Source organism: Aegilops tauschii, chromosome 1 (genome assembly GCF_002575655.3).
Source record: "Aegilops tauschii subsp. strangulata cultivar AL8/78 chromosome 1, Aet v6.0, whole genome shotgun sequence".
Taxonomy (NCBI): domain Eukaryota; kingdom Viridiplantae; phylum Streptophyta; class Magnoliopsida; order Poales; family Poaceae; genus Aegilops; species Aegilops tauschii.
Genome location: NC_053035.3, coordinates 359095413 through 359167501, shown reverse-complemented (window position 1 = coordinate 359167501; position 72089 = coordinate 359095413). Strand labels below are relative to the sequence as shown.

General features: G+C 47.3%; 1 protein-coding gene across 1 annotated transcript; it reads left to right on the top strand.

The window, feature by feature from the left end:
* Positions 1-32196: 32196 nt before the first annotated feature.
* Positions 32197-36610, top strand: LOC109746851 (uncharacterized). The gene is made up of 2 exons (XM_020305955.4): positions 32197-32464; positions 34464-36610. Exon 2 carries the CDS (start codon positions 34495-34497, stop codon positions 36379-36381), a length of 1887 nt encoding a protein of 628 aa, XP_020161544.1. The 5' UTR covers positions 32197-32464; positions 34464-34494; the 3' UTR covers positions 36382-36610.
* Positions 36611-72089: the final 35479 nt, after the last annotated feature.

The following is a 72089-nucleotide window of genomic DNA, read 5'->3' as shown; positions in this document are numbered from 1 at the left end:
GCGGATATTAAGTAGGATATTATTTGTGTGTTATTATGTGATTAGCACTATTTTTGGCATGAAATTAACTACACGCTAAACGTGTTGAGCGCTCGACATTGAAGCAGTCTAGGTTGTTGGATGACAAGGAATACATGTGGCTTCATGATGTTTTATATTTAATTTGATACGGCTCTAGCAGAACATTCAATCGATCAAACCATAGATTTCGTTCAGTCTGACTCTAACTTTAAATTATATGACGATCAATCTAAAATAAACGGAAATGATAAACATTCGGATTTTAAGCATGGCAATCCGAACGTTTTTCATGGCAAATTTAGATTACGCGGCGGCGGCGGGGGCGTCTTGCGGTGGGAAGCGGCTCCTTTGTCGTGCTCTGTGTGTCGTCGGGCCACTGACCGACGGCGACGGCGGCGCCTTGCGCCGTTGTTGGCGTACTCCTAGACGTTGGCCTAGCTTCAAGGAAGGCCAAAATGTTCTGGACTTCGGAGCGAGTCAACTGGCGGGAGGAGGCGACTGGAGTTGGTGCAAGGAAGCGGTCGACGACGGCCATCCATGCCGCTGAGGGGGGCACCGGCACCCGCGCGGGGACAGGCGCAGGGGCACGGCGGAGACATTCGTGTGCACGGGCGCACACGTCAGTGCACGCGCACGCGCATGCGCTGGCAGGTGCACGGGCACCGACACGGGCGTGCGCGTCAGTGCACACGCAGGCGCATGCGTTGGCAGGTGCACGGGCGCGTGGAAGTCGGCAGGGACCTCGTGGAACCCCGTGGCATCAAGCTCGGCGACAATGTGCGGCTCCCAGCCCATCAATGCCACGGGGATGGGCGTTGGCGCAGTCGGGGTGATGGGAGCCGGAACGGGAACGGGGACAGGCGCGGCGTCTTCCCGCAAGGCCAGTTCAAGCTCGTCCGAAAGCGCCTTATGTTCTTGAGACTCCAGCTGGGTGTCTTCCTCAGGAAACTGGAAGACTAAGGGAAGACCATCGTGATGCGGCATGGCGTACGTTTAGGTCAGGCTGGTTGGAGGTAGACGACAGGAGAATCAGAGAGGAAGACAGAAGATTGTAGCGATACCGGGTAGTGCGGGGTTGATTTTAAACTGCAGCGCCGGCGACATTAAAAGTGGGAGCAGTTGGGACGAAGGTGGGCGGCGAAGCCTAGTCAAAGGGCTCGCCTCCCGGTGAGCCTGCACAGCGGTCTACTCGCACGCCTCCCTGTTAGCCAGCGCAGCGGTCTGCTCGCACGCCTCCTGTCGACTCACACGCTTGCTCGGACGGCACCTGCCGATGAGAAGCGGGACTCGTGGCGGCACGTAAACGCCCACGGTTTCAATAGTGAAAGCGTTCGCCTTAACGTGACATGTCTTTGTTCCAAAATACCTTGGCTCTTCATTTGTGCAACTTGTCATAAGCAGCTTGTCTCAAATTGAAGAAAAAAATTACGAAGTAATATTTGTGCCATATCACGTGACCATGCTCAGTTTCAAGAATTTATGGTCACTTTTGGATTTTCTGAAATTTAAGATCCAGGATTCGAAACAATATCATAACCTGCATCATGCAATAAATTTTCAAGCCATACATCTGTCCTGTTGTATTTCTTAAGAAAGGATTTGGTCAAACATTTTGCTTAGTTAGACTTCAAACAAGTTATATATGCAAAGTAAAAGGATAATCCCTCCATACCAGTGCATTGCCTGATATATTAACTCAAGTACTAGGCACGAACAAACGGGCTCAATTCTATGCTCATCCTGGTGTAGTTGTAGTAGTACTAGGCAATGCAATTGACGGGTGACCTTGGCGAGCGGTGACCGAGGGAATTGAACCGTGCTCGGCACGGTAGGTAACGTTGTCTAGTTACTAAAGCATCCCTCTGTTGTTCATCGGTAGTCATTATGGACCGAGGACATGAGGGGAATTTCCTAGGGCTGGCATTCTGGCCGCCAGATATTTCGACTCGAAACGCGGAGGCTCGACTGGTTGGGGTTGCCTAATGTGCGTACCACGCACGCCACCAGAAGGACACGAGCCCGGTTTTTATTTTATTTTATTTTTTTAGGATCAACACGAGCCAAGGTCTGGCTGGTACGCCATTGGGTCCTACCATTCGAGAATACGAAAGGAACCTTTTAAATTGCCGAACGAATCTATGTGTATTACAATGCCCGTATTTTCCTTGCAAATACTAATCTCAACGTGGTAATTGATTTATGACGAGTTGTTGAATTAGAGTGAGTTTGTGATATAGTGATCTCAACGTGGATTTCACATTTCATGGTATCCATAGTAAGTTTTTCAATGCAAATTCATATTTAAAAGATGAACAATATGGAGGTGGGAAAACTTTGTATGTATCAAGCATATGACCACACACACACACACACACACACACAGAGACACACACACGAACACAACAACAATCCAATAAGTATAGTGCATCTATTTTTCCAAACCATGCATGTATGACACGAATTCAAAAATACTCCTTCTGTTCCTAAATATTAGTCTTTTAGAGATTTCATCAAGTGACTACATACGGAGCAAAATGAGTGAATCTACACTCTAAAATATGTCTATATACATCCGTATGTGCCAGTCCATTTGAAATCTCTAAAAAGACTAATATTTAGGAACGAAGGGAGTAAAATGTAAAACACGCATGGTCCTCAATTCAATATTTAAAATGAACATGAAACTGAAACATGAATATTAAGTCTAGTACTACAGTACATGCAAATGTTGTGTTTAATTAGGCGGAGCTATGATTGTCGGGGGTCAACCCCTCGACCTTAGATAAAATTGTGAAGCTCTGTTTAGGGTTGTTTAGATTGTATTTGTCCCCACCCTCCCAACCACCGATTGATTGTGCACCCCCCACCCCTCCTCCCCGGGAGAATATCATGTGCCCCCATACCTTAGATGCTATATGCCGATACGAGTTGCTTGGAGCTTGTAGATCTGAGATATAGCAGCTCACATGATGTCTTAATATTTTTACAGGAAACCTTGATGAGTTTGAGAATTGCACACAATCTGTACAAAAACTACTCAGATGCCCTTGGATCCCATATCCAACGACCTCGAAGCTCGTATCACCGTAGCATCTAAGATGAAGGAGGACATCATATTCTCCTGTATGTAAGAATATCATGTGCTACCACACCATAGATGCTTTGGTGATACAAGCTCTTCGGAGCCGTTGGATTTGTGACCCAACACCTCCTCGGTGGTTCGAATGGTTTTTTGCAGAAAAGCCCCCAAAGAGTTCGACCACTGCTTACAAGCACAAAGAATGCTCAGATGCCATTGGATCTCATATCAAACGACCTCGAAGCTCGTATCACCGTAGCATCCAAGCTGCGAGAGCACCTTATGTTTTCTCGCACGGGAGAATATGAGGTGCTCCCGCACCGTAGATTCTATGGTGATACGAGTTCACGGAGATCTAACGGCCCACAGTAGGAGGTTTGAATATTTTTGCAATATACGGCTGAGAGAGTTTGGGAATTGCGCAGAAAGTACAAGTACTACGCATGTGCCATCTGATCACTGATCATACGACCTAGATGCTCATATCACTGTAGCCGGTAATTAAGCTATGGGGAGAACCTAATATGAGCAACGGGGAGCCGTTGGATCCAAGATGCAGCGGCACACACGAGGCCTGAATGTTTTATTTGCAAAAAACCTTTGGAGAGTTTGGAAATTGCGCATAATTACAAAGACTACTCCCAAGCAATTGGATCTCACTTCCAACAGTGTAAAAACTCGTATCACCATAGCATCTAATAAGCTGCGGGGTGGATGTGATATTCTATGCCGCTGTCATTTTTGTTCGTAAACTTGCAAAATACGTGTAACTCGTGCCGTTACTTGTCTAACCACGCAAAGTGTTTGTTCAAAAAAACCATCCTACACCGAAATATCGGAACAACACACGGGGGTCCCACTTGTCATTAATCAAATTTGGACCTAAAACTAACAAATCTGAAATACGAGATTCGAAATGGCAACCTGGACTACAAAGCGTAAGTCGATAGCCTGAAACAACAACGGTTGTTGGCTTTGTCCCATAACTTGATTTTATACAGTATTACATTGAGTAGAGTAGAGGGAGTGCCTCGTCAACACGTGCATGAACGTTGACTCACTTACTGGTGGGTCCTAGGTCTACGATCTCTCTCTTCTCTCCATCGTCTAACCTTTGCACGGGCACACACGAAGAGCGGCGCTACCTTGCCGTGGTGTTATTACAACTAAAAAAAGCTTGGAAAATAGAATAATCGCCTAGAACCAGAGACGTTGTGGCTGGTCGAGACGGAGCTAACCACACCTATCCTCCATGCCACGTTAGCATGATGAAGCTGTGTGGCTAGTGGGGTGCTTTCGACCGACTGGCTGGGTCCCGAGGTCGAACCATAGGTACTATGTCTGATACAGTATATTTTTACACGCACATTTTTCCTCCATGTCGAGACATGGCACACCCTACCACGCGGTTTCGGGGTCCTCCCGGGTGGTGCACGCATATATTCTTCCTAACGTGGGACACCCTACCGCGCGTTTTCGCCAAAGCAAGTAAATGAGTCATCAAATCACGAAAGACCACCTTTCCCGTCGAGTACATCAGTGAAGCACGGTGGCTAGCTAGTTGGGCTAGTTCGACCGATTAGCTAGGCCACCGCCACATTTGTTTTTTCACCCCTTTTTTATCTACTTGTCGGCAGGTAAATTTAAATATCCACCGCGGCGTTGCTCTGGTGTTTGGGTGCGGTAGGATTTTTAATTTTTTGATGGGAGCAGGCGCGGCAGGATTTTTAATATTTTGATTGATGGGAGCAGGCGCGGCAGCAATTAGTCACGATGACTCCGCCTGTAAAACCCACTACTCCCTGATGTGAGAAGTCGTCGACTGGTATTTTACCATGGTGAAAACCAAAAGATTCCCCGCTCCTCGGCTGGCTCCCTCCGCCTTCCCGTAGATTGCATTGCCTTTCAGCCGTTTCGCCCCCTGCATCACCAACATCGTGCGCCTCGAGAAGCAGAGGGACTTCGGTGGTGTTTAGGCGCCCTCTGCATGGGCATGTCCATGTCTCGGCGCAACAAGACCGTTGGATCAAACTCAGACGGTGCAGATCAGTCACTGTAGCACAAAGCGTGTGGGTGTGTTTGGTTGCATTCTCATCTCAATATAGTTGTTTCCTCTTCGTGTATTTGTGTTAACCTACTAGTGTGGACTCATGCACCCTTCATGCACTCTGCTAAACACCCAAAAGTGGGTCGAGAAGGGAACTTTTGCTCCCATCCCGTGCACCCTTCATACACCCTGCCTAACACTATTCGTGCTTCATATGGTTCATGTTTCGTGGAGTACTGTAGCACTGTACTCTCCATGCGATGTAGACCTAGTTCTGTTAACATTGATCTCACCGTTCATTCTCGACCGGACAGTTGAAAAAGCGGTACTATGTTACTACATTACTGTTCATATAGTTGACATGCGCACAACATCATTTGTTGTCGTCATATCTTACTACACTAGCAACAAGATTATGTAGTATTGACGTATGAACCACTGCACATGCCTAGTAGTAGGAGCATTGTGTATGTTCAAGTGGCTGCCGTGTTTCGCACTCCTCCGTCGTAAGAGTGGAAACGCTTGCTATAATCATTTTTTTCTTCAGAAAAACAGTGGACACGCTCTACCGTGCGGATCCTCCTCCAGCCATGCACTAAATTACTCACTTTCGCCGACGTGTGGGACTGCCAGCATCGGGGTCCACCAGCCATGCACTAAATTACTCCGTAGTAGAGTGACGGTAGATTACCCCGACCGAAGCGCCGCAGTAATGCCCAATGAGCCGTCAAATCACAAAACCCCCTCCTTTCCAGCAGTAAGTTGGACGGATGAAGCAACCATCATTTCACTCTTCTCTCTCAGCTTCCTCTCTACCCAACTCGCTTCTCCCTCATCTTGTTCCTCATTTCTTCAAGAAAACCCCGACCTGCTTCTGCCATTGTTCTTCTCTCCCAAAGAAGGAAAGGTGAGCGCATCAATGGTGTTGATTCTGGCCAAGGCCCGGTCTTGCAACCCCGAGACTGATCCTATAACTCCCTCTCTATTCTTCTTTTGGGTTTGTGATTTGGTTTCTTTTCTTTTATTTCTATTTGACAGTTTCTTGATGGACGCTGGAGCACCGGCCGAAGTGATGTCTATGGCTCTGGCCAAAACCGTCGAGGCTCATGGTACGAAGAAGCGCAAGCACCCCGCCGAGACTACCGCAGACAAGCTCAAAGCCATCGCCCTGTCCAAGCCCCCCTCTCCGGGATCCCTCATTAAGCAAGTCCAGGTAATATCTCTTCTTGACGATCTTTTTCTCGATCTTGATCATGTTTTTTCATCTAACACGCAGTACTAGTACTGGTAGTACAACTTTCTGGGTGATCTTGCATGTGATTTTTGTGTGCCAAATGACGGTTCTAAATTCCTCTTTTGACCAAAACATGCGAGAGGTTGACACTGATTTTTTATAGATTACTTTCAACTACTCCCTCTGTCCCAAATTTCTTGTCTTAGATTTGTCTGGATACGGATGTATCTAATACTAAAATGTGACTTGATACATCCGTATCTAGACAAATCTAAGACAAGAATTTTGGGACGGAGGGAGTACTTTATGAACATCAATGCTACCTTTGAAGAGGGTATATTTGCCTCAGTAACTTGTGTTATGGATATTGCAAGTAATCCCTCTGCTCTCATGCCTTTGAAGACATGTTCTAGTGTCTTTGTTCACTCATTTCTGTGCGTATATGTAGTCATATATGGAGTATAATATCGAAAATCATCTTATATTTCTGAACGGAGGTAGTAATAAAATATGGTTTCTGTTTGAATTAGAACCAGGTCCGCGGTGGAGATGAAGTTCTCAAAGTCATGCCGTGTGAACTGGAAGACCTGAGGATGAGTTCTACCGCTAAACTATCCAGCTGCTGTGTCCTTGTCGCCACGTGTCCTGAACTAGTGTTTTCCTGTAGCATTGTTGTCAGGCGTGTTCTCGAGGCTGTACTTGACCACAACAATTTCCTGGTTGTGCCTTCGATTACGAAGGGTGTGGTTCTTGTAAAGCTTCCCAACAAATCTGATGCGGCCTGTCTTCATCATCATGTTTATGAGTGAAAAGACCACTCTGTTAGGTTCTCCAAGGTTGACGAGATGGTGATGGTGCATGTAGACATCTCTCACGAAGTCCATGGCCTAGTCAGTTATGCGGGGTTCATCCTGTAGGTCGGTGGCAAGAAATAGTCTGTAGAGTTTAATTAGTGCAACTTTGCTTATCTGTAGTAAGTACTACTGTTCAGCACTTGATTTGTGTTTGTGAACCCTATATTGTTTATTAGTACCGCCACTTTTGGTGTGTGGTCAGTCCTGAGAACGGTCTATGTTAATGTTTGTCCACTCAATTCAGTCTGTATATTTTGAAGTATCCAGATCATCTTTTTTGTGAGGACGGTTTATCAATTATGGTTACACTCCAATATCTGTATGCATTGCGGGGTTTATCGCACCCACCAGGATTTCCAGTCCCATGGATGTTCGGTCCATACGATTTGTCACGACCTTTGGACGGTCCTGCTTGTGGGAGTAGGCGGGGGCCCTGCATGCCACCCGTAGTTGGACGATCAATCTTCTATTTAGTACTTCAACATAGTGATTTCCTGGTAAGGATTCACTCGTGTCGCATCAAGTAAATCTTATTGATTTACTGTCTAAATCTTATTGATTTAATGTCATGTTTTCTTTCTTTTCCTGCAATTTTACGATGCAGGTTTTGCCATGTGACATTCATCACAGAATAAACCGTTTGGTTTGCTCTACGATGGCTATTTTTAGAGGTTTCACTTCTTATGTCGTGTCAGTAACAAAGGCACTGTCCATCACTTATATTACTGGAAAAAATTGGATCAGTCTGTTGTCTGAGTACAAGCTGAATCCCTATGATGAACTACAGTTTGGTTTAACAAAAACGCCACAATTAGTCCTTCTCGTGTTTAAAAGAAATGAAGAAAAAACTGGATCACGGTCACGGAGCCTAGTCAAGTTAGAAAGCTGATCATAGCAGACCACACACGATCGTCGCTGTCTCGCACATCGGTACCACCTTCAGCAATGGATCGAGCACCGGCAGTTGCTCTAGCACTGACAGCGCCAGCAGCTTAGTCTGATCCAGCTGAGGATTGGGCACCGACCGCGTCAGCGGATTAGGCTGATCTACCGGAGGATCGGGCATCGACACCGGCACCAGCTCTACAAGGAGCACCATCTCCGGCAGCAGCGGCGGCTTCGGCACCTGCACCAACACTTGCACTTGCATCTGCTCCGGCCCGTGCAGCGGCAACCAAACGAGCAGTTGCACCGGTAACAGACTGGGTTGCAGTTCGCACTTTATATACCAAAGTCCTTACAAAAACCGACATGTCCACCTTCTTGGTAAGCATTGGACGCCCAAGTGCTTTGTTCTTTTTTTCTTTCCATGTTGTTTCGCATGATTCGCTGTGTTGATCTAACTGTTTGGGTATGTCTTCTTGTTTGCAAACAGAGAATTCCTAGAGCAACGAGGGAGTCGTTCAACAATCCGGGCGACAGCGGCCAAGTTTCTCTTACCATGCGCAACCTTGGTGTGAATGAACCTGCTCAATATACCGTAAGTACAACGGATGGTCGCATGATGATTGATGCTAAAGGATGGTCAAGGTTCAAATCTAAATCATATCTTGTGGTAGGGGATGAACTCAAAATCGAACTTTCTTGGCAAGGAGAGCTGGTCCAAATCAACTTTGAAATTCTTCAGTAGCAGCACGCAACTGCCGGACTGATCTATCCTCCGAGAGATTTTGATGTAATAATTTGGCATGGTGAAACAAGTGTCCTGTGTGTGTAAGTAATACGACAGTATTATTTATCACATGGTATATCGTTGATAGAATTGCAACTCTCATTGCTGGTTAGGAACTGTCGTTCGATTTCATTCCAACAGCTGCCATGCTTTATTCAATTTTGTGTATTTGCCTTGCGACAGCATCTAAACCAGCGCCGTACCGATCGCTTGCAATATGAAAAGCGCTGGGGTAGAACACATGGGCCCCCAAACATGCAGGGTGGGCCTGCGGCCCAAAGTCCAGAACCGTGAGCCTGTCTGATTATTATATTCTCAGCTGAACCCCCATAATGCCCGTGCGTTGCACGTAACATCAAGATGCATTTGTATGAGTATTTTATCTTGTGAAAGAAAAGGATGAACGAGGGAAGGCCTTATTTGCAAATGTGGAGAGGTGTGTGGGTACCTTTTTGCAAAATTGCCATAGTTTCCTTCCTATCCGTCAGATATAAATCGGACGACCTATATTACAGGATGGCAGGCACACCATCATCACCAACTCGTCTATACTGTGTTAAAAACAACTCTGTTTTTATAATTATATATGTTATATATATTCCCCTTGATTTTTCTTATGTATAAAGTTGTGATATAAAAGATTTGTATATTTCTTTACAGAGGGAGTATCTCTCTGTCAAAAATATATTTATGTGTAACTAGTTACTCCTGTCTTTCTATTTCCTTTCGCTGATATGTGGGGCATCCGGCAATGGGGTCCACATGCCATATGCACAAATTAGAGTGCACAATTGCACGGTAGACACACCCCGGTCGTAGCGCCGCAGTAATGCCCAATGAGCCGTCAAATCACAAACCCCCCCCCCTTTCCAGCTTTAGCAGTAAGCTGGACGGACGAAGCGGCAATATTTCACTGGGCCTGAATCCCCTTCTCCCTCGTCTGCTTGTTCAGAGAAAACCCCCTCTCGGCGATTGCATAGGGTTTTCTCATGGAGAACCAGGTACGAATTCTTCATCCATCCCCGATAAATCCAAGTCCCTTGGTCATGGGTAATCCTAGGATGGCTGCCGCCGCCGTTGATGCATTTTTCTTCCTACTGAATCTAGTGTGTTTCATTTGCAGTGCCCAAAGTGCGAGGACCCTACAAGTTTTTGCGCCCTCGGCGAGATGCCACACTTGTTCCTTCTCATCCTAACACAGGATTTTAAAACGCGCACAGTATGTTCCTAGAATCCTCTTTTCTATCCGGGAGGGAGGGGGTTTTTTGAACATGTTGTCGACTAATTTGGAAATTTGGATTGCTATATTTGGATAAAAGGTACTACCAGTATGATGGTCAACACTGATGTGAAGGAGGAAGTTATTTCTAGATTTGGATAGGGAATACATTGTGTTCTCATATTATTTTTCCTGCAGTGCATTATTTGCTCTGCCAGAACATATGTACTCAAGATGCTCGGCCTTGCCATAACTGAATACACCAGTTTAATGGTCACAGTGAAGACAAGCCATGGATATAAGTTTCGAGTTGGGTTCATGAACCAAGAAGATCGCTGCTATTTTATGGACGAACTTGGATAAACTTTGTCAAGTGTTACGGACTGAAAGTTGGCGCACGAATGTTGATGGAAATAGCAGAACCTGGTCTCATCTTCACTGCGATCTTCAACCCCGACGTCGTTCCAATTGTTCATCCATGTTAGTTTTGTATCTGGTTCTTGCTTGTCGCCTCGATTACTTCTTAATCCACCTATTCTGTCTAACTAATCACAATTTAACTTTAGAAGTAGCAACGAATCTCTCACGAAGCTGGGACGACATCCACAAGTTCCTACACTTCATTGATCGTCTTGAGGTCCTTGTGGGGCGTTTCAATGGTGGAAGGCCACGTGGAATATGTGTGCCACTTCTGCACTCGTTGAAGAGGTCCAACTGTGTCGAGAAACTTATGGTACGAGTTGTTTTCTATTATATATGTTGTTCATAAACTATTGCTTATACACAGTTTTACAGGTGTGATCTTCTTGAAACAGAAACTGCCCAGTTCTATTGTTCCTATACAGATGCATGACCATGGTCGGGTCAGACTTGCGCTTAGTCACAACATGATGTTTATGTCGACCTACTCCATTCCCCTTGGAGGTGGAAAGATACTTATTCATGGGTGGTCTCAAATAATGAAGGCCCGTCCATCTTGGAGAATTTGACAGAAGATTATGTTCCTGCTTTTCCATGGCTCTAAAGCAAATATCCTGTTTATTGACCACATTGCGAGATGAAGCCGCTTTCAGAAGGTTGTGGATGCGCGGGGTGGCGCCTGGGCCTTGTCCTGGGGCTTGGCGGCCTCACCCTTGGTTAACTGTAGGCAAAGTAGCACTGTTCGAGGCGTGCTTTGTACGGTTGAACCTGTATAAGTACTCATACTGCTTTCAGCTATGGTTGTTAAGTGCCCCTGCTGGTTTCAGTTAAGGTTGTTAAGTACTCCTGCTGCTTTTACAGTCTGTCATGTTTCTTCAGTCCTGTCTTCCTCCAGCCGCCAAAACCAAACCAGCGCCGGCGGGGCCGCCTGCTTCTGCCAACCACGGCTAGCTGCGCCTCAGCGCACGCATCGCCGCCCCACCATCTCCTAAATCGTTACCGCCGACGTCCGAGGCCTCGCCGTCGTCCTCCGCGCGCTTTGGTGCGCTCGCCGCGGCGCCGCCCTCTCGTGTTGTCAACATGGTCAACAAACAACAGGAATCGGCAGAAGTACGTGGAGAGGATGACAGTAGGGGCCCACCATGTCAGCGTATGGAAAAATAAAATGCTTCCTCCTAGTGTTTTCCTGACATCTGGGACCCACGACATTATGAGCGTATATAGTAAATAGATAAGAGAACAGCACAAGATCGGCCGACACCTGGGACGTAGCTGCTCGAGCAGTATTTTTTGTTATTGTTGAGACGGAGTAGGGTTTGAACTGGGCTGTGGCCCGTCTAGCCCAGGCTTATATTTTATGTTCACCATGTGACCAACCCACTATTTTTTTCTTTGTGAAAATGAGCCCAGTATATTTTTTCTGAAGAATACCCAATCCAGGCCTACTTATTTTTCTACGCCCTGATGGGCTGCAACTCTTTCAAAACGCCTGCAAATCTTGAAAGTAATATGAAATGGGTTGTAAATATAAAAACAGATGACAAATTGGCAATTACTTTATAATTTATGAATTTTTTCACATTTTCAGATTCCTATTTCACTGGGCATTAACCTAATTTAAATATATCTTCAAAGTAATTTAAATCTGGCTCGACATTTCGGTATTAAAAATAGTTTGGAACCCACAGAAATATGCGAAATTGGCCCTGGCCAACTAAAAAAATGGACTGCAATGAATTGCATATGAAGTCGCAATGAGCTATATATAAATTATTAAAAAAGGAGGGAATGGTCTGACTTGTGGGCCTATTAAGTTGACGCGTATGCAAGATTTTTTTAGTTATTATATACATCAACAAACGATTCAAGCAGACGTAACCGTTGGATGTCAATCCAACGGCCGTCGTGTTTCTTCAATCTCTGATCTTCTTGCTCCAGCCGCCAAATCCAGCGCCGGCGGGACCGCCTGCTCCCGTCTCCCGTGGCCGGCTGTGCTGCCGCGCAGGCCTCACCGCCCCCTACTACTCCCACCGCTGGCCAGGGCATCCCTCTACTCACCCACACCCCTGTTATTCTGCAGCGACGGCAGCCTCACACCGCAGCCGAACCAATGAACCCTCGTACTCCTCTCCGCGTGGGCATCCACTGCCGTGTCTTCCCCGGCTCCGTGTCGTCCCCTTCCTAGGCCTCGCCGTTGTCCACCGCCCTGGTGCTCTCGGCGCGGCGTTGTCACGTGGTCAAGGAACGACTTCCATCGGAAGAGTACTGTACGTGGAGAGGCTGACAGCTGGGTCCACGGCGGCCGCAAGGAAGTGCCTCCTTATTACGCGCAAAATAATTATTCCTCCACCTGACAGCTGGGACCCACCGGACGGGCCACCGTATTTTGCGAAAAATGTTTCCCCTGACTGCTGGGACCCACCAGCTACATCTTCGCACGCAAGGAAGTGCGCCCGGGCAAAAAAAACAATTCGCCCCCCTGACTACTGGGACCCACTAGCTACATCTTCGCACGGAAGGAAGTGCCTGACAATCGGGACCCACCTGGTTGAAGCGTACGTAGCGTTGTCATTCTGGTCGCGAACGTATACGTACATACTAGTCGATGTAGAGGCGCGCACGTAGCATGTACACGTACGTACATCGGCCAGGGTGCAAGAAAGAAAATACGGCCACGTACGTACATACGGGCGGGGTCTCGAACGCCTACTCGCACATACGTACGGCCAGGGCTCGTGTACATGGCTGGGTCGGAATGGAGAAACTGCGTCGTCGTCGTGTTCATGGGGAGGCAACAGAATTCGTCGTGTTCATCGGGAGGCAACGGAACGCGTGGGAGCCAACCGGCTTGGACGGAACAGCCGATGGAAACGAGGCCTGGCGTACCACAGAACGGAGGAAATGACCTTGTGTTCGACCGGCCACGTTCGAAACGGGATCCTGTTCCTCGGGAGGGGTCTGGCGTACCGCAACACGGAGGAAACGGACTTGTGTTGGACCTCCTACGGTCGAAACAGGGTCCTGTTGATCGGGAGGGTTGTGGCGTACCGCAAAACAGAGGAAACGGACTTGTGTTGGAGCGCTACGGTCGAAACGGGGGTCCTGTTCACCGGGAGGGGTGTGGCATACCGCAAAACGGGACTCCACGGGATACTGTTCATCTCCACCGTCGACCCCCTCCAGCCTCCACGGGCTACTGTTCACCCACCATCGACCTCCTCCAGCCTCCACCTGCGACTGTTCATCCACGGGCTCCTGTTCATCCAGCCTCCACCGCGCGCTACTCCACTGGCTACTGTTCAACCAGCCCTCTCCACGGGCTCCTGTTCAACCACCCCTCCATGCGCTACTCTTCATCCAGCCCTCCGCCGTGTACTGTTCATCCAGCCCTCCACGGGGTCATCCTGTTCATCTAGCCCCAACCGGCTCGATCGATCGAGGTCCTGTTCATCCAACCCCCTAGCAACGCTCACAGTTCATCCAGAGGCAGCATCGATCGGCTTCAGTTAGCAGCAGTAGCGAAGGAATCGCTCGATCGGGTTCAGTTAACAGCCATCGATCGATCGCTCGGGTTCAGTAACGCGTAGCCTACAGTGCAATCGCTCGGGTTCAATAGGCGAACGCCTCGGTCGGGTTCAGTTAGAGCCCAACACCTCGCACTCACGCGCGTGCGCGTACGAGAGAAACACGCAAACCTTCGTGCATCGCTCGGCCCCGACCACCCACCGTAACCGGGAACACCCCGATATTTTACTCGTCCTCGCTTCTACCACGGTTTTTTCCGTCATGGACGGCCCAAAGAATGTCATGCAGTTGCGTGTCCGGCCCGCCCAGGACGAAAAGCCCATTTTCTATCATGATTTTTTGTCATAGAAGTAGGAGCCCACCACATCTATGATGATACCAGGTTTTGTCACAATTATCGTCATAGAAGTGTCATAAGTATGACAACAAAAAAATTCGTTCGGCCCAAAATGTCACGGATGTGTCTTTTTTTTTGTAGTGTTGCATATTATAGTTCATCACGAAGTTCTAGTAACTTGGTGATAGTGACTAGAGAACTCTGTCAATCACTATCTTATCTAGAAGATTAACTCCCACTTGATTCAAGTGATTGTAGTACTCAGACATTCCGAGCACATGCTCACTAGCTGAGCTATCCTCCTCCATCTTGTAGGCAAAGTACTTGTCAAAGGTCTCATACCTTTCAACATGGGCATGAGTCTGAAATACTAATTTCAACTCTTGGAACATCTCATATGCTCCGTGGCGTTCAAAACGTCTTTGAAGCCCCGATTCTAAGCCGTAAAGCATGGTGCACTAAACTATCAAGTAGTCATCATATCGAGCTTGCCAAACGTTCATAACGTTTGCATCTACTCCTGCAATCGGTCTGTCACCTAGCGGTGCATCAAGGACATAATTCTTCTGTGCAGCAATGAGGATAATCCTCAGATCACGGATCCAATCCGCATCATTGCTACTAACATCTTTCAACTTAGTTTTCTCTAGGAACATATCAAAAATAAAGCAGGGGAGCTAAACACGAGCTATTGATCTACAACATAGACATGCAAAATACTATCAGGTACTAAGTTCATGATAAATTAAAGTTCAATTAATCATATTACTTAAGAGCTCCCACTTAGATAGACATCCCTCTAATCATCTAAGTGATCACGTGATCCATATCAACTAAACCATGGTCGATCATCACGTGAGATGGAGTAGTTTTCAATGTGAACATCACTATGTTGATCATATCTACTATATGATTCACGCTCGATCTTTCGGTCTCAGTGTTCTGAGGCCATATCTGCATATGCTAGGCTTGTTAAGTTTAACCCGAGTATTCTACGTGTGCAAAACTGGCTTGCACCCGTTGTATGTGAACGTAGAGCTTATCACACCCTATCATCATGCGGTGTCTCGGCACGACAAACTTTCGCAACGATGCATACTCAGGGAGAACACTTATACCTTGAAATTTAGTGAGAGATCATCTTATAATGCTATTGTCGATCTAAGAAAAATAAGATGCATAAAAGATAAACATCACATGCAATCAATATAAGCGATATGATATGGTCATCATCATATTGTGCCTTTGATCTCCATCTCCAAAGCACCGTCATGATCACCATTGTCACCAGCGCGACACCTTGATCTCCATCGTAGCATCGTTGTCGTCTCTCCAACTATTGCTTCTACGACTATCGCTACCGCTTAGTGATAAAGTAAAGCAATTACATGGAGATTGCATTTCATACAATAAAGCGACAACCATATGGCTCCTGCCAGTTGCCGATAACTTCGTTACAAAACATGATCATCTCATACAATAAAATTTAGCATCATGTCTTGACCATATCACATCACAGCATGCCCTGCAAAAACAAGTTAGACATCCTCTACTTTGTTGTTGCAAGTTTTACGTGGCTGCTACGGGCTGAGCAAGAACCGTTCTTACCTATGCATCAATAACCACAACGATATTTCGTCAAGTATGTGCTGTTTTAACCTTCACAAGGACCGGGCGTAGCCACACTTGATTCAACTAAAGTTGGAGAAACTGACACCCACCAGCCACCTGTGTGCGAAGCACGTCGGTAGAACCAGTCTCGCGTAAGCGTACGCGTAATATCGGTCCGGGCCGCTTCATCCAACAATACCGCCGAATCAAAGTATGACATGCTGGTAAGCAGTATGACTATTATCGCCCACAACTCACTTGTGTTCCACTAGTGCATATAACATCTACGCATAGACCTGGCTCGGATGCCACTGTTGGGGAACGTAGTAATTTCAAAATTTTCCTACGCACACGCAAGATCATGGTGATGCATAGCAACGAGAGGGAAGAGTGTCATCTACGTACCCTCGTAGACCGTAAGCGAAAGCGTTATGACAACACAGTTGATGTAGTCGTACGTCTTCACGATCGATCGATCCTAGTACCGAACGTACGACACCTCCGCGATCTGCACACGTACAGCTCGGTGACGTCCCACGAACTCACGATCCAGTAGAGCTTCGAGGGAGAGTTCCGTCAGCACGATGGCGTGATGACGGTGATGATGAAGCTACCTGTAGGAGATATGCCCTAGAGGCAATAATAAATGATATTATTTATCTCCGAGTTCATAATTATGTTTATGTTCCATGCTATAACTGCTATGGTTCTCGAGTCTGCAATAACCACGAGGCTCGGAGGAAGACTCATATGCACGTGTGGAATAATAAACGGTAAAATGTATTCCTAGTCTGGCCTCTAATACTAGCTCAAGTGTTGCATGATGGTTATGTTTTCCTGATCATGGGCATGTCTATGTCAGCAACCTTGAGGGCACAATGTTAAGAGAACATTTGTGTTGAATCGACCCGGCATGATGTTATGCTTAGAGATTCATTCGTCACAAGTTAATGGTACATAACACAGAGATGGTTAACGTTTGCATGATTCCTTAGACCATGAGAGTATCGAGTTTCTTCATGCTTGCTTCATGAACTTTGGGGTTTGTTAAACGTCATCCGTAAATGGGTGGCTATTACGGCGGCTTACAATTTCATGGAAAAGTGTGTCAAGTAACTTGGTAGCTCAAGATTGGGATTTGCTCGTCCGACGATGGAGAGATATTCTCGGGCCCTCTTGGTATTACGGTATCCATCATCGTCTAGCCAGACACAGTGTGATTTGATCACTGGGATGCCGGAACACGGAAACGAGAAAAGAGAACAAAACCGGTAACGAGGTAACTTGCATGGTGGACAAATTGTTCGTCCATGGGCATGCAATAAATCTCACCTCAGGTGTTTGTGACATATCGCGAAGCAACAGGAATAGCTCACTGCAACTGGAGGTTCACTCGAATATTCATTTGTGTGGGTATAGGGGTCAATATGGGTGTCCACGGCTCCGATGTTGATCATTGATCGGAAGGGGTTCCAGGTCATGTCTATACTTCACCGAACCTATAGGGTCACACGCTTAAGGGTCATCTATCTGCTGAATACTAGACAGGGAGTCTGAGAGAAAATCACCGAAAAAGTTTCGGACACCGAAAAGTTTCGGACAGCGGAATCGTACCGCAGAGAGAGGTCATCGGATAAGTTTCGATGATACCGAAAAGTTGTTTCGGGATACACCATTAAGTCAAATTGGTTTCGGCACATGCCTGATAATTCTTGGAGGATGCCAGAATCATTCTGGAAGCTTTTTGGAATTTTCTGAGATAAAAACCGGAAATGTTCCGGAGCTGCCGGAGCCACTTCAGATGCTTTTCGCAGATGAAAATCACTAAACCGGAATTGTTTCGGAACGCGTTGAAAATAATTTTGGTGGGTACTGGAAATGTTCTAAGCCCACATAAATATTTTCAGTTCGAACAGACGCTGAAAAATGTCGTCGTGAATAGTGAAAGTGCTTTTTGGGATATTTTATGGTGAGCCACCTTTTGGGATATCTCCAAAAGGCTTCTAGAAGGGCTTGGGGGCCAAGCATGCTCCTCATGGGGGTCCCCCAAGGGGGTTGGCCGGCCACATGTGTGGGGCTCCATGGAGCTCCACTTCACTCCCCATTATGCCCTTCATGTGTGACATTTGCATGGGCATTTTGGGTTTTTGTGAGCCATCCCTACCCCTTAGCTTTCCTATAAATAGAGGAGGAGTGGGCAGCCCAAAACTCATCCCTTCTCACATACAAGTGCCATGCAATGATCTGGCTTCTCTCTCCCTCCCCGCGAAATAGTTTCGTAGAGCCGAAAGGCTGTCTGGGTTCCGGCAGGAACTAGTTCTGGACGGCGAAGCCCTGCCGGATAGATGACACCGTATGTGTGCAACTCTGTAGAGAGATCATAGTTTCGGTCTTAGTTTGTGAGTGCCTCCCGAAGGGCTGTCCATGTGACCGTCCGAGTTTCGAAGGTCCTCCCGAAGGGCTGTCCGAGTGACCGTTCGAGTTTCGAAGGTCCTCCCGAAGGGCTGTCCGCGACACCGTCCGGGGGGCTGTTCGACCGCCTCCCGGAGGGCTGTCTGAGGAGCAGATGAGGGTATACATCCTCGCGGTTGGGAGGTTGTAAATCCTAGCTGCGGGGATCTGCACCGCCGATCGTCATCGACTCTACTTCCCGCTGCGCTACGAGTCGGTAACCAAAAAGATCAAACCATGTATGCAGTCTCCATAGTGGTCCTGGGCTGGTGCGTAGGTCGGAAATTTTTTGTTTTCTGCTGCGTTACCCTACAGTGGCATCAAGAGCCGTGCTATGCGTAGATGCAGGTTTCGATCTAGAATACATGGAGATGTATGGGTATTGCATAATATAATTAGGTAGTAGATGAGATCTATTGCTGAAAATTATTTATGCGGGTGACAGATGAAATTTGTTACCCGAGGTTCTTGTTGCTTCCGTAGAATTTGCGTTTGCTCAATCTCGAGACAGCATGGTGGAATTTGACAAAGTTCTGGCAATCCGTGATCCTGATTGATCATGGAAGTGCTATCAGTTCTTTGGGTTCTGCCGTAGTCAAAAGAAAGATGAAATTCGCAGATGAAAGGGCATTGCAGATATGATCTGCACGGAGGTCATGTGTATGACGAAGTTTAGTATGGGGCTCGAGATTTAATTATCTCGTGTTTCATACACCCCGATATGTTAATCTAGCAACTTGAATAATCATACTTGATGATAAAATGTTGGTAGCTGCGGTTTAAGTCAAAACCTTAGAAGCCACGTAAAATAAATTTTGCATAAACCGATTAGAGGCGTCTAACTTGGTTTTGCAGGATGTGCATGTGATGTGGTATAGCAGTGCTCATACTAATTCGATTATGTATGAGATGACTATATGATGTAATTTGATTAGCATGACCTGCGTGTCATGATTCGGCATGATGGCTGGAGCCATATGATTGCACTTTAATGACCTGCGTGTCAACCTTGTTGTAATGCATTATTTTGTTAGCTATAGAGATAGCAATATTATCTGGTGCATCGACAAGGTGGTGGCAATCTTCGCGAAGGTGAACACTGACGCGAATGCCGAAGACGAAGAAATGAAAGACTTCTCCGTCAGAAAGGGCTATACCATATCATGCTATTATGAATTGCCTGAGATGTTTATCCCTTATGATGCACCCTTCTTGATTGCGCGGTAGTCGCTTTTTATTAGGGTGATCTCTCACTTAAAATATCAAAGTAGTTAGTGTTCACCCAAGTGTAGCACCGTCTGAAATTCGTATCTTTTCGGGGTGCGCCATGTACACATGAGCACGAACGAATCGAGAGGAATGAGGCGGGTGAGGTCAGACCTCGCAGCAAGATCACTTGGTTGTCTTTGACGTTCAGGCAGGAGAGTCCTGAGCTCGGAACACGCCCATCGAAAGATGAACAAGAATCACATAGAGATGTGATCGGCAAGTTGGCCTACCGATTGAAATTCGTGTCATCAGTGATGAACCCGTCAATGGCATCGAATAGAAATATGGATCTTGAATCACTCTAAATCAATTATGAGAGATATTGATTTGAGTGGGAGCGCACTGATGAATTAACATGTTTAATTCTCAGTGCAATTAATTATGAACACTGTTTAAGTGTTTCTTGCATAATAGTTGTAGAATAATGGCTCGCATTTCCACCTTCCCTATTAAAATTGAATAGCTGTTAAATATCTGGTTAAAACTTTACGATTGGTAACGTAATATGAGGATTGTCATCAAAAGTGCCGAGAAGGACTTTGTCCTATCGCATGCTTTCCGTATCCTCCCGCTAATGCTATGGATCATGTGACTCTCGTCCTTCGATCCAAAAGCTAGAATTCTGTTACGGTCAAGTGGAATATGTTTGCTTCCATGAAACCCAAACTTCCAAAGTTGGGATAGTTATATGATATTCATGGAACTGAAAATTATTTTCAGATACAAACAAAGCAATGTTTGTTTGCAAGTATTAGTAAAAGTGTTTACTATGCATTTGACTGTTGGGAAAGGGATTCAGAAGAACGCCTGTCATATAATGAAAGGTGAATAAAACAACAACTTAAAGAGAAAGGAAGTGTCCAAAGGGTGTTAGTATGACTTACACGCCTAGGAAGTCCGGGGCTAATGCCACTCTTAAGTTGGGTGCTTCTTCTGAAAGTAGGAGAAATACTAAAAGTTAAACTGCTAGAAGTATAAAGGAAAAAGGAAAGAAGACTGGAATATCCAGCTCATGTATGAATGTCATACAAGTTTTTGATGTATAGAAGGCTGGTCAAAGATATAGTTCTTGCGAATTATGGTTAAACATGTTAATCACTAATTCTTGGGTATTGTGAGTTCATCACAAAAATGCCCGCTCGATTGCATTCTGTTGCAACTCGATGTAAGAACTACTATGGCCTGAAAGACTAGCTAGAAATGAGGTTAAGGTATACACAGGGAACATAGTAAATGTTACTATACCTTCCATCGGTGTATTGCCGTCTGTATTTATTTTCATAATTCATTTAGAGTTTTACAAACTCTATCCCATTGCATAAGGTATCTTGCAAGAAGGTTGTTCATAAGAGAACTTTTTATGTTCGATGTTATGAATAACACAAGGGCCATACTTTCATTATGAATGAGATGTATGTTATGAATATTGATAATAATACAATACCTCTGGGTTTACTTTCATAATTCATTTTAGAGTTTCATACACTCTAGCCCATTGCACAATGTTTGTTGCAAAAGAGTTGTTCATAAAAACAACAATTGTTGTTAAGTATTATGAATAACATAAGGGCCATACTTCCATCATCGATGGGACGTATGCTATGAATATTGAGGGTAATATGATACATCCATAACACTGACGCTAAATGTCGCAAGACTAAAAGAATACCACACAAGTGTGGCACTACATTTGGTCACATTGGAGAAACCCGCATGGAAAATTCCATTATGATGGATTTTGAAGTCTTTTTGATTTTGAATCATCTGACACTTGCAACTTTCCTCCGAAAAGTGAAGTGACTAAAATACCGTTCACAGGCCATAAGGAACGAACAACAAACTTATTAGTGATCATACATTTGATGTGTGTAGTCTGATAAGTGTTGTTAGTGGTGGATTTATTTATCTTCAGAAATGACTCAAGTAGATATATGGATATTTACTTGATGAGACGTAAGTCTGGATCTTTTGAAATCGTTCGAAAGGTTCTCAAAAATGAAGTAGAAGTTATTGTAACAAGAAAATTATGTTTCTGCAATTTGATTGCACAAAGGAATATTTGAGTTACATGTTTAGCGAATGTCTGATGAGTTGTGAAAGGGGTTTCATAAACTTGCACCTCCCGGAACACCACTGCAAGTGGAAAGTCTGAGGAGATGTAATCAAACCATTTATGACATGGTAAGGTCAAAGATGACATAAATAAATTTGCCATTATCCTTTTAAAGTGATGCTTTAGAGACTGCGGCTTTTACACTGAAAAGAGCTACATCGGGTCTGTTGAAATGAAGCCATGGTATGGTACGCCCAACCATGTTATATCTTTTCTTAACATTTGGAATATGGGGCTTGTGTAAAAGGTTACAAACCTATTCCAAATCAGACAAGTGCTACTTTGTAGGTTATACCAAAATGTTGGGTATTCCTCCCTCACTATACTGAGGCAAATAGTTTTGCCGCGAAACGGTGTGCTTTTAAAGAGAATGGTTCTTTCAAAAAGGTGAGTGGGAGAATAGTGCAACTCGACGAGATAAACAGTATCTTCATCAGATCAAAGGAAAGAGACCTTGGAAGAAATTCCAGAGTTTCCTACTGCGACTGATACGGAAGTCTCTACAATAAAATGTATGAACTTCGGTCGAACTTGCAGCTGAACCACGTAGGCAAGGCTCGTGCAAACCTCTCAGGTGCGCAAACGAGATATTGTTGTTAGACAACATTATACCTATGATACACAAGGAAGCGTTGATGGGCCCTGACTCCGGAATTGGCTAAATGCCAATATAACCCGAGTTAGTTTCCATATAAGTGATTCAAGATTAAAACCTTGATACACCTTTCGGAAGACTTAGAGTCTAACGAATATTTATGGAACTTAAAACTGATACGGATAAAATGTTTTATCCATAAAGCTCGACTTGTTGAAATAACAAGTTCAAGAGTTGACTACGATGAGGTTGTTTTCATCGTAGGGATGCTTAAAGTCGGTTCGGGTTGAACTAGCAATTAATACATATTTCAATCATGAGATATGAAACATGGATGATAAAAGGATTTCCATCTGATGGAAATGAAAGCTAGGACTTGCATATGATACAGTCCAAAGTAATTTGTCAATCCAGAGGATGCTAGTAGGTATGCAAACTTCAGAGTTCCAGCAATGGACAGAAGAGAGCAAAATGGAGTTGGAATCTTCGTGTTTTGATGAAATGGTCAAAGGGGTTTTGACTTCATCAATGGGTAACGAAGATGCTTGTAATTCAAGAAAGTAAGTGGGAGCGTAATAATATTTCTAAAAACCTTATGTGCTTGGCACATTGGTAATTGGAAATAAATTTCTTGACACAAATTAGGACTTCATTTGAAAATAGTTTTTCGATGAAGTGCTTAGGCTAAATAGCCTCAATATTAGGCATGATGATCTATGGAGATAGATTTACCTAATGGGGCTAAGCAATGAATACATATTGACAAGATGCTAAAACTTTTTAGCATTTAAAACGCCAAGGAGTGATTCTTGCCAAAGTCACATGGAAAGAGTTTTTGCAAGACTCGGTGTCCCAAAACGCTGATGAGTAAAATACATGATGCAGATTCCACACACTTTTGTGTCTGGATTAATCATGTATTCCATGGTATGTAAAACAATGAGATATGTACGATACTCCCAAGGTGTTGCGAGTATGGATACCAAAGTGATCAAATTACTGATCATGGGACAACAGTGAAAGATGTCACAGAGTACTAGAGTAAGTACTGATGACATGGTTTTCTCGCAAGCAGAGATCATGAAGAGTTCGTTGTAAAATGTTACATCGATACAGTCTTCATCTTTTCTCCATGCGATTTTCGATTTAAATTAAGGGTTTTGTGTAACACACAATGTGGTGGCACAGTCAGTTGGAATTTGTTCAAACTAGTTACTGTGGCGAATTCTATAACAAGGGCTAAGTATGTTGACGGTTTAGAAGCGACAAAGAAAATGTTGAATCATATAGTTCATTCATGAACTTAGTATAGTTCCAAGATGGCTTTTGACAATGGCACACTACTGCAGGTAGTTGCTCCATAACTCAGTCTGAGGAATCCAGGTTCGACATGTGATTCACATACATACAAAGCCAAGTCCACACAAAATATGAATTTTGTGAAAACGTGAAAACGCGAGGACATGCAAAGATACACACGGAACTGAAGTCGTCAGATCCGTTGGACATCAGGCTATACCACAAGCGAAGCATAGTTACACCGGTGTGCCACAGGTATGAAGTGCATTAGCATAAGCTAGATTATTGACTCTAGTGCAAGTGGGAGTCTGTAGGAAATATGCCCTATAGGCAATAATAAATGATATTATTTATCTCCGAGTTCATAATTATGTTTATGTTCCATGCTATAACTGCTATGGTTCTCGAGTCTGCAATAACCACGAGGCTCGGAGGAAGACTCATATGCACGTGTGGAATAATAAACGGTAAAATGTATTCCTAGTCTGGCCTCTAAGACTAGCTCAAGTGTTGCATGATGGTTATGTTTTCCTGATCATGGGCATGTCTATGTCAGCAACCTTGAGGGCACAATGTTAAGAGAACATTTGTGTTGAATCGACCCGGCATGATGTTATGCTTAGAGATTCATTCGTCACAAGTTAATGGTACATAACACAGAGATGGTTAACGTTTGCATGATTCCTTAGACCATGAGAGTATCGAGTTTCTTCATGCTTGCTTCATGAACTTTGGGGTTTGTTAAACGTCATCCGTAAATGGGTGGCTATTACGGCGGCTTACGGGTTCATGGAAAAGTGTGTCAAGTAACTTGATAGCTCAAGATTGGGATTTGCTCCTCCGATGATGGAGAGATATTCTCGGGCCCTCTCGGTATTACGGTATCCATCATCGTCTGGCCAGACACAGTGTGATTTGATCACTGGGATGCCGGAACACGGAAACGAGAAAAGAGAACAAAACCGGTAACGAGGTAACTTGCATGGTGGACAAATTGTTCGTCCATGGGCATGCAATAAATCTCACCTCGGGTGTTTGTGACATATCGCGAAGCAACAGGAATAGCTCACTGCAACTGGAGGTTCACTCGAATATTCATTCGTGTGGGTATAGGGGTCAATATGGGTGTCCACGGCTCCGATGTTGATCATTGATCGGAAAGGGTTCCAGGTCATGTCTATACTTCACCGAACCTATAGGGTCACACGCTTAAGGGTCATCTATCTGCTGAATACTAGACAGGGAGTCTGAGAGAAAATCACCGAAAAAGTTTCGGACACCGAAAAGTTTCGGACAGCGGAATCGTACCGCAGAGAGAGGTCATCGGATAAGTTTCGATGATACCAAAAAGTTGTTTCGGGATACACCATTAAGTCAAATTGGTTTCGGCACATGCCTGATAATTCTTGGAGGATGCCAGAATCATTTTGGAAGCTTTTTGGAATTTTCTGAGATAAAAACCGGAAATGTTCCGGAGCTGCCGGAGCCACTTCAGATGCTTTTCGCAGATGAAAATCACTAAACCGGAATTGTTTCGGAACGCGTTGAAAATAATTTTGGTGGGTACTGGAAATGTTCTAAGCCCACATAAATATTTTCAGTTCGAACAGACACTGAAAAATGTCGTCGTGAATAGTGAAAGTGCTTTTTGGGATATTTTATGGTGAGTCACCTTTTGGGATATCTCCAAAAGGATTCTAGGAGGGCTTGGGGGCCAAGCATGCTCCTCATGGGGGTCCCCCAAGGGGGTTGGCCGGCCACATGTGTGGGGCTCCATGGAGCTCCACTTCACTCCCCATTATGCCCTTCATGTGTGACATTTGCATGGGCATTTTGGGTTTTTGTGAGCCATCCCTACCCCTTGGCTTTCCTATAAATAGAGGAGGAGTGGGCAGCCCAAACCTCATCCCTTCTCACATACAAGTGCCATGCATGATCTGGCTTCTCTCTCCCTCCCCGCGAAATAGTTTCGTAGAGCCGAAAGGCTGTCTGGGTTCCGGCAGGAACTAGTTCTGGACGGCGAAGCCCTGCCGGATAGATGACACAGTATGTGTGCAACTCTGTAGAGAGATCGTAGTTTCGGTCTTAGTTCGTGAGTGCCTCCTGAAGGGCTGTCCATGTGACCGTCCGAGTTTCGAAGGTCCTCCCAAAGGGCTGTCCGAGTGACCGTTCGAGTTTCGAAGGTCCTCCCGAAGGGCTGTCCGCGACACCGTCCGGGGGGCTGTTCGACCGCCTCCCGGAGGGCTATCTGAGGAGCAGATGAGGGTATACATCCTCGTGGTTGGGAGGTTGTAAATCCTAGCGCGGGGATCTGCACCGCCGATCGTCATCGACTCTACTTCCCGCTGCGCTACGAGTCGGTAACGAAAAAGATCAAACCATGTATGCAGTCTCCATATGGTCCTGGGCTGGTGCGTAGGTCGGAATTTTTTTGTTTTCTGCTGCGTTACCCTACACTACCGACGTAGGGCTTCGCCTAAGCACCACTACGATATGACCGAGGTGGATTATGGTGGAGGGGGGCACCGCACACGGCTAAGAGATCAATGATCAACTTGTGTGTCTATGGGGTGCCCCCTCCCCCGTATATAAAGGAGTGGAGGAGGGGGAGGGGGCCGGCCTCCTAGGCGCGCCCCAAGGGGAGTCCTACTCCCACCGGGAGTTGGATTCCACCCCTTCCATGAGTAGGAGTAGGAGGGAAGGAAGGAGGAGAGAGGGGGAAGGAAAAAGGCTGGTGCCGCCCCCTTCCTTGTCCAATTCGGACTAGAGGGGGAGGGGGTGCGCGACCTGCCCTGGCTGCCCCTTCCTCTCTCCACCAAGGCCCATGAGGCCCATTACACTCCCCGGGGGGTTCCGGTAACCCCCCGGTACTCTGGTATTTGTCCAAACTCACTCGGAACCCTTCCGAAGTCCAAACATAGTCATCCAATATATCGATCTTTATGTCTCGACCATTTCGAGACTCCTCGTCATGTCCGTGATCATATCCGGGACTCCGAACTACCTTTGGTACATCAAAACACATAAACTCAGATTACCAATCGTCACCGAACGTTAAGCGTGCGGACCCTACGGGTTCAAGAACTATGTAGACATGACCGAGACACGTCTCCGGTCAATAACCAATAGCGGAACCTGGATGATCATATTGGCTCCTACATATTCTACGAAGATATTTATCGGTCAAACCGCATAACAACATACGTTGTTCCCTTTGTCATCGGTATGTTACTTGCCCGAGATTTGATCGTCGGTATCTCAATACCTAGTTTAATCTCGTTACCGGCAAGTCTCTTTACTCGTTCCGTAATGCATCATCCCGCAACTAACTCATTAGTCACATTGCTTGCAAGGCTTATAGTGATGTGCATTACCGAGAGGGCCCAGAGATACCTCTCCGATACACGGAATGACAAATCCTAATCTCCATCTATGCCAACTCAACAAACACCATCGGAGACACCTGTAGAGCATCTTGATAATCACCCAGTTACGTTGTGACGTTTGATAGCACACAAAGTGTTCCTCCGGTATTCGGGAGTTGCATAATCTCATAGTCATAGGAACATGTATAAGTCATGAAGAAAGCAATAGCAACATACTAAACGATCAAGTGCTAAGCTAATGGAATGGGTCAAGTCAATCACATCATTCTCTAATGATGCGATCCCATTAATCAAATGACAACTCATGTCTATGGCTAGGAAACTTAACCATCTTTGATTCAACGAGCTAGTCAAGTAGAGGCATACTAGTGACACTCTGTTTGTCTATGTATTCACACATGTACTAAGTTTCCGGTTAATACAATTCTAGCATGAATAATAAACATTTATCATGAAATAAGGAAATAAATAATAACTTTATTATTGCCTCTGGGGCATATTTCCTTCAAGTAGGGAGGCATCCTCTCATGGATTATACCATGTTCCTCACAAAACAAATCAAATTCATTGGAAAAATACTCTCCACCGCGATCAGACCTAAGCCGTTTAATTTTTCGATCAAGTTGGTTCTCTGCCTCAGCTTTATAGTTTTTGAAGAAAGTTAAAGCCTCATCTTTTGATTTCAGAAGATACACATAACAATATCTAGTAGAGTCATCAATCAACGTCATGAAATATCTCTTTCCACCTTTTGTCAACACGCCATTCATCTCACAAAGATCAGAATGTATAAGCTCTAGTGGCGCCAAGTCTCTTGCCTCTGCAGTCTTATGGGACTTGCGAGGTTGCTTAGCTTGCACACATACTTGGCACTTAGAGCCTTTGAAAGTAGAGATTTTCGGAATTAAATTCATATTGGCTAGCCGCGTCATGCAACCAAAGTTAATGTGACAAAGTCGTGAATGCCAAATATCAGACTCATTATTGTGGCAAACATTATTAATAACTTTAGTGCAAATATCTAACAAAGACAGGCGGAACAAGCCTCCGCTCTCATAGTCTTTTCCAACAAATTTTCCATACTTCGAAATTACAACTTTATTGGATTCGAAAACCAACTTAAAACCATCTCGACATAAACGGGAACCGCTAACGAGATTTTTATTGATGGACGACACATGATGAACGTTCTTCAGACGCGCGGCCTTCCCCGAAGTAAACTTCAGATCGACCGTACCAACACCTCGAACGGGGGCATGTGACCCGTTCCCCATCAGCACGGGAGAAGTCCCTGTGACCTGGTAAGAAGAAAACATGGAGGCGTCAGCACAAAAATGTATATTGGCACCGGTGTCAATTAACCAATCAGGAGATTGAAATACTGAAAGGATGGTAGGAAGAATACCGTACCCAGATTCCTTCATATCAGTATCACCGATGGCAGCAATAGCGGACTTGCCGCTCTTCTCATGTTCGCGCTCCTCAAAGCGGTTAGGACACTTCGGAGCCCAGTGATTAGGATCACCGCAGACATGGCAAAGTCCCTTCCCCTTCTTATGAGAATTCTTCTTGAAGTTAGTAGAAAGTGACGGCTTGTTATTTGTATCAAACTTGCCTTTGCCTTGAGTTTTGTTCTTGTTGTTTTTGAACTTGTTGGGCCGGAAGTTCTTCTTCTGTACCATGTGGGCACTAGAAGCTCCCTCAGCAACTCGAGCACATGTGTCCTTGCTCTCGCCTTCTCTTCAACATCAGGAGTACCAATGATATCCGCAATGGAAAACTCATGTCTCTTGTGTTTCAGGGAAGTAGCAAAATTGTTCCACGAAGGTGAAAGCTTGACAATGATGCCTCTGGCAACAAATTTGTCTGGCAACACACACTTGAAGTACTCGAGTTCCTTTGCGACGACTGTATCTCATGAGCTTGCTGTACAACAGAGCGCTCATCAGTCATCTTGTAGTCATAGAATTGCTCCATGACGTACAACTCGCTGCCGGCGTCCGAGGCACCAAACTTGGCCTCGAGCGCAGCCCACATGTCCTTGCCGTTGTCAAACGACATATACGAATCCACGTGGAATCATGAAGAACACTCAGAAGAGCGCCTTTAAAGAGAGTATCGATCTTCTCAAAAGCTTCCAGCTGTGCTGGATTAAGATCGTCCTCAGGCTTGCCCTTAGTGGCGTCATAGCAGCACATGGTCTGGAACGAGTAGACTGCTCTTGTGCGCCCCCTCTTATATTGCACCCCCTTAAAGGCAGGCGGCTTCAAATGCGCAGCAAAACCACTCGGAGTAAATTGCCTATAATCAAGTTTTTGGATTGTTGGAAATATGAGCAAATTACTACGAGATTTAATCCAAATAAACATAAGATAAATCATGACAGCAATAGCAGAGATTAAACTAATCATGCGAACTAGCATAGTAGATGAACATATCACATCTAGGACACATACTAGAAACATGAATTCTACCACGATCTCGAACAAGAAGGATAGAATGACATACGGTGCAGCGGGAGCAGCACCGCCGGCGTTGATGTTGTCGCCCATGTCGTCGAGGATGAGGTTGCCAAGGTCGGGGAAGAAGTCATCGTTGGCGAAGTCATCGTTACCAGCAGTCGCGCGAGTGCGCTCCCCAAAAACCTGATCGCCCCTCTCCCGTACAGGATCATGAGAGGCGGGGTTCCGGAGGCCTGCTGTCCCTTCTTGCGGTGCATGCAGAAAGGAGGGATGGAGAAGACTTGCTTGGCGGCGCAATGATCTGGAACGGTGGTGCGAAACCATACGATATGGCGGCGGCTAGGGTAGACGTTTGCCTGACTATATAGTGCAGGCCGGGTAGGTCATGGGAGTAAACCCCACGTCCGAGTCGCGATCCAAAAGAATCGAAAACGGTTCAGTAATTAACGCGTCCGTTAATTATTAATTAATGACTTATTAATTTTTCTCGAGCAACAAAAATATAGCAACGTGCATAGCTCTGTCCTCGGCTCGGCTCAATCCCGCAACCCGCGGCGTGACGAGGCGTGGCGTGGCGAGCGAGGAGAAGGAGCGCGCGTGTAGGTCTCCTCTTCTCATGCTCATACAAGTGGTAGAAGAGCTCACCTTATAAAGAGGTGCAAGTCTCACTCAACTTCCATGGTGGGACTAAACTTTAGTCTCACTCACTCCAATCACATGTGTGCATGAATGTGCCAAGAAAATTTCAGAATTTTAGTTGGGCTTTGGGCCAAAGGCCTACTAGCAAAATTTCAACACACCATTCTAACTTCTAAAACACAACTTCATTGGGTTTCTTACACGTCTTTTCGTAATATCACCATGTTTTTTGGATCGCAATAGCCAGCGAACGTTCCTCGAGGAGCATGGCATTTGTGAATATTTTTTATGGCAAGTCCTTCAAACACACATGGCATATTTTGCAAACAAGGGGTTTGCTGTGAAATTTGCCGTGTTCGCTTGAGGGAATTGCCATGTTCCCTTGACATAAAATGTCACGAAAAACGTTCGCAAATGCCATCTCCTGAGCAAAACCTCCGCTGATTATCATAACAAGCTTTTTTAGTATGTTCCACTTCCTAATCCATCCAGCCCAAACAACTATGGACGCCCCTATATCTCGCCCTCAGTGGGTCCCAACTTCTCACTTGCTGAAGGGGGAGCGAGATGAGCCGGCCCACGCATGGCAGACCACGACCTCTTTTTTTCTTCTGTTTTCTATTCTCGTTTTTTGCTTTTATTTTTGTACTTTCCTTTTGACTTTAACATATTCTACAGAAAACATTTGAAAAATGTTGAACACGTATTTGAAAAATGTTGAACAAGTATTTGGGAAATATTGAACAAGCATTCGATAAAATGTTGAATGTGTAAGAAAAATTATTGATCATGTACTAAAAAATGATGAAATTTTTCATCGTGTATAAAAAAATGTTACTCAAGCATTTTGAAAAAAAAGTTGAACAAGTATTTAAAAATGTTTATCAAACATTTAGGAGATGTTAAATGTATATAGAAAATATGACCATGTATTAAAAATGATGAATTTTTAATATTGAACAAGTATTGAAAAATGCTAATAAAGCATTTGGAAAATGTTAAATGTGCATAGAAAAATATTGACCAAGTATTTAAAAAAGGATGATTTTTTTATCATGTATATAAAAATGTTAATCAAACATTTAAAAAAATGTTGAACAAATATTTGAAAATTTTAAATCAAGCATTTGAAAAATGTTGAATGTGTAAATAAAAAATGTTGACCATGTATTCATAAAATGTTAATCTTTGGATTTGAAAACTCTTAATCAACCATTTAAAAAATGTTAATCTTGTGTTTGAAAATTAAAAATGTGTATAGAAAAATGTTAACCATGTATTACAAAAATATTTAATTTGTATTGGAAAAATGTTAGATGTGTATTAGGAATTTTTTTTGGCATGTACAAAAAACTAAAATAATAACCAAAGAAACAAAGAAAACCGAAAAAAGAACTATAATAAACAAAAGAAACATTAAAATGAAAAAAAAACAAAGAAACAAACTGCAAGAAAGAATGAAAAAAAATGAGGAAGAAAATAATAAAAGAAACAAAGGGAAAAAAAGAAAAAACCCGGCTCAAAGAGCCTCAAGTAGGACGCGCCCCTACAACTTACCACGGGAAGTAGCTTGGCGGAGTGGCTAGCAGCGCCCGTGATCTACCAGGTATCGGTCCCTGTCCCTGCTTCTCCCCATTTCCTCTCCTATTTTTAGTCGCTACGCGCGCGTGTGTGGGCCGGCCCAATACAATGCAGGAGGAGGGAAAACCTTCAGCGAGAGTTTCCTCTCGTCTCGCTTAATGCGAGATATAGACGCTGCGAGCAACTAGGAAGGAGTCGGTTTGTCGCCTGGGCCGATGCATGTCCAATCTGGTGCGGGCTGGGCTCGACCCTTCCACAACAAACCCATTTTTCCTTCTCGCCCCGCTCACAACAAAAAAGAAAAATTCCTTCTCGCCAATTTTTTTCTTTCACCCCCCGCACCGAAAACCCGAGATCTACGGCTGTGGACGCTGCTGTGGCAGGCGCTGGCGGAGACGCATGCGTCTTCCCAGCCCCACCCACACGCGAAACAAACGAGACCAGACCCCAACCCAAAAGCACAGGCAGGCGACGCAAGCTCACCCGATCGATCCCCCCCTTCCTCTGTCATTCCCTCGTCTTCCCCCGCACCCTCCCCCACCCGCGTCAACCAAACCCTAACTCGCCCCACCCCCAAATCCCTCCCCGCCCCTCGATTTCGCCGCCGCCGCCGCCGCCAAAACCCTACGCCCCTCCCGCCGCCGCCTCCGGTAAGCCCCTCCGCTCGCCTCCCCCCCTCTCCCCCGATCCCTCTAAGTCTCGATTCGGTCCAGGAGCGTGGCGTCGCGCCCCGCGGTTTGATCTAGGGGCGCGGCGGAATGCGGCTCGTCGTGGGTCGGCGCCCGGCGCGTGTCCGGGTGCCGTGCCCGCCGCTGAATTCGGTCGACCTGGGCGGTCCCGCGCCATGGGATCGCGCTTTCCGGCGGCCTGGCGGCGTCGGAGGCCGAGGGGCGTCAAGGGGGCGCATGCCCCTCGGGCTCGGCTGATGCCCCGCGTCGCTAATCGTTGTGAATTTCGGACGTGCTTGGATTCCAGGGGTTCCCCTGTGTTCGTCATGTATTGGGGGAACCATGGAGCTGTTGTGCTGCTGGGCTGTTCCTGTTTTATAGGAGGACATAGATAGTTTCCCTGTTTTTTGCTGGCTTTAGATTTGGTGCTAGGTTTTATAGGACCATGGGGATGCGGAAGCTGGTTTTAAAGCTACTGGTGCAAGCAACTCATACGGCGAAACTACTTGTCGCGTTATGTGTTGTAGTAAATATGTTGGCCGCTAGCTTTGTCGTTATGCGTCAATTGTCGTGTTCCGTTAGTTGCTTATGATAACCAGTCACAATTTAATGTCGCTTGTATGTCGGAAGAAAGTTTACGATACGAAGAGATTGAGGTCAATTGTCGTATTCCGTTAGTTGATTATGATAACCAGTCACAATTTAATGTAGCTTGTACGTCAGAAGAAAGGTTACAATACGAAGAGATTGAGGTCAATTGTCGTATTCCGTTAGTTGATTATGATAACCAATCACAATTTAATGTAGCTTGTATGTCAGAAGAAATGTTACGATACGAAGAGATTGAGGTCAATTGTCGTATTCCGTTAGTTGATTATGATAACCAGTCACAATTAAATGTGGCTTGTATGTCGGAAGAAAGGTTACGATACGAAGAGATTGAGGTCAAACCGAAGTGGCGCCATACTAATTAAGCTTATGTAGCTTGCTTTATATAGCAAAGTAATTCTGCAGTACTTGCCATGTGGGCAACTCAGTATGCTTTCGCTAGCGGCTTATCGGGCCTCTTAATTGCTGTGACGTCAGCTGTAATATAGACGCTAGTGAATTAATTTTTGTATGTAACGGATGCTTGGGTCAGCCTTGCTGTTTGGAACTTGTAGACTGGGGTAGGTGAACAGATTCTGTCACTTCACGGTTTATCTAGTTCCTACTTTGTGCTCCGGTGTGTGTAAACTATAAATTTATGACTTATTTGCTCCCGTAGATAAAATGGAAAAAGGTTGCCTTGGATATGCCTAATGAAAAATAAGCAACAAAAATAAGGAAGTAATGCAACTGTAAATATGAGTCACTGGAATGAAATTATTTATTATTATTATTATTATTATTTGATTTTGAGAGGTTTTTGACGAGCTGCATTAGTTTTCATGATTTTTGACATGCATCCGCTTTTAGAAACATCTGCTTATCTAGAACCACTGCCAGGAAGAGGTACTTAGTTGCAACAGTTTGAATGTTTCTACTTTGTTTGAGGGCAAAGCTTCCCTGTTATCCTGAATAGTTGGTAGTATTTTGATTCTTAGAAACTCTATTGGGTCAGCTGAATACTTTCTAAGCGTAACTAATTGAGCTGTGCTTATCCAAGCACAGATTGTGCTATTGATCAGCATGTCAAGGTGAGGAGCGCTAATAAATACTGGGCCAAATGCTAGGATCGTAGTACGCTTCTTGGATCTCTATGATCAACTTGTGTTCCATTGAAAATCTCATACTCCACTCATTGTCAACCAGGCATATAGCGATTATTCAGATGACAACTTCTTAAACAATTTTCTGGAGTTTTTGTCTATAAACTATAATGTTTTATTCTTGGAATTAAGGTGTGCTTAGATGGGTATATTATCATTTTTGGTAGAAAAGAACATATATATATATATATTTTACTAGAGTGATAATTTTTGTTGAAACTTGGCTGCAGGTAAACAACCTTTCGGCTGTTCGTTTTGGAAATGCCGTCTGCATCCAAATCCAAGGCAAAGGATAGGGCAGCTGCTTTCAAAGCAGCAAAAGAGCAACCTAAGGTGGCTGTCAAGCCAGTGGGGAATAGCACTGGTGCAAGTACTTTTAATAACCTCTCTGGAAAATTTCATCTTTTGGAGCCATCATCCTCTTTGCTGGGTAGCCAGGGTAACGAAAAGTTGAGGAATACAGATGAAATAGACGAGCATTCTCGTAGCTCGCATGGTACAGGGGACTTTGATTGCACCTCAAATAATGGTAGCTGTTCTGGAGAGTCAGAAGATACAAAGGAAAAATCAACCAGCACCGCACCTCGAGTGGACTCTATTCCTGGATGTGATCTTGATAAACGTGAGAAGATCAGACAAAAGAATGAGAAGAAGCATCAAAGGCAGAAGGAGAGGCGTGCCCAGGAATTGCACGAGCGTTGCAAGGGATACCTAATGTCCCGAAAGTTGGAGACACTTGCTCAGAAGCTTGTTGCAATGGGTTTCTCATCAGACCAGGCAACCATGGCCCTTATACATAACGAGGGCTGTCTTGAGGAGTCTGTTGCCTGGCTATGTAATTTTGATGGCAGTGATGAAACGAAGCAGCAAGCTGCAGCAGCTCAACAGTCTGGAGCTAATTTGAAGATTGATATAACTGATGAGCTCGCAAAGATTGTGATCCTGGAGGCGAAATTTAAGTGTACAAAGCAAGAGGTAGAAAGGGCTATTGTTTCTTCCGAGGGTGATCTAGAAAAGGCTGAGGAGGCCTTGAAGACACAGAAGCAAGAATCAGCAACAACCGCATCTAAGCCTGAAGTGTCGGGTGATTCAAGTGGCTTGGTTAACAAGCAGCAGGTCATGCTTGCGCAGAACCCAGCAAGGCCTCAAACAAATGGGTTCTCTTCAGTAGGGCCTCAGCAAATGAGGAGAGATGAGAAGGACCCAAACTACAAGCTTTTAGTAAATGGTAGTGGCCCGAAAGAACCTGCAGTTAAAGGGTTTCAACCATTGGCCACAACAGTGAAGTCAGATTTGGTCCGTCAACAATTTTTTCAACCCGAGAAGAGGCGGGTTATTGCCAATTCGGTTCCATCAGCTCCTTATGTGACATCATCTCCGGTGCCTGTTGCAGTCCCACAAATTAAGGCAGAAACACGACATGTGGCAGCAGGCAATGAGATGAAAAGTGCAATGCATAACGGAAGCTTGCGAGATCCAGTAGTTGTAATGCAGCGTCCTCAATCGGCAGCTGCCAAGCAAAGTCTACCATCCACAAGCCATAGTATGTTTGCATCAGAGCCACCTTCAAGGGAATGGTACATGAATGGCGCATCAGGGGTGGATATGATGTTGAATGGTGGTTTAGGGCATGGACTACGTAATATGAGTTTGGAGAATGCTAATTCTGCCAAGCAGCAGTTCATGCATGCAAACCATCAACAAAGTTTTGTTTCCAATCCTGTGGAGCTGGCTGCTAATGGTTGGGGTGGCACATGGGGTCCTGGAGGTGCATCATCTTCCCAGGCTGGGGCGTCGGCACATGGGACGTTCAGAGGAGGAGGATGGAGCTCATCCGAGCCGTCTTCAGCTTTATCTCATGCTGATTGGAGAAGCAATGCGCCAGCACCATGCGACTACACTTCAATAGATTGGAGCCTCGACACAACATTGTTAAACCCTGCAGCGAAGAGCGAATGGCTGTCTGACACATGGTCAACCATGTTCATGGGCGGCAGATCCACAAGGCCTGCTGGGGGGAACCTTGGCCTTGGTGGTGCGGGAGGCATGAATGGGTTGCATGAGAGCAGCAGTGGTCTTCCAATGGAGCCTGCTCCATCACCCCGCCCTTATGAGTGGCCTTCTTTCTGCAGGGGAGGATCTTCCTAGTTCCGGAACCCTGTAGGTAAGAAAGAAGTCATTGAATAAGAAAAAAGTAAGAGATGTCATTTGTTTCTGTTCTTGTTTTTGTCTCGTTGGAGTTGGTTGAAAAGAGTTTTACTTCTTGTGTATTGAACCGTGTTTGTGTACCTTTGACTGTTGGCCGAGATAAGTCTTCATTCTATGGAGTCCATGTGCATGCAAATGAAGAAAGAAATTGAAGCTATCTTTGCTGAAATGGATGGACGCTTTCTCTCTTAGTAATGGCCAGTTCTTTTGGGCGGCTTAAAAAATTAGCTGTCTCCCCAGCTTAAAAAATAAGTCGCTTTTTAAATTTGTTGAGGCTGGGGAAAGCTGAGAAGGCAGCTTATTTTTTAATCCGCTAAAAGAACTGGCCAGTATGTAGCTTACTCGAGGTTTCTAGTCCAATCTATTATCCGTTTACGAAGGTTGAGAAAGCAGATGCATATATTTTTTGGATCCAGGTAATCCCGAAATGTTTGAAAATTGAACGTTTTTCATGTCAACTTTAGTTGACGCGAGGATGGCAAGTTTAGTAGATAAGCACGTCAAATCCGTCTGTGGTTTGCTTGTTGCCAGAAAATTGCTTGTCAACTAAAGTTGCCTCTTTTGCGCCAATCAAAATTGTCATAAAAAATGTTTGATTTGCCATTGACAAAAGCCTAACTTTTGGGATTTATCTTGTCCGTATTATTTTGGATTGCTGGAGATAAAGCTGCTAGATTAGCCATGACATCTGTGCGATGTGATACAGTCTAGAACAATCGCTGAATGAGCGACCTGCTCGGCAGAACTTCCTGCGGTGCCCGCCAAAGGGGCTGCCTACCTACCTAAGGTGATCGGAAAGTGCGGCGCTCTTCCCTAGCTAAAAGGTCCTTGACTCGGAATCGCTCGAGAATAAATGGGCCTACAGGCGAACATTCCGTCTTCTCGAAACGAAGACATTTCCGTCCCTTGCGCCAAAGCTCTGCAGCAGCCGAAGTCCAAAGGCGTCTGCTTCTCCTGTCAAACCTGATAAGACGACTCGCCGGCCTTGATAAGATCCATCGCCCATTGCCGCTGGTACATGTGCACGGTGCACCTCTAGCCACCGCCTACGAGCTAGCCATAGCCATAGCCAGCGGCCGTCGTGACTTTTATATTCCTTCACGTCTGACACCTGCACCCCGGGGCGTCGGCATGGCAGGCACGCACGTCTACACGCATCTCAGCTTGGACGCGCATCGATTCGTACCTGGTACCTGGACTGGAACTGCCGGTACTGAACAGTCCGACGCCGCAGTGTTGGAAGCCCGAAAGCACTGTGTATGCAGCTTTATTCCATCTTGACTGGCGTATTCAGGACGGGTACACCCGATGGTGTCCTTGGAATTTCACAGGCGACCATGCGTTCGTTTCTACTGGCACGAAAGGGGAATTTCGCCCAGGAATTCTCTAGCACACGAGTTACACGATTCTCAGTCTTGTCTCTTTATGAGGTGAGATGAAAGGTGGAGCGAAACCTAGGTAAGCCTAGGTGCGAACATAGACTGTGCACACACAGGACAGGAGGACACAATCAGGAGCTGGAGAGTATGTTCGCCCTCATTCGGGCAGGGATGCTCCACGCCTCCGCGGGAATATATGTGCGGCTACGAGTAGGGGATCCGACTTCAGAGAAAAAGAGAATCGAGCGACGACGCCTGAGGCTTCCTGGGATCCGTCCCAAGGATCTTTGATTCGCAAAGGAGGCATCGTGTCGATGGTTCCTCTTTGTCTTTACGTCCATGAGAGAGGCCAAGCAATGGCGGTTGAACGCCTATTTGATTTGTTCTTTTGGGGCTTTCATTTGGTTTCAAGAGACATCGATGTAAGGCCAACTCTAACGGCGACATGCAAATTTCCTTCCGTATCCATCTGTGGATATGGATGCGGGAGGTAGCCATCGAATGCTCCTCTTATACATTTCAACTCACATTTGAACTAACCGGACGGAATTCATACAAACCGGCCGGTATCGTCAAAGTTTGGATAGAAAATAGCACAACTCATTCATACATAGCATGCAAATTAAGTCTAGGAATACAATGTCTCAAATTCGACTAGATTAACCAGATGTCGGACAAGTTTTTCATCGACGGATCATATTCTCCTACACATACCCCCCTTCAACTTCATCCAACAGTATCTGTATGTAAATGACCGTCCCTCTGTCCTATGATACATCACCGCAGCGCGGGCGGGCTTCATAATGTGTAGACCAACATGGAGTGAACGAATCAATCAACAAGTTGAGCAAGATGAATCAAAACTTACAATCTCGTCCTCTGCCTCGTGCAATGGCCACCTTGCCTTCAGTTGATGAACCATGTTACAAAACTTGATAACGCTTGTCTGGATAGCGTACCAGCGATACGATAACGACCTCATATTGCGTTCTTGAATGATGTATATGTCATAGGGCGCAATTTGCTTTCGTGCGTGAAACGATTCATGCACTTGCTGTCAGAAGGTCCCCCCTTTACTACTGCCTACGAAATTCGCGGATACGGGCAACCACGCATCGCACAACAACTCATTCTCCATGGTCGAGTAGCTCGCCATCCTTCGTACTCATCGTTCGAAATAAGCTCAATGACATTTGACCGAACACCTGACAAGCGTGTTGTTCGCCATGGAGGTTGTCGACAGGGGGCCGGAGTGTACCTGGGTACAAACGACTCCAGGGTGGACAGTGCTGCCGTAAAGGCGAGCGGGTGCGTCAGTGCTTGTTGCAGATGTCCGACAATGCCACTGTGGTGGCTGGAGACGTACGGCGGCGGCGGCTGCGGTTGTGAAGGATGCGGATGCAAAGCAAGAGGGAGAAGGGCCGTAGTGGAAGGAAATGGGACCGAGAGGGGGACTGGGTGGACCGGGGTTGTCGGAGTCCTATGTGGCTGCTGTCCGGACTACCGCAAAGCTCTCCACATTTGTCTCCAATTTGCGAGAGAAAACGCGTCCGAACCGCCCTGCGGACTAATACAGATCCGCATTGGTTTGCTTCTACAGTCTGAATAACGCGGTTTAAGGGTCGCCGTTGGAGATGCCCTAAGAACGCACATAAACATATTTTCGTTCTTTCTTATCTTTCAAAAAAAAGGTCGAAGCCCTCGGCTTCTAAACAATTGATGCACATAACCATCACGAATAAGCACGTACATCACCACACTTATGTACAGAGCATATTGGACATAGAATTGTGAAGGTTAAGTATTGACAAAGCCACTTCAAATGCCTCCCCGTCACGTGACCTCAAACCATAGGTTTTAATATTAACGGGTTATGGTTAGAGAAACTCCAACAATTCCCCTATCTCTAAAATAATCACTAAAATAATCACTGTTTACGGGGGTTTAGGGTAAAAAAAAACCTCTTCAACAGTTTCCGTAAACTGGCGGGCTTTAGTTTTAAAGAATTCCGTAAAAAATGTCCTTTCTCCTGCTGATTTACGGGAAGATGACCTTCCGGTATCTTCTTAGAGGGAAGATAACCATCACGATTCATGTGCGGCCCACTGGAACGTCGCTGCCCCATCGGATCCTCGCCTGACCCATGCCGGGACGCCGCCGCCCGTGCCGGAGCGCCACCTCGCCGGGATACTGTCGCCAGTGTCGCCGCGTCGCCGCCGCCGATGCCGGAACGCCATCGCGCCGGGATGCCACCGCCCTTGTCGCCCCGCCCCGCCGATGCCCGCGGCTATGCCACCTCGTGTAGCCCCCCGCAGGCGACCACCACGCACCTGTGTCACCACCGGCGGTCACCACTGACTGGCGGGCTTTATGGGAAGAATAAAAGTTTAACTAGTTTTGTTTAATAAAAAATAAATCAAAAAATATTTAGTGGAAGAAATTTTCGGGAACCGACAAAAGTTGCTCCCAAACAACTTCGCCTGAAAGTTACAGAAAGCCCAAAAAACCTGGTTTTAGGGGAAGGTTTTAGAGGAACGGTTGGAATTGCTCTTAGACACCTAATGTACGCAAGATCTTGAGAATTATCACAGAGTATGTTTGATTTGCAGGATCAAAACATTTCTTGAGGATCCCTGCAAAAATAAAAATCTATTGAAGAGCGATGTTTTGTTTAAATTAAATTGTTTAAGTCTTGTCCGAGTCCTATATTCGAGGAAAAATTGAGAAATCTCACATGATGTATGATTTGGCTCATTTCTTATACCCCCACTTTTTTTCCGATGATTATACCCCCACTTCTACCTGATGTTAAGTTGAATAGAAGCAACCAGTGGTGCTCGATGACGACAGAGAGATTTGGTAGACCAGTTCACCCTTCTGCCAAAGGGCTACGTCTGGTTGGATGGGCTGTGACTTAACACGGAAAATAAACTCTCTTCAGACTCAGGTTGATTTCACTCGTGGTAGATCCTTGTCGGCGATCTCCAAACCTTTAGTCGAGCATTGCGAACCACAATCACTCTTGGTCGATGAAGATCAGGCTCGGTGAAGACAACAACTCTTCAACACTCAAAGCCGAAACCTATCCGTCTAGAGAGTGCGCATCTCTCAAGAGTAATAGGTACAAAACTCTCACTCAGAACTACTGTGATGCTAAACCACTGTCTAAGTTTGGGCACTTAGTTTTTTTCTCGGTGGATCTTAAACTCAAATCACTCGGAGAGGGGTTGCTCAAATCAATCTTCTCAGAAATCTCAAGCGGAGCAGCCAACGGACAACGTTGGAGCGGGGTGGCTATTTATAGCCGCAGCCTTCCCTGATGGGAAATGACCAAATTAGACATCGGGCTCAGCCAATGGCCGAACGACACGATTCCAACGGTCGGATTTGAGCACAACGGTAACATTTCTTGCGGAGCAAGAAATGCTAACTCCTCGGTCCTAGGCAAATCTCTCGTAGCGAAGAAGATCATGGTCTCTTGCTGGCAAGTATTTGCTCGGAGCTCAAAGAGATTTCTCTCGCAACTTTCATAGGTTTTGGCTAAGCATCACAGCGGATCTAAGCATCGAGAACCTATACCCCTCTTAATAGTACGGATGTCCTATTGTAACGCCCACGATGCGGCTATATCTCCCACGTGTCGAGGCACGACTTAGAGGCATAACCGCATAGTGGTTTTGTCGCAAGAAGGGTCATCTTCACACAATCCCATGTAATGAACAAGAATGGGATAAAGAGTTGGCTTACAATCGCCACTTCACGCAATACATAAATATAATTCATACATCATCCAGAATACAAACATATAGACCGACTACGGTCAAGATCCAGATGAAAATAAGATAACCCCAAATGCTAGATCCCCGATCGTCCCAACTGGGCTCCACTACTGATCATCAGGAAAAGACACATAGTAACGACCACGTTCCTCATCGAACTCCCACTTAAGATCGATCCCATCATCTGCACTGGCATCGTCGGCACCTGCAACTGTTTTGGTAGAATCTGTGAGTCACGAGGACTCAACAATCTCACACCCGCGAGATCAAGACTATTTAAGCTTGTAGGAAAGGAAGGTGCAATGAGGTGGAGCTGCAGCGGCAATAAGCGTATATGGTGGCTAACATACGCAAAAGAGAGCGAGAAGAGAAGCAACGGAACGGTCGTCATCTAGCAATGACCAAGAAATGATCCTGAACTCCTACTTACGTCATACATAACTCAGACCGTGTTCACTTCCCGGACTCCGCCGAGAAGAGACCATCACGGCTACACACGCAGTTGATGTATTTTAATTGGGTCAAGTGACAAGTTCTCTACAACCGGACATTAAAAAATTCCCATCTGCCTCATAACCGCGGGCACGGCTTTCAAAAGATAATACCCTGCAGGGGTGTCCCAACTTAGCCCATCATAAGCTCTCACGGTCAACGAAGGATAAACCTTCTCCCGGAAAGACCCGATCAGTCTCGGAATCCCGGTTTACAAGACATTTCGACAATGGTAAAACAAGACCAGCAAAGCCGCCCGAATGTGCCGACAAATCCCGATAGGAGCTGCACATATCTTGTTCTCAGGGCACACCGGATAAGCGAAGCGTACAGGTACCAACATAACCCAAGTTGCCAAGGGACGGTCCCGCACGGTGCTCTAGTTTGGACCAGCACTCAGAGGAACACTGGCCCGGGGGTTAAAATAAGATGACCCTCGGGCTCGCGAAAACCCGGGGGAAAAAGGCTTAGGTGGCAAATGGTAAAACCAAGTGTCGTGGAATTAACACGTCAGATGTCCTAGGTGTCAGGACTTAGTCGTGAGGCCAGCGCATCTATGTAGTAGCTTGAGAGGGGTTGATTGGGATGAGAGACGCAGGGCGGATCAACGCACAAGACAAGGGTTTAGATAGCTTCAGGCCCCGGGAAACATCATCCGGTAACAACCCTACATGCTGTTTGTGGCTAGGTCTCATTATGCTTATCAAAGAGTCGCCCGTAAGCCGGCTCTTTGTGTCTAGCCCTAGAGATTGTTGATTGTTTGCTCGTCCCTCTTTGGGGAGCCCTGCCCCTCCTTATATAAGTTAGAGGGGCGGGTTACAGGTGGAGTCCTAGTAGGACTAGGACTAGTCTATCTTCTCTTACAAGTTAATTACAAGTCCGGGTCTTGCTTCCTCGTAAAGGAAATATTCGTCATCCCTTTCTTCTTAAGCCGGCCCATCATCACATGAGCCGGCCTTCTGGGCCTTGGGCCTAGTCGTTTATCTGACCCGTCATCGGGGCCATCCGTGAGTTGTCCGGCTCGTGAGTCATCTGACAGTGAGCCGCCAGACCCGTGAGTCGCCAGTCCTCCGGCGGGTCACGGTGAAGCGCCAAGTCCGGCCGGGTCATACCGCGGGGTATATCCCTGACATTAGCCCCCAGTTTAATTTGGATTTATCCATGTTAAACTAATCTGCAATATAAACACAAGAACAAATTTGACAGGTTGTGTTCCGGGTTAAATATTCTTTGTAAGCCGGCACATGATCATCCTTATTTCCTTGTCATCTTCCTTCTTGATATGTATCCATAATCTCATAGCAAATCTCTTTAGCAGATATGTTCAAATTTTGCCAATGCAAAAAATCCAGATACTTCCTTTGAAAAACCCGGGTCAACAGGCCAGCTTCAGAGTCAATTTGCTGACATTGGTCTCTTGTTGAGAAATATTGTAAGAGATAATCCACTTGAGTCGGCTTTCAATGCTCTGACTTGACAAAAATATTGGTCTTGAAATATTCAACTTATATTCAGTCGGCTTAAAGATATAAAACTTGCCGGTTTATGAGTACCAAAATTGCCGGGTTATAAATAGATGATGCCAAGTCATAATTGTCACCGACGTCGGTTTATGATTTTTGCAGACACCAGGTCAATCTGATTTACTCAAAACTAAGAATTTGAAGATATTTCTCCCTTATATCCATATTACCTGTAGCCCCCAAGGGCCGGTTTAATCAGCATGAATAAGCCAGGACTTATCACCATGGCTTTAAATAAAATCCAGTTGTGTAGCCCCCATGAGTCGGCTATAGTCATAGTAGTGTAGCCGGGTCATCCTAGAATTGTCTTGAATTGTTGCCAGGAGCAATTGGTAGCCCCCAAGGGCCGGCTCATTACGATGTGATGATTCGGGTCTTCAATGAAGTGAGCAAAAAATGACTTTGCATTAGCCCCCAAGTGCCATGGTGCATGCTGGCAGTGACATGGGTCTTGCATATTTGATGTAATCTCAACTTGAATAATGTAGCCCCCAAGTGCCGGGTTGTAAGCCTGCAGCGACTCGGGACTATTCCTTTCATTGTAGAATAAATCATATCCATTGATAAAATAATAGCCATTGCGCCAAAGCGACTTTGAAAACCTCAATCATTCAATATCATAGTGAAAATCCAGCCAAGTTTGGCTATTTAAAGATTCAAATACCTTATCTGTTGACAAATAAATCCGGAGTTTAAATACCCGGCGACTCTTGGCCGATGGCGATTTATTACGCCTCCATTGTAAGCCAGAAATTTTATAACCCGGCGGCTTATAGCCTTTGAGAAAACCAAGAATTGACAACCCTTTTGAGACACCAATTTCAATCTTTGATGATGGGCTTGAACTTAATCATTTATGTAAGTCATAGCCCTGTAAATCCTGCACAGAGTTTAAACAACATATGCCCTGGCGACTTAACGTTAAAAACCAGGGCGGGTAATCACCCAAATGTAGTCTTATCCTGCACACAAGTAGATCACAAGATCCCTTGGCGGTTTACCGCAGGGCGGGTCATAATATCTCACATATAACCACTGTGATATTGATTTTGTACTGCCGGTTTACATGACCTGTGCAGTAAGGGTGATAACCCAATCCTTTAGAAGCCAATGCTTCCACATAGATGATGATTGTCATAAGCTAGCGATTTACCATTGAAAATCAAGCCGGGTTAAATAACAACCACTCATATACACTTTAGATATGAAAAAGAGCTTCAAATAAAATCCAAAAATTGTTGGCAAAAAGAGACTTCAAATTTTTTGAGGCTTCTGATTCGAATACGATCAGAAAACCGTCCCAAAGGGGTTAAGCTAAGATTCGAATACGATCATATAGCCCCCAGTGGCTTTGGCGTTGCCGATCAAGAGGGTACCGACAGCTATGTTCTCTTTAGTTCGAATACGACCTATGTTTGAACAGGAAGCCCCCAAATGACCTTGAGAGTTGTTTAACGATGCTGATTCGAATACGATCCACGTCGGTTCCCAAAGGGGGTTGAGCTATGGTTCAAATATGACCAAGAAACTCCCCAATGAGCTCGGCAGTGTGCCAATCAAGTGGGTATCGACAGCTATGTTCTCTTTGGTTCGAATACGACCTATGTTTGAACAGGATGCCCCCAAGTGATCATGAGAATATTTAACGACTCTGATTCAAATACGATCAGGGTCACACCAAAAGGGTTAAGCTAAATTCGAATACGATCAGCTCCCAATGGACATTTACCTATGTTTGAGTTGTGCTTTGTAACAGACTCTTTAGTCCCTTTAATTTTTCCTGAGAACACGAACTTTGCGAGGGATAAATTATTTTTTGAACCGGAAATTCTTAAACCGGATATTGAGACAAATTTACCTTGAACCGGATTTTGAACCGGATTGGGAGCTTCAAAGCTTTGTGGCAAATAAATTTCTCTTGAACCGGATTTTAAACCGGAATCTTTATTTTGAACCGGCAATTTTCTGACGGCCTTTAAATTTTCATCAATATGGTAGCAACCTCCGGAACCGGGTTATCATTCCCTCCAACAACCCAGGGTTCCCGAGTCATGTCACTGTAGCCCCCGAGTCTCAAGATGACTCGAGGAGTTGGCTTGAGATTCTCCATATTTAACCGTGATATAAACCGGCATAACTTGTATATCATTGGTGTTGATAGCACGATGTGTATCCACAGAAGGTTGAGGTGACTGCGGCGGGTTATAAATGATCCTGTATGAGCCGTGTCAGCAACTCGGCCAATGGTTCCTTCCAACTGGCTGTTTGAAGTTCAACCAAACTGTAGTGACGGCGACTTGTGCGCATGTCCATTGAGCCATCCGGTGCAGACGGCGGTTGATAGTATATGATAATTGCCTCCATTTTGTTGAAAGAAAACCAGGCTTCCCAAGTAGTGACTTACTCATACTCAATAATCAGCTCACGCAGACGGGTGTGGCCCAGTATGTTGATATAGACCAGGCCGTGAGAGGCGGACGGAAAAGACGACCTCAGCATCAGAGGCGGCTCAGACAGATGAACCGGCCGCGGTGTTGTAAACCGGCGCGGTCGGGCGAGTTAACCACGTCGTTTTGATGTAGTGAACAATTGTTCTGCATCAACAATATTGCAGACCAAGACAAAGATAAACTGCTTTTTGACAAAATAATATGTACCAATAAAATATATTTTAGATGGATATCACCTGATGTGCCAGGCCGGAAATAATCCGCCATGAAATTGATGATCGCTAGGTGAAGTGGAAGTTGCTCACGGGTGAACCGGCCGCGGCGTGGTAAACCGGTGTGGATGGGTGAGTCGGACGTGACCTTTGTAAGCCGGCGCGGACAGCGAGTCGGCCACGGCGTTGTAAGCTGGCGCAGACACGTGAACCGGCCACGAGGGCGGACGGGTGAGTCGTCCATGGCGCTGTAAGGCAGCGCGGACTGGCGAGTCGGCCGGCGCGTTGATGAAAACCGGACCGCGACACGCCTGTCCGTGAAGCCGCGCGACATAACACCACCCCTTTTTCTTTTAATAGTCGCCCTGCGTAAGAATATTATAGGGCAGAGTAATTGTTCTCAGAAGAATTAATATGTGCTAAAAATACTGGGAACAGATAGCACCTGATTTATTTTCCGGATAAACGCGGATGCAGGCATTAGATAATGCTGGTTAAACGTCAGACAAAAATCCACAGCCTGTCTCACTTTGACTGTTCTGATGTAGTACTTCCCCACACTCCTTTTCTTCATACAGCAATTAGCAAAGGACAGCACGCAGGGGCGTGGGTTAGACTGAGTGAGGCCGTGGTAGCGCCGGCTGGCTAGATAGATTAATTAATCTCCTGTCCTGGTCACTAATTAGGACCAGTAGTGCTAGCGTATATTTTCTTCCTTGATGGATGGTCTAGCAGTAGGATGATTTCAAGGACTGGACAGATTGCTTGGCATAGCGACGGAGGCGGTGGCTCAGAGGCACACAGGGCGGCTCATAACAGGTAGAGGAGGCTTGTGGCACGGCTTACTCGAAGCGATTCAGGTCAGCAGTGGTTTCAGCATGAGGCAGTGATGGCGCAACGGCTCACGGTGGCGGCGGCGGCTGACGGCGAAGGCAGCTCCAGACGCGGACGACGGAGGCGGGTCAGGCGGCCGGCCAACCGAGGCAAGTGAGACGGCTTGGGTCCGCGAGCCCGGGCGGCTCGGAAACCGTGCGACGGCTCATGGCCGGCCACAGCGGACGGCGGCTCGACGGGTCCATCGGAGGCGAGCACGGTGGCTCAGCGTCGGCGGCTGAAGCAGGCCACAGGGGCGGAAACAGGCGGAGCGAGGATGACTCGATGGCAGAATCCGCTTCCGAGTCGTTGACTCCCCTTTCCTTTTTTTTTGAAAATTGCGCTGATGATGATCCGATAGTAGCACTTGATCTGTTCTGATTAGTCTCCGATGCAGCTTTTAACCGCAGACCAATAGAACGTCCGGAAGCGATACGAACTAGCATATTACTAGCCCACAAGTCCTTTCTTCTCTCTTGAACCTCCGTGGGCTACCTCCGCCTTCCGGGTCGTACACATATTTGTCTTGCTGGCTGAGACCGGCCGGCAATTTGCTTAGGCCGGCTTGTTTAATCATTGACATGCTGAAATCTCCTGCTGACACTTCTTTGTGTTCCATGCATCAAAACAATTGACCAATTCCAATTCCCGCTAGCGTTGCCCCGTCATTGTTGTTGCTTTGTTTAACAAGGAAACCGACCAGGACCCTGGCGATTTGATAAAGTAGATGTTGTCTTTGGCCTGCATGGTGGCCGATGTAGCAAATATCAATTCGTCTTCGGATTCGGCGAATTGCCAGATCATGTTTATCTGTTGCATCGTAACCCTAAATTTCCTCTGGACTCAAAAACTTGCACTGCCATGCGGACAGACGCTGATGCGGCTTCCGGCTCTAGTGTCTTTGATGTAGACTGGACCACTGGAACTGCACGCTTGTACGTGAGGCGTAGGTCTCAGTTTTGCTGGTGCAGGCCGGATCGTAGGCTTCGTCGGCTCGCCGTGCGTCGAGGTTCACGTGAGGATCCACAGTAGGGGCCTGTGCGACAAATTTTGTCGGGAGATCCGTGCGACAAGTTTGGAGCTCGTGGAAGCGACGGATCTGAGAATTCATCGGAAGCTGTAAACCGCAGTAGAAATTATACCCCTCCACGAAATCAAACAAACGGCCTATGGCTTTCCAGCGAGGTGTGGTGGTGACTTGATAAGGCGGAGGCAGCCACAGCGTTCGGGGAAATTCGGCAATAATAGATGCTCGGGGACCTGTAGCCCACCGGGTGAATGAAAAGGCAGCCCGCAACGACACCAGCGAGCCGGCGAGGCAACTTATTGCAGAAACCACATGGCCGGGTCAGCGGCGGCTGAACGAGGCTGGGGGCGACCCGCCAATGACTTGGCGAAGGCGGCTTGAGGCCGGGGTGGCCCAGCGGCGGCTCTGGCAACGAGGCCACGAGGCTGGCTGGCGCGCTTGGCAATTTGATAAGTCTGAGTCCATGACCCCATCAGTTTCCGGGCTACCTCTGGTCACGTGCGGCCGTACAACAGCGAAAAATCAAACTCGACGGATCATCCAGCGACGCTTGCGGCGATGCATGCAATCGCAATCTTCTCAATCCCGTATATACCAAATCATAAACGATAAACTTGCCGGCTCTGCCCGAGGTTGAGTCAGGTTGGGCTGTCTTTGAACGATTATTCTGCGCCGGCTCTTCTTCATGCGACCAATCGCGAGCTTCTCGATCCCTAAGAAAGATCCCTTCAAGAACTCAACACCACCGTGCGTGAGCCCCACGGTGGGCGCCAAGTGTCGTGGAATTAACACGTCAGATGTCCTAGGTGTCAGGACTTAGTCGTGAGGCCAGCGCATCTATGTAGTAGCTTGAGAGGGGTTGATTGGGATGAGAGACGCAGGGCGGATCAACGCACAAGACAAGGGTTTAGACAGCTTCGGGCCCCGGGAAACATCATCCGGTAACAACCCTACATGCTGTTTGTGGCTAGGTCTCATTATGCTTATCAAAGAGTCGCCCGTAAGCCGGCTCTTTGTGTCTAGCCCTAGAGATTGTTGATTGTTTGCTCGTCCCTCTTTGGGGAGCCCTGCCCCTCCTTATATAAGTTAGAGGGGCGGGTTACAGGTGGAGTCCTAGTAGGACTAGGACTAGTCTATCTTCTCTTACAAGTTAATTACAAGTCCGGGTCTTGCTTCCTCGTAAAGGAAATATTCGTCATCCCTTTCTTCTTAAGCCAGCCCATCATCACATGAGCCGGCCTTCTGGGCCTTGGGCCTAGTCTTCTATCTGACCCGTCATCGGGGCCATCCGTGAGTCATCCGGCTCGTGAATCATCTGACAGTGAGCCGCCAGACCCGTGAGTCGCCAGTCCTCCGGCGGGTCACGGTGAAGCGCCAAGTCCGGCCGGGTCAACCTGCTACAGTGTTCTGGATCGGGATCTCAGGGAGCTCGCCGGCTCGGGCTCGAGCTCGGCCGGAGTGGGCGCCGGAGGAGGAGGCTGGAGGAGAGGGAGGCCGCGGGCGTCGGTGCCGGAGGAGGAGAGGGAGGCCGGCCGGGGCACGGGCTCCGGCGGGCGCGGTGGCGGCGACGGCGCACGGCGGCGGCGCGGGCAGGCACGGGCACGGGAGGCGGGCGGCGGCGAGCGTGCGGGCCAGGGAGGGCTCCCCGCGGGCTCGGGCGGGCCGGCGGCGACGGCGAAGGCGGCGGTGACACGTGGCGGCGGCGGTGGGAGTGGACGCGTCCGGCCGGAGGCGGACACGTCCGGCGGCGCGAGGGGAACGAACTAGGGTTTGGACTGCGCGAAAAATACAGGGGTCTCGCATATATATAGGTAGAGGGAGCTAGGAGGCTCCATATGAGGTGCGGTTTTCGCCCACACGATCGTGATCGAACGACCTACAGCATGGAAGAGAGTTTGGTGGGTTTTGGGCTGGTTTTTAGGGTTTTTTTGCTGCACACACAAATGGACTTTGCGGATGCCCGGTTAACCGTTGGAGTACCAAACGACCTCCAAATGGAACGAAACTTGACCGGTGGTTTCCGGGTGGTATATTAAGACCACTTGACAAGCCTCGGTCCATTCCGAGAACGTTAGACACCCGCACACGAAAGAGAACAAGAGGGGTGCACCGGAGGAGATAGGAGCGCCGGATTGCAAAACGGACAACGGGGAAAATGCTCGGATGCATGAGACGAACACGTATGCAAATGCAATGCGCATGATGACATGATATGAAATGCATGACATGAACAAAATGCAAAACGACAAAAAAAACCCGACCACGGAGGGAATATCATAACACATAGCCGAAAATGGCAAGAGTCGGAGTTACAAATAAGGCAAGTTACATGCGGGGTGTTACACCTATGACTCAAATGAGTGAAAGAAGAACAACTAAATGAATGCTACGTCTTCACATAGTCTTCGACTTCCATTGCTGCAGTCAATTTCTTCGGACTACAGTACCGAATCAAGACAAGCTTTGCTTCAGCAGTAAAGCTTCGAGGGGGCGATTTCTTCTCATCAATCTTCTCGACTCTATCATTCCAACAAATATAGCTCATTCTTCTCTGCAACGCAGATGTACTTTGGTGAAGTTCCTCTAACTCAGCACGGGAGACAACATATTCTTCGATTGTGTATGAACTTTTTCTCTCTGTATGCACTAGCAAACAAATCAGTCCATACCTGTTTCTATCAACAATCTCCAAAACACAAGGTAGGCAGATATTGCACCAACAATCTCCCCCTTTTGGGACGATTGTTGACAAAACAGATCATATCGAATGATAGATAAGGAATGAAATGTAATGAGAAGAGTAATGAAAAAGTCGAGAGATAATTACGAAGATAAAATATTCTCCCCCTTAAGATATGCTTTGGTTTGGGAAACAATATTTCTCTTTGTATGAGTGTCATTGACAACATATCATACACTTGAGGTCTTTCAATGCACTCGACAGTGTCTGAGGTAATTCCTGTCACGAAAACTTCGACAAGGGTTAGATGTGAAACAAGTGTTGAGAGATTTGTTACAAGGATAAGTCATGAAGGTTTTCTCAGAACACACTTTTAATCCACATGAGATATAGTTTTCCTGCATGTTAGATATATGATATGATCAGAGAAGGATCGAGTAATAATTCATTGCTCGGAGTGGAAATGCTTTGAAGGTGATTTTCATGATATCTGAGAGGAAAAACACTTTGTCAGTCATATAGATAGCCTTCAATAAGGCATTTTGCGCATAGGCTAACTTTAACTTCCTACAAGGTTAGATAATGAGAGGTAGCAATAAGAGCATATCCAATCACAACAATTATACATCTTTTAGTACTAGATGTACTTCTCCAAATGAATATCATCTTGATGATTCTCTGTTCTTCTCCAAGGAGCAGTTATGTGTCCCTGAAAGATAAATGATTTCCGATGATAATCAATCATAGGATAAACATTCGCTGGCACCTGCAAACAAAAAGTGCGAAGCAAATGATATTGCAGGCCGGGGGGGGGGGGGTATTAACGTTACATGATGATCGAGTTTTTCGGCACCACAAGCGGTGCGATAAGTTCTTGAAGCAAATTGTCCGAGGTAAAAGCAAATGGCAAACGAAAACACACACCCTGCAAACCCCGATAAACTATCACTCGGTGTAATTCTCCACCTTTTGTCAACAAGTGTCAAAAAGGAAAGAGAGGACATACAAGGAATTACTCTGAGGGAGAATCTTCTGAATCCGAATTGAAACCACTCGAAGAATCAGAATCAGAAGAGTGCGGAATGGTCGAGGCAGAAGCAGGAGTAATAGCCTTGGCCTTGGAAGGCTTGGAGGGATGGGCATCTGGTTTGTAAATGTGAGTACCAGCTGTATCTGTAATATCATCATCAGGGTTGACAAACAACAGATCCATTGAGTCAGAACGCTGTGGGAGCACTGGAGTTTGTCTTCGGATGCGCGGAACAGCCAGCAAGTCCAGATAGTCATACTCCTTGAAGAGGCCCTTCTTAGCTTGTTCCTTGCAAGAATAATGCTTTCGCAACAAGGTCGATGATCGCTTCCTTGCATCCTTCTCATGCAGAAGAATTTGATGAGTGTGATTATGAATCAGATTCAGCTCAGTCATCAAATCTACCTTTTCTTTTCTATCCATCTTGATGTGGCTCTCCAAATTCTGCTGCGTGCGAATACAAATCTCATAGATTGATGGGTTTTCTTTGCGTGGGATTTCAATCCTGGCTTCCTTAACTTCCGGAACATTTTCAGATGCAGAAGCATTTGCAGCCACATCAACTGGTTCCTTTTCTTTGCAATTTTCCTTCACGATGCGCAGAGTGTCACGAACAGGTGGCATGAATACTTTCGGTGTGTAAGCACAGAAGAATTTCTCATTAGTGAGCTGCTCAATGGCGAACATTATCCATGGAGCATAGGGCTTGAGCGATTGAGGGCAATCAGCAGCACATGCCAGGTTTCGAATAAACAGATCAGGAATGTTAAACTTGATTCCCTGAGATATTGCGACAAGAGCATTTCCTACGATGCCTTTGATGGAGTTGGGCCAGTTTGTTGGCGTGATGGTATTGCGCAGAATGTGGAATAGCACTCTGTTGTCATAGGCTAACTTCTTCGGATCAATCTCAATGCATTCGTCGCCCACCATAGTGGGTTCCATCAAGACATGTAGTTGTGCTTCAGACACTTCCCAGAAATGCAATCTGTGTTCTCTGTCATCCTCAAATTCACATTGAGGCAAATTTATCATGGCCATAAAATGATCTGCTGAGCATTTGATTCTCTGCCTGCCAGTCATCCATTCGAGTGTCCACGTTGAAGTATTTCCCAGTTCTCCTGTGATGTACAACGTGACATAGAACTAAAGAATAATTTCCTTGTTCCAGCCATGGTTAAAACGCATGAAACCCTTCAGGAGAGCGTGTTCAATGTGATCAATTGCATTCAGGAAGCAGGGCATTTCTTCGAGCTTGGCGAAGTTCAACATCTTTTATGATTGAAAATCCTGTGCTTGCCAAACAAGATTCGAGCATAATAGATTGCCTGCTCTTCTGTCCAGAACCTGGGTGACAAATATGTCCTTTCTCCTTCATACGAGCTGACCCCAAAGAATGCAAGCTTCGGTGAATGAAGTTGTTCATTAAATGCGGGGCCATGGGGGCTATACTCAGCTGAAAATAGAGGAATGATTCCTGATGATTTTTCTTGAGTTCTTCCACGCTAATTTCCATCGGCTGTACTCCTTCAGAGCCTGGAGCATTCTCATCAATGGGGTTCAAAGGAGCAAGAGGCATTGACACCTTATCTGAAGCAGATGGCATGGGATCACTAGACTGGCCGACATTTTTCTTCGCTGGAACTCCTTTAGCGACTTTTTCAGATTCAGGCACTAGGGCCTTTTCTTTCGGCGAGGTCTCAACCGTGGGTGGCACAACAACTTTCTCAGACTGTTGAGTCATATCTTGATCTCCTTCAGTGGGAGGCAACACTGGTGGTACAAGTTGGTGTGACACAACTGGTGGTGCAACCTCTTCATCTTTCTCTTCAGGAGCCATGGGCTCTTCAAATTTCTTCTCTTCCTTCTCTGGCTGTGAAGCCAAAGAGCCAGGAGCAGGGTCAACCTCCATCGGAGCAGGAGCACCAGATGAGGAGACCATAGGTGTTGGGAATTGTTGCATGGAAAACAAAAAAAATTCTACGCACACGCAATGATCTATCCATGGAGATGCATAGCAACGAGGGGGAGAGTGTGTCTATGTACCCTCGTATACCGTAAGCCGAAGCGTTTCACAACACGGTTGATGTAGTCGAACTTCTTTGCGCTTCAACCGATCCAGTACCGAACGCACGACACCTTCGCGTTCTGCACATGTTCAGCTCGGTGACGTCCATCACCTTCTTGATCCAGCAAGACGTCGAGGTAGTAGATGAGTTCCGTCAGCACGACGGCGTGGTGACGGTGATATCCGTAGGGCTTTGCCTAAGCACTACGAAAATATGACCGGGGGTGTAAACCGTGGAGGGGGCACCGCACACGGCTAGGTAATTGTCTGGTGTGTGCTAGGTGCCCCCCTCCCACATATATATAGGTGGGAGGGATGGAGGAGCAGCCATAGGAGGCGCCCAAGTAGGAGGAATCCTACTTGGAGTCCCTCCCAAGTCGCGCCCCTTGCCATATATAACCGAGGGGGAAGGAAAGAGGGGGAGGGGGGGGGAGAGGGAAGGAAGTGGGAATCCTAATCCACACTTTCCTTTCCCTTCTCCCCTTTCCTTCCCCTCCTTAGGCCGGCCCATATGGTGGGCACACCATCCCCTTGTGGGTGGTGCGTTTCCCCTCTAGGCCCATAAGGTCCATATCTTTTGCTGGGGGTGCCCGGAACCCCTTCCGGTGACCAGATAAGTACCCGATACCCCCCTAAACACTTCTGGTGTCCGAATACCATTGTCCTATATATTAATCTTTACATCTCAACCATTTCGAGACTCCTCGTCATGTCCGTGATCTCATTCGGGACTTCGAACAACATTCGGTCACCAAATCACATAACTCATATAATACTATATCATCATCGAATGTTAAGCGTGCGAACCCTACGGGTTCGAGAACTATGTAGACATGACCGAGACACCTCTCCATTCAATAGCAAATAACAGAACCTGGATGACCATATTGGCTCCTAGATATTCTACAAAGATCTTTATCGGTCCAACCATTTTGACAACATACGTAATTCTCTTTGTCCATCGGTATGTTACTTGCCCGAGATTCGATCGTCGGTATCTTCATACCTAGTTCAATCTCGTTACTGGCAAGTCTCTTTACTCGTTCCGTAATATATCACCTCGTGACTAACTCCTTAGTCGTTTCCTTGCAAGCTTATGATGTGTATTATCGAGAGGGCCCAGAGATACCTCTCTGATACTTGAAGTGACAAATCCTAATCTCGATCTATGCCAACTCAACAAATACCTTCAGAGATACTTGTAGAGCATATTTATAATCACCCAGTTATGTTGTGACATTTGATAGCACACAAGGCATTCCTCCGGTATTCGGGAGTTGCATAATCTCATAGTCGAAGGAATATGTATTTGACATGAAGAAAGCAATAGCAATAATACTGAACGATCATTATGCTAAGCTAACGGATGGGTCTTGTCCATCACATCATTCTCCTAATGATGTGATCCCATTATCAAATGACAACTCATGTCCATGGTTAGGAAACCTTAACCATCTTTGATCAACGAGCTAGTCAAGTAGAGGCTCACTAGGGACATGGTGTTTGTTTATGTATTCACACATGTATTTAGGTTTTCGATCAATAAAATTCTAGCATGAATAACAAACCATTATCATGAATAAGGAAATATAAAATAACTACTTTAGTATTGCCTCTAGGGCATATTTCCTTCAGTCTCCCACTTGCACTAGAGTCATTAATCTAGTTCACATCGTGTCGGTGTGGAACAACACCTATGGGATCACAAGAATCCCTACTACGGTTGCCGAGGCGCAGGGTTGCGAGAAGAGCAGGATTAGTAATTAGTACAAGGCTCGTTTACCCAGGTTCGGGCCGCGAGGATGCGTAATACCCTAGTCCTGCTTTGGTGGCTGTATTTCAGAGAGTTCTTGAGCTCTCGAACTAGCTATGGTGGATGCGTGGTTCGAAAGAACCGAATCCTTCTTCAGTCTGCCAAGGGCCTCCTTTTATAGTCGAAAGGGGCTGCCACAGTGGCACACAAGAGGTGGAAAGGCGTACAGTACTGCGAGCTTATCGCTCGTATTACAGGACAAGACGCATTTAATGCGTCGCTGAGGTGTCCCCTAGCTTTATCGGGGACGGGAGCGAGGCCCGTCCCGTCCGCCGCCGCTCCTCCTCGCTTCGACAGGCGCCCTGGCCAGCGATGCATGCGGCGCCATGTAGGCAGGCAGGCAACTGAGATGGCGCGGTGGTGGAGCCTCCACGAATATCTGCATGCCGCCACGCAGGCGTGTGCTGAGTTGGCCTGGAAGCTGCATGTTGCCACACAGGTGCCTGCCCAGCTGGTTGGGCTGGCAGCTGCATGCGAACAGCGGTGGGGGCTTGGTTGGTGCGGGCCTAGCTGTGGCCCCGCTGGCGCCCCTGGTGAGGGCCTTGCCGGGTGGCCCGGCAAGGGTCTTGCCGTGGCGTGCTGTTGTCCCCGGCAAGGATCTTGCCGGGGTCTTGTGGTTCCCCTCGGCAAGGATCTTGCCGAGGATCGCTGCCTTCTAATCCTTATCTGATCTTGAATATTCCTTGTCTTCACAAAGATCTGCATGCCACCACAGAGGTGCCTCCCGAGCCCTGGCTCAACGTGGTTGATGGTGTTGGAGACCGTGGGCTCAAGGGCGGCTCACTCTGTTGGTGTTTGTGCGTGCTGCCCCGGCAAGGGTCTTGCCGGGGCTGCTGAGGCCATCCCCGGCAAGGGTCTTACCGGGGGAAATGGCTCCGCCCCTCTGCTTCTTTGCGTTCTTGGCCTTGGCGTCGTCTTGATTGTCTTGGGCTTCGGTTTTACCTTGGTTCACCTCCCCTGTTCTGCTTGGTGTGGCCGTGGGCGCGGCTCCGACTGCCCGTGCACAAGTAAGGGGTACAAAGATGCGCCCCTTCTTTCGTACACCGACAGGAGCCCCCGGGCCTGGGCCACACATAAGCGCGACACGTTGTTGGGCCAGGCCCAAAACGGTGCGCGGGAAGATGGGGCGGTTTTTACCGCGGTAAAACTTTTCGTGCGCTGCGCTTCCCATGACCTGCGTTGAATGCGCGACGTGGAGGGGTGCACGTGACGTGGGCGGCATGCGTGGGGCAGTTTCCGCATGCATGCGTCACATCGCAGTAAATGGGCAGCGCAACCCACACCTTCCCCATAAAAAGGGATAATCGCGAGCGCACTGTTCCTTTACCCTTCGCGCAATCCCAATCTCGGAAGCCTCCGCTCGTTTTCCCTTCTTCCCTAAGCTTCGCTCTTGCTCGCCGCTGTCGTGTCTCCGCCGTCCTCTGTTTCTTGCCCCCCTCCCTCAGCCGCTATGGCGCCCAAATCCACCAAGGACAAGGGAGTGGCCAAGGATGCCGGAGCGACGGAGCCGCCGGAGAGTGCGCTGGCGGTGCAGCGGACGCAGTCCGCCTTCTTCCCCTCGACAGTTGACGTGTTCGAGCTCCGGGAGGCCTTCAAGCCCCTGTGGGGGGTGAAGACGGGGGGAGAGAGGTCGGGGCACCCAGCCACGCGCGTCATCCCCGCCAATTGCGCCGAGGCTGCCCCGAATCGGTACCCTTTCTTTGTCGACTATTTTTCTTGTGGGCTTTGTCCTCCCTTCTTTGATTTCTTTAGCGACATCATGCACACCTTTGGCTTTCGCCTCTTGGATTTTACCCCAAATGCTGTGGCGTGCATGGCCCTTTTCGCGCACCTCTGCGAAGGTTTCGCCGGGGTGTACCCCAACACGGCGCTCTTCCGCCATTACTTCTTCCCTCGGATCCAAACAGGAGGCGCCATTTTTGGTTGCATCACCTGGATCCCAAGGTCCAAGGGAGCGTACCCGGATGGCGCCATGAAGGAGAGGTGGGAAGAATGGCGGGGCCGGTGGTGCTGGATCGAAGAGAAGGACCCGCCGGCGTTCTGCGAAGTTCGTCGGGCGCCGCCCGTCCGCAGAAGCGATTGGAGCGATGTCGACGCCGACGACGAGAAGCTCACGATTGCCACCTCCAGGATCCTTCGGCTCACCGAGGCCGGGCTCACCCTTGAGATGATCGGGGCGGACTTCATCCGCCGCCGGATCGCTCCAGTGCATAACAAGGGGAGGCCGGCCTGGCTTTTCACGAACCCTGCCGACATCATGCGGCTTCGCCCTGGCCTCGACCACAATTTCATAGTGATGGGGCACACCCATTTTTGCCAGCGAATCTTCCAGCTTGATGCGGGCCACAACAGCGAGGTCGAGCGGACCGGCAAGGTCGCGAGGGCCGCCGCGAAGGCCGACAAGGTCTTGAAGGGGCCCTTGTTCAAGTTGCCGGTGGGAGTGGTCCCGCTGTGCAACAATTCGCGCCGGACCGACATCATCGCCATGATGCCGGACTACAACGCGCATGGCCCTGACCCGAGCTGGGCCGAGCCAGAGGACGTCGAGGTGTAGCAGTTCTTCGACACCCTGCATGAGGGATACGTCAACATCGACGCCGAGCGGCTTCTCGTCCAGGACACCACCTAAGCGAAGCTGGACTACATCGCCGCCAGGGCGATGGAGGCGAAGCTTGCCGAGGAGGCCGGCATCGCTGGTGGTGTGGAGGACAAGGACGCGACGGCCACGGAGGAGGAGGAGCTCGCCAGGTGGGCGGAGGCTGCTGGGGAGGCTAGCAACGCCGGCACCGAGGCTCCTCTGGTTGAGGATGTGGCCGGCGAGTCGTCGTCGTCGGAGGAGGCCGGGGCTATTAACCCTCCGGCCATGGGGAGAGGGCGAGTCCTGCGGTGGGCCACTTTTGGCAAGCCGGTGCGGCCCGTCAAGGTGGCGCGGCGACCGAAGTTCCTAGAGGAGTCCGCGCGTCAGACGAGGGCCGCGGCGACGAAGAAGAGAGCATTTGCCTCCTCTTCGCCCAAGCGCGCCCAGACTCCACCTTCCTCCCCTCCTCCGGCGGATGCCGACGCGGGGGTCACCTTCGACTTCGGATCCCTCAGCCCGAGGAGGAAGAGGAAAACAACAGAGGAGGAGGTGGACGACGAGTGAGTATCTGGCTCCTTCCCGTCATCTCTATCGATGACCAGCCTTCCTCCTCTGCCGCCTCTGGCTCTGGCAAGTACCTGAAGGTGGGCGACGATCTCTTCGTCCACCTCCCAGGCGCGTCGAGCACTAGGGCTCCCGTCGAAGGGGAGGTGTTTGACAACGAGGTGCTTGCCGCCGCCGGGCTTGAGATCGTTCACGAGCCGAGCGCTGGTGGCGACGGCTCCCAGGAAGAGCGGCTCCTCCACGCCATGGGCGCCAGCTTTCGGAAGCTCCAGGCGCTCCACCGCGCCCGCCTGGACAAGGCTAAGTCCAGGATGGTGGTGGCGGAGAAGGCGGAGGTGGGCCTCCAGAAGCGCGTCGCTGAGACGCAAGACTGGTTCCGCCAGGCTCGCGAGGAGCTGAGGACCACCCAGGGTGAGCTGGCCAAGCGTGATGTGGAGCTCACCATGAAGCTGGCCGACGTCGAGAAGGCCCAAGAGACGGCGAAGAACTTGGCCGCCGGCGTCGAGGCCGCCCGGACCCAGCACGAGGCCGCGCTGAACTCCCAGAAGGAGGACCTTGCCGCGCGCGAGGGGAAGCTCGCCGCCATGCTCCGCGGCAAGAACGAAGAGGTGGGTAAGCTTGTCTTGCAGCAGACCAGTGAGCTGGAGCAGAGGCACAAAGAGGCGCTCGATGCCCAGACCCATGTTCACGCCGGCAAGGTGAAGGAGCTGGAGGTGGAGCACGACAGGCTGAAGGAGCAGGCCCTGAAGCTGTCCCAGGAGAAGGACACGCTTAACAGCGCCCTGACGGAGGCGCTGGGCTCGGCCGTCAGCAAGGCCGGGGAGATCTCCGAGGCCAACAAGTCCATCAAGGACCTCATGCTGAAGCTGGAGGGCCTCGAGGGGATGCTCACGGAGGCCAAAGCCCGGGAGGGGACCATGGCCAAGGAGCTGGAGACCGAGAAGCAGTTGTAGAGGAACGAGGCCACCGAGCATAAGGATTTCAAGGAGGGCGTGAACCGCTGGATCGGCCGCCTCGAGGACATCGCCGGCAGGATCACCACGCAACTGGCTACCATGGGGATGCCAAACGTGAGGTACGCCCCAGAGCGTAGCGGGAACACCAACGCCAAGCTGACCTTGTTCTTCGAGTGCGTTCTCGGGGCTCTGGAGCAGCTTCACGCCAACCGGGCGGCCTCGCTGGCCGACGAGGCCCGGAGGCTTTGCCAGGGTGCCATGACCAAGGTTCTCACCAAGGTGGCATACCAAAGATGTCGGTGTGGAACGACACCTATGGGATCACAAGAATCCCTACTACGGTTGCCGGGGCGCAGGGTTGCGAGAAGACATGATTAGTAATTAGCACGAGGATCGTTTACCCAGGTTCGGGCCGCGAGGATGCATAAAACCCTAGTCCTGCTTTGGTGGCTATATTTCAGAGAGTTCTTGGGCTCTTGAACTAGCTATGGTGGGTGCGTGGTTCCACAAAGCCGAATCCCTCTCCAGTACGCCATGGGCCTCCTTTTATAGTCGAAAGGGGCTGCCACAGTGTCACACAGGAGGTGGAAAGGCGTACAGTACCGCGAGCTTATCACACGTATTACAGGACAAGACGCATTTAATGCGCCGCTGAGGTGTCCCCTAGCTTTATCGTGGACGGGAGCGAGGCCCGTCCCGTCCATCGCCGCTCCTCCTTGCTTCGACACGCGCCCTGGCTAGCGATGCGTGCGGCGCCATGTAGGCAGGCAGGCAGCTGAGGTGGCGCGGTGGTAGGGTCTTCACAAAGATCTGCATGCCGCCACACAGACGCTTGATGAGTTGGCCTGGGAACTGCATGTTGCCACGCAGGTGCCTGCTCAGCTGGTTGAGCTGGCAGCCGCATGCGAACGGCAGTGGAGGCTTGGTTGGTGCGGGCCTGGTAGTGGCCCTGCTGGTGTCCTCGGTGAGGGCCTTGCCGGGTGGCCCGGCAAGGGTCTTGCCATGGCACGCTGTCGTCCCCGGGAAGGATCTTGCCGGGGGTCTTGTGGCTTTCCTCGGCAAGGATCTTGCCGAGGACCGTTGTCTTTTAATCCTCATCTGATCTTGAACATTCCTTGGTCTTGACAAAGTTCTGCATGCCACCATGGAGCACTACAAAAAAATACACTTCCGTGATGATACGTGTTTGTCACAGTAGGTCGCGTTTTTTGTCATGCATGTACATCCATGACAAATTTATGACAGAATCAAGATAGTCATACCTGTGCTGTCGTAGAAGTGTTCCATGACATTACCAAAATTATCATCACGGAAGTGTCCACTTCCATGACGATAATCGCGCATCACAGAAGTGCTTTCGTCAAGGGTGACCGACACGTGGCATCCACCGTAACGGAACGCCGTTAAGCTATCGGGTCGGGTTTTGGATCCGATAACCCGTTAACAGCCCCGACCAATGGGGATTTTCCACGTGTAAAATCATCATTGGCTGGAGGAAACACATGTCGGCTCACCGTTGGGACAAATGTCATCCGCTCATTGGACCTAAGGCGCCTATGATACGGCGACACGTGGCACGGCCCAACAGAGGCCCATTCCTGTGAAAAGGCCGGCCCGTTTGACTTGGTCAAAAGGTGGCGGGCCGGCCCACGGAAAGCCTGTTAACGGCCTATTCGCATATAGCCCATTTACAGCCCGCTAACCCAGGGCCCGTTACGCCCTATCCGAATTAGGCCCAGTAGCGTCATCTGGGCCGTCCAATATGATTCAGCCCGGTTTAACTTCCGGCCCATGTGTGGCCCATGACTTCTTTCGCCCCATATGAGGACCTTTGTAACTCTTGGCCCATTAACGGCCCGTGGTGAAACTGGCCCGTAATGAACAGTGTATCACTTTATACCCATTAACGACCCGTTATTTCATTGGGCCGTTTCCAGCCCAAGTTATCTTTCGGCCTTCTCAGGGCCCATTGATTCTTGGGCTCATTTGCAGCATTCGGTTACATACGGCCCGTTACTGTCATTTTCTGCTTGTGGGCCAAATTCAGCCCGTCGTTACAGTCGGCCCGTTTGCGGACCGTTAATATGTTGGGCCATTTTCATTAAAAAACCCGTTGGGCTGTTTTCATAGAGTTATCAAATACGGCCTATTAACGGCCCGTTATGGTCCACAAATAGTACGACCCATGATTGGCAAAATGATGATACGCCCCGTAGAAGGCCCATGGATCCTATGGCTCGTATGAGGCCCATGGATAGTACGACCCGTAGAAGGCCCATGAACCCTACGACCCGTAGAAGGCCCATGGACCCTAAGGCCCGTATAGAAGGCCGATGGATCCTACGGCTGGACAAAGGCCCATGGATCATACGGCCTGCAGGAGGCCCATGGTTACAACAGTCCGTGTGTTGCCACGATTATTTTGGCCTAGTTACCAAAAATAGGCTATTGTGGCCACTAGAAAAAAATAGAAAAAGAACTGCAGTGACTACAAGCAAACAACTAAACAAGACAATAAGGAAATAAATAAGCAAGCAATTAACGCTAGCCTATTACCGCTATTACACATATTACATCCACTGGGCATCAAAGTTCACCACCAGTGCAAATATAGGGAACAAAGCAGCACATTACATACACTGGCCGTCAAAATTGGCCACCAGTGCAAATAAACGCGGCAGCAAAACAAGAGCATAACTGAAACAACTTCAGAAGAGCTCAAGAAATGTTATCCTGGGTATCCACCATGCTGGCAATAAGCTTAGCAAGCTGATTAGCTTTGTCCTGTTTGGCGCTAAAATCCTCCAACGCTTGCTGTTGCACCAGAAAGTATGCATCTGAATGCTCCAGGGACTTCCGCAGTCCTGCTGCTTCTTGTCGCAGCACAGCTGATCGATGTCTTTCAGCTTGTAGTTGAGACTCAAGAAACCGAACTGATTCAGACAGTGAGTTTGAATAGCTTGTGCAAGCGGTAGTGGCCAGTAACTCGAACACTAAACCAAGACAGGACTTTGGGGTTGTCTCGCTGTCTTCAAGATAGTCTTCCTTAGCTGTTTTATCAGCTTTGTTGGAGACCAACAAGGATGTGTCACTATCCTGAAGCTTATCTGCATTACTTCCTTTACCATTGATTAATAAGGCACTCTTCCCCAATATTCTGTCAGCATTCTAAAAGAAGAAACAAGCAGACACATAACAAGTTTAGCATGTACTAGTATATGAAACTCATTTCGGTGAACCAGTTCATTAGTAAGGTGGACAGGATTAAACTACCAAGTCTTCTATTTCCAAGTACTAGTACATAATAAAAGCATCAAACAAACATATATCTATGTCGTATGGTCACTGCATTGTCTTGCCAAATCAAAATAGAGACACGGTTCAAATCATATCAGTTCAAGACAAAGCAGCAGTGAAAGAATACAAGGCGTGGGAAACTACACGGCACAACAAGATTTCAGATGGGTACCATGGGTCTACATGTACAACAACACTATTGGCTCTGTTGTGATGCTAGTAATGTGCATGATATGAAAGTCAACTGTATACACAATTGAAATTGAAATCAACAGAGCTATTGATAAGAGCAAACCTGTTAAAGAAACATGCGTGAACATACCTACTGTGCCATTGTAGTTTTGATTGGATCCTTCAATTTAAAAATAAGTTTGTATGAGTAAATACAGTGATACAAGAGCAAAGCAATCATAGTTAAAAAAGGCGCGCCTAAGCGAGCGCTTAAGCGCGCCTAGGCTCTAGGCGTTGGCAAAACGCATTGCGCATAACTATGCATAATCTGTGCAAAACTGTGCATAAGCATGCACTTTGGTCAGTAAAGCGCAAGGCGGTGGCAAAACACACAATTAACACCTAGCGCTTTTTTGAACTATGATAGCAATGGAATCTTAAATTAGAACAGTTGTTCTTCAGGTTTAGGCACTTGTTCTACATGAACAGAGTACAGTAAGACGCAAGAATGTAATACTAAAAAATAGAAAATGAGCTCATAGACCTTACCACATTCTTGGTTCGGGACCAGTACAGAACAAGGCGTTCCCAGTAATCGTCCAGTAAATGTGTCTCAGGAGAACGTAAGGGAATTTGATGAGTTTCTCTGCCGGTGAAGTACGTTTTCTTCAGGTAATTCCAATACTGCCACCAAGCATTCTTGAAGATAGCAGAGGTATTAGCACAGGTTACCTCATCCCGAGTTTCCAAATCGGTCCTTCTCTATAGAGAAAAATGGGAAAATTTGCTGTATTATAACCATCATGGAGGTAGGATGTATGTGACGAAGCAAAGTAATTGCCATGGATAACATTACTTAGACATAACTCCTGGACAAATACCTGCAACTGGCATTTTCCTTCATCTTCAGTATAATATTTCCAATATGGGAAGATACGCATATACGATTTAACAACATCAAATGCGATACATGCTAAACTACGACTAGCTGGTTGTGCTTCCTCCACAGGAATAGGCGTACTAACTAGTGGAGTTGGGGTTCACCGTGATAGTACTGGCCCTTTGGGAACTGGAGCTGCCTTACTAACTGCTCTTGTTTGGGAGCTCTGTGGTGGAGATGGTGCTGTGTCAACAGGAACTGGGTTACTATCGGCTGGGGTTGGGGTTAGATTGGGTGAAGCTGGTTCTCTGTCCATCGCAGTAGGGGTACAATCTGCGAGAGTTTGGGTTATGTGTGGTAGGGCTGGTTCTTGTGCATGTACAACCTGGGTGCTATCTCCACCAAGAGGTAGCACTGTTTTATTTGAAGACCGTGTTTTTAGTCGGCTAGATACTGGCATCACCCGCTCCAATTCAAATGGCTGATAAACAGGAAACATAGTTGAATGTACAGACATTGTATGAGAGACAGATGCAATAGATAGTGTGGAAAAAAGAGGGCATGAAATAGTTGACATGTATATTGTTTAACTAAAACGGATAGCATGACATAATTTCACATATATGATGTCTATCTAAACTGGATAGCATAGCATAACATAATTCAAAGATATGATGAATAACTAAACAGGATCGCATGACATAATTCACCTACATGTTATCTAAGTAATCAGGATCGCATCATTTAATTCACATATGTGATTTATATGCTAAATAGAGGGCATTCGATATGATGTCTGAACTAAGAACATGGTGTTGAATATTGTGTATATGATGTCTAAACTATGCAATGCAAGACACCGTATGCATGATATGAGCAGTATAACCGTGCCAAGTTAGAGCATACACCTCAGTGGGGGAATAGGACTGGTCATCTGTCTCTGAATCCATCTCTGAGGAGCTATCGGGACCCAACAAGAGATCTGCTTCGACAGGTAGCACTGTCTGCTCTGAAGGCCTTGTTTTCACTCTAGATTTTTCCATCTCCCACCCAAATGGCTGATTCACAGGAAGAGTAGTTTAATGTACAAACATTGTCGACAAATGGAAATGTAATGAACAAAAGGATGGGCAAGATATCATTCTAATATATGATGCCTGGTTAAACAGGATGGCATTGCGCATTTCACATATATTATGGCTGGCTAAAAGACATGAGACTGCATAATTCCCATATATGATATAGAAACTAAACAGGTGGCATTACAGAACATGTCTAAACTAAGCAGATGACATATATGATGTCAAAAGTAGGCACTGCAAGGCAACATATGCATGATATGACTAACATCATCATGCCAAGGTAGAGCAAACACCTTCGGGGGTAAATAGGAGTGGTCAGTGGCGTCTGAATCCGCCTCAGAACAGATATCTTCCTCTGGATTACAATCTGGAGAGGGGTGGGGAGGGTTTGCCATTGAACCCACCATAGAGCGATGTCTGCATGACATTGTATTGCCGCGCAAAACTCTTCTTTTTTTCTCTACATGTTCAGCATGACTGTGTACAATATCTGACATGCATACGAAAAAAATATGGTGAGATTATGTAAGGAGAGCATGCAGAAATTTAGAGTGTGGTAACAACCAGTGGATCGACGTTTTTCCGTTGAACCAAAATAGCCCTAATGGATCGACGTGAATGTATAGTAATAAGTGATGCAACAAGTGTACAACCTCTTTGCCGTAGCCGTGTCGACTTCAGCATCATTGGGTTGGTCGCTGAAGCAGTTGAGGCAGAGGTGGCTGTCGGAGGTGTGGAGGGAGATCTGAGGAATCTGTAGACGGCGTCCAGGGCATTGCTCCGTTGTGATGGATCGTTCTGTCGTTGGAGCAGCTCCGGTGAGCCGTAAGATGTCAAGGCTGAAGCAGCACAAGACAAACATCGTCAATCTCAAGTGGGATTCTAATAGCATCTCCAATAGATGATGTAAAATGGATGTAAAATTAACATCACCAAAAACCACCTGACTACAACAGATGAGGTAAAAACTGTTGACTCTGAACTTAACTGTCGAAACTGAACACAATGGTAGCAGAGAGGCACTTGACATGTAGTTTAGGGAGGGCCTGCAGTTCATCTTCAACCTGCACCCCCTGAGCCGCTAGCCACCACCGGCCGAACCGCCGGCCCCAGCGCCGCCTCGCCGCCCTGAAACAACTTGCCACCGCCGCCCCGGCCAGCCCTCTAGGCCCCCCGCCCCCACCCTGAACCCTAAGATAGATAGTGGGGTACCTCTCCGGCGAGCCCCCGTCCCCGCTGCGGGTGGTTCTTCCTTAACTCCGGAGAGCCCCCCCAACCCCTGAAAATCGACTGACCCAAACGTCGATTCAGTCGACTGAAGTGTGGCTTAATCGGAGCAGAGCAGCAGCACGAGCGAGGGGGAGAGCAGCAGCAGCAGCTGGGCGAGCGAGCGATCGAGCGAGAGCCGGAGCAGCAGCAGCAGCGTGCGCTGAAGGGGCCTCGCACTGGGGGAGAGCCGCCGTGGAGATGTCGCCCGCGGCGCCGGCTTCAAGGTAGCCACTCCATGGGGGTGCGGGATGGAGCACCGTCAGCACCGGGAGGTCGAGTTAAGGAGAAGGTGCGATGTGATGAGTGTACAACCTCTTTGGTGGCGCCGAGTAGGCCTCGGCTTCGTCCGAGGAGTCGGTGAGGATGCTGCGGTTCCGGTGGAGCAAGTTAAGGCGGCGCTGTGGGGATGGAGCAGCCACGATAGACGAGGCGATCGTTGGAGCAGCTCCTTGGAGGTGGAGGACGGGGCGGCTGAACCGGCGGGACGGTGAGATGGACGACGGATCCTCATCCGGGGAGGTGGACGAGGGACGTCGAGCTGTTGCGGTGTACGACGTCGTCGGGGAAGAGGCTCCGACTGGGCAGCAGTGACGTGGCGGACGGAGGAGGGTGGGGTTTCGCGGCTGGAGCGGAGAGGTTATGGCGGCCTGGGATTTCGAATGGCGAAAAGGGGGCGATGGGAGGGGGTGAAGCATGACTTAGGGACGCGCTTGTCCAAAATGTAGGGTGTGTTACAAAAGTACCCCCCACCGATTTGAACTAGCGGCCCTTTCGGCTTAGGGTTAGAAGGGGGATTTCGCGTGTCGGGATTTGGCAGCTGGAGGGAGTTTTCGCGCGCGTTGTAATTTTGGGATAGCAAGGCGCGGGTTGTGAAGGCGCCAGTTTTGGGAGGACGATATCTGAATTTTCGGGATATAACAAGACGCGGGTTGAATTTCAGGGACAAGCCTAACGTGTAGTAATATTGTACTTGTACGTACCAAATCAATTCGCACTTCCCTCAACCAAAAAGAAAACGAAAAAATAAAACTATTCACACCACATAAAGAGAGAGTCTTGCCCCGTTTTACTATACAAATGCTATTCAAAGCTACTCCCTCCTTCCATCTATATAGGGCCTAATGCGTTTTTTGATGCTAACTTTGACCAAATATTAGAGCAATGATATATGACATGCAACTTACACAAAGCACACCGTTAAATTCGTCTGTGAAAGGTTCTTTCAATGATATAATTTTCACATTGTGCATGTCATGTACTATTAATCTTGTCAATAGTCAAAGGCGGTCTTAAAAATCTCATTACGCCCTATATAGATGGAAGGAGGGAGTATGAATCCATGTTATGTCCGATTAAATTTTTTCGCTTGCTGTATAATGCATGTAACCTACTCATACCAACATTTTAGTGCATTCCAAATGTCTATACCACCGCTGCAATTCGAACTAAATTTGAATTCGTTTCTCTATTTCAATAAGAATCTACAATCATGATTGTTGCCAACTTCAACCATCATAGTTTCCTTGCTATCCGCCAGATATCAATCGGACGGCCTATAATGCAGGATGGCAGGCACGCCATCATCAACAACTCCGTTTTTTTATAAGAGTAGAGATAAAATATATTAAATGTAGTATAACATGTTCATAACCACACCATGTGTATCACCGTTATATATATTCACACATGCGTCGGTTTGAAACACTATGATAAATTCTTCAAATATCCGAATTCACTTTTTATAATGAAGTATATATGATCTCTATTCGTCTTTTACACCCACACAACCCTCTTATCTTTGTAGATAGCGCTAACTTTCTCTTGTGCATGCACACGCCCGCATCCCTCTCACCCTCCCTCAGCATTCACTAGCTCCATCGCGCAAATTCGTCTTTTCACTTTAGGTCGTTCACCCACGGTGTGTGTAGGCCCCCAGCTCCTTCTTTACGGCACACATCGATCGATATGCCTCTCTAGCCAGGTGTGCCTAGCACAAATACAAGCTTCCCCTCTTCTATTGTCACCGTCCATGCCTCACTCTCACCACTCTTTTCATCGTTCTCGTTCTCGCACACTCCTCCCCCCTTGATATAGTATGCCTCTCGTACCACCTCCTACATGCATCCCTCTCTCTCTATCCTTCTCCTCGTGCCTCATTTGCTTCTAACACACACATGCATGTATACCGATCGATCTCCCAACATATACCTAGATCGACTTCAAATACCCCCCCATCGATCAACGTACCTCACAAGTTATGCCTCTCCTTTCTCTAACAAAGGGCGATTGATCTTCCTATGTAGTTACGTCTGCTTACCACAGCCACATCGCCCCCCCTCATCATTCGTGCATGCCTCCTGACCCGTCTCTCACACGCACGTGCACAGACAACAAGCAGCCATCTCCTCTCTTATTGATATTGCGGGCATGCCGTCCGTTTGTCTAGCAAGCCTATCCCACCATTTGTTAGAAGAAACTCCACTACCACCCCCTCCAACACTCTAGCTCTATCTCTCTCCCAACCTTATTCCTCTCCTGCACATATGCATGGATGCCGATCGATCTCCCTTAATACATGAGGCAGATCGATCTCCTTAATACATGAGGTAGGCCTCTCTCCTCCTCCACACAATACCAGCCATTGTACCTCTATAGTTAATTGGGCCTCCCTCTTGCCCCACCACACACCGATAGTCGAGCGCTGCAGGTAGGTATCCATGCCACAGAGAGAAACTGCACATGTACCATCTGACGTTCCAGTAGGCCAGCCACTCTATATCTTTGACGTGGGCACACACAAATTCGATGGCACTCTTTATCGATCGCGCGCGCGCACACACACACACACACATCATCCCTCTCTTCGATTCTATGGACACCTCAAGCCGATGATACCTCCAGTCTCTTCTCGTGGATCGCCCCCTCTATATATATATGTCATATCCAGGACTCTATTTCACACACATTGCATATGTTACATTTTTTTGATTGACCCCCCCCAAAACTCTCAAGAACCCACACACTATATCTCTCTAGGTTTGTATCTCTCTCACACAACCCCACGTAGGTGGTGTACGTATACAAGAAGAGAATAGGTGCACCGTGCACGTACTCACGCTTCGTGCCTAGCCACACCCGCGCGGGTACACGGTGGAGCTCATTTCTTTACGAAATGGCAGCCCACGTGCTAATTTGAACGCCTGTAGCGGTTGTTTACCTAGGGAGGTCGTGTACCACGCGTGCACGAAACAAAGTTCGACTTGACACATTGCCGCGTTATTTTTAAATAAAGTTATAGCGCTCAATGGCACGTACACATAATATAAAAAGATTCTTATGGAGAAAAAGGTAGTCCGCTCACTATATACAATGGAGCCTGCCTGCCTGGTTTGTCGCTCTTCAGAGTATCTCACACAAGGCTGCGGTGGCCTCTCTCTCTCTCTCACCGTTGGTCACTGATCCGGCCGCATCCCGGCCACCGGGGGAAAGGGAGTGCGGTGGCCTCTCTCTCTCTCACCGTTGGTCACTGATCCGGCCGCATCCCGTCCGCCGGGGGAAAGGGAGTGCGGTGGCCTCTCTCTCTCTCACCGTTGGTCACTGATCCGGCCGCATCCCATCCGCCGGGGGAAAGGGAGGAAGTGCATCGTTTCTCCGTTTGACGGCGCCGAGGCAGCACGTCCCGATCTGCGGTACACGCTGTTCTCTCTGACCAAGCTCCGGCGCGGCAGGGCCTACGCCACCTGCTCGCAGATTCCGCCCGCCGCCGCTCACCTAGTTACATCCCGACGACCTCCAGGTATCCCCTCCGGCCTTGCTCCACCGCTCGTCTTCCCACGTCGCTGCATGTGGATCTTCCATAGTTCTTTGCCCAAAATGTAGCTCGTCCGGCGTACTTTCCATATTGCATTCTCGTCCTCACACCATTTTAGACAAACACAACCGTGTTGTTATCTTCCCTTAGGACAAGGAATATGCTTCTTTTTTGTCGTCGCATGTGTCATCAACTGTTATTGGCCAGTAATTGTTTCCTTTCTACTCGTTGCTATTGCGACCTTTTGGTGAACTGCACAAATCTCTTTTTTCTTAAGAGTGTTTTGTGCAGTTGTACTAAAATGTCACACGGGCAACGTCTCTACATTTCAGTGCGACTGCACAAAGGGAGATTGGTTTTGCTCTATCCTCCTCATCCAACTCCGAGCCTAATCTTCTCCAACTAGTTAGTCTTAAGAGAGACTTCAAAGGTGACCGACATTTGTGTGTTTATTGTTTCATCAGCAGTCCTCTATTATCGTAATCACACTTAATATCTTTGGAACAGGGACGCTCAGCTCTATTTTAGTGGAACTGCACAAAATGATCGGAATGTCGCATGCTCCAGACAACTACTTTTTTCCCAACATGCCTTGTTGATTTAGACAGAGCTGGGGGGACGTTGCTGCCAATGAAAGCATGGATCAATTTTAATTTAACACCTTCTCACAACTCTGTCTTCAGTTGTGATGTAATTATTAGCTCTGATATGCTAATAATTGACATGCATTAGCAATGAAGTTAGTTTTTTATTGTTTCCGAAAGAGCATCGATGGCAAGACACGCGAAACAAAAGCTGAAAGCTCACACCATTGTACAATTTCATGTCGCTGGAAAATTATTTGTATAGTACGTCAATTATGTAACAAATGATGGAATCTTGATAGCATTGCCAGAAGCCTCTTCATCATCCGGGTTATACTCCTTCGTTCCTAAATATTTGTCTTTTCACAAATTTCAAACGGGCATATTTTAGAGTGTAGATTCACTCATTTTGCTTCGTATGTGTACTCCCCCCGTTCCTAAATATTCTATTTGTCTTTCTAGAGATTTCAACAAGTGACTACATACGGAGCAAAATGAGTGAATCTACACTCTAAAATATGTCTATATACATCCGTATGTGCCAGTCCATTTGAAATCTCTAAAAAGACAAATATTTCAGTAGTCACTCGTTGAAATCTCTAGAAAGACAAATACTCCGGAGTATATTTAAGAACTGAGGGGGTAGTGCACAACCGCATGGGAGACTCAGCCCGGTCATTGCGCCGCATTAATAGTGAGTAATGATCAGTCAAATCATAAGCCCCACCTTTCCCACTGTAAGTTGCTCTGAAGAAGCAACCATCAATACGCTCTTCTTTGAATCCGCTCATACTACTCCATCCGTCACTATTTATAAAGCACGCTTCAGAAAAAAGAAAAAGAAAATCTGTGGGACCAAGGCGACTAGCGATCGGCTTGAAAAATAGCATTGGTAGTTATAGCACGGCGTCTATTACTAGAGGGAATAATGCGTACACACATGCATGCAGTGCTTCCACCCCGGGTACACACATGCATGCACTTACTCCACTCCGTCGTAGTACAGTACATGGAGAGAAAATTGTGGACTTGATTGCGGTTACCGCGCCCTAATTAATTGAGCATTAAACCAAACGCGTCTAAAGTCTCTCTGGTGGTGGAAATGCATTGAGAGAAATGCATCATAATGA

Bases quoted from the DNA above. Each gene is read 5' to 3' on its own strand.
- LOC109746851 (XM_020305955.4), top strand. From the start codon at position 34,495: ATGCCGTCTGCATCCAAATCCAAGGCAAAGGATAGGGCAGCTGCTTTC.